Raw genomic sequence first — 71,722 nt, forward strand, 5'->3', positions numbered from 1 at the left:
AATCTTTCTTTCTTTGCGACAACTCATGAGAATTTCAAAGCTGTTCTTTAACACTCCGACACTGGTCTCTCAATCTCCTGTTGGAGAACCGCGAGCTTCCCGATGATGGTATCAAACTTGCTGGTGTTTTCATTCTTTTGCCCAAACAGCCGATTCTGAGAACTCACAACTGCAGTGAGCCGTTCCGCGATGCAATCCAACTTTCGCCCAAGGGTGTTATTTTGAGCAGGCCTCTCCTTGATGTATCCCAATATATGTTCAGAGGTGTTATTCTGAGTATTTACGGCAGCTGTAAGCGTCTCCAAGGTCTTAACCATTCTGCTTTCCAGCCCGTTCTGAGAAGTCGCGCCTCGTCCCATCGTTTCAATTCCAGCGGGCAGCCTTGGGGGGGGGGGGGGTTTGAACAGCCGGTTCTGCTGTCTTAATTCTTTGATAAGTCAGGGCCAAGCCAGCTCCGATCAGCAAAAACCCTGTTATCATGGTTCCAAATAGGTAGATATCTTCAGCGTCCTCGATTGACAGTCCCGCCAGGCACACGACCCTCCATTTCTGCCACCCGTCCATCGTGTATCCGGCAGGGAAAGTCCCTCCAGGGCACTCGGGCTCTCCCGAGCCCAGACTTCTTGTTGAGAAAAGGGTATCAATAGCATTCAGAGACCAGTTGATCAAATCCATAATTCTCTTTAGGTTTTAGAAACAGAATGTGAGAGTGTGTTCCAGGGAAAAGTAATACAAGGACATAAGCAGGGAAGATAAGGGAGAGGAGAAAAAGTGCGTCCACCTCCTCCGAGAGCCAAAGAAGAGAGGCTTTCAGATTATTATTTTTGAAGATGCATTTTATCTAAATTGCCTTTTTCCAACACTGCATGCAATACAATCGTAATCTGAGCCGCTGTTTTATTAAACGGAGGACCCAAATGAAGGAAACAGGAGGCTGGAACACTGAATGCTTTAATGCTGAGCTGATGAAACTCGTGAATCCAGGGAAAACACGAAAAACTCAAAGGTAAAGGTGGGAGGGAGACACAATAACAAACGAGCAAGGAATAAACAGAGCTATAAAACACAGATAGTGTTGTCAAAACATAAAAATAAGAACCAATACTGTGAAAAACAAAAGCCATGACAGTTTTTCTTGCCTTTTTCCAAAAATGAAAACAAGAACACCCAGAGAGTGCTATCCTAAAGCTTTGATGTTTTGTGCTGATTTTAGCACTGGTAATATGGAAATGTAGTATTATATTCATCTTTTTGTGTCATTATAAAGTTGTATTGAAAACATAATGTTTTAAAGAGCTCAAACACAGAAAGTGCTCATTTTCTCTTAATGACTAATATATTATTTTAAAGTTTGGAGATGATAGACTGGAAACTAAAGCTTTTACCTAACTCCTGTGACTGTGATCGGTGATCTATGATCATGAAGCATTACATACTAAATTTGTGTATTTTATTATCTTTACCCATATGACTGGAGAAGAATTAGTTGAAATCTTTGTCTTCTATAAGCTGTAAAAAGTTGAGATTTTAAGATACATTCATGCAGCGTTTTAATTTTAAAAACTTTATGGTGTCAATGTGACATCAGTGAGACATACTGAGACATAAAGTGTTGCACAGCTCTCTGCATGCCCTTTCATATGATATCTTGCATGATTTTTCAAGGTTAACTTTGACCATGGATGCTAACAATGAAAGTCAATGTCAAACGCTTAGCCAAACTAGTAGGTACCCATGTCCCTCAAGTGAAAATGGTCCAAATTTTTACTGATCCTCACATTTGGCTTAGCCTTGACCTGATTTTCACCTAAATTCACCTCAGTTCATACCGTTATTGATATCTACCATCACTCAAATGTGTAAAAAGGAGATCTTGAAAACTGACAGACAGACGAACAAATGGAAACGATTACACAGAACCTCCCTTCCGGGATAGAAAAAAATCAATCTGAATCTTCAGTGTCAAGTTTAATTGTGCGTGTTTAATATACAGTATTTTATGTCATGGAGGCCACACTTTTACAGAGGACAGCCAAATAAACAGCAAATCCATGCCCCACATTCCTGTAACATTCGGACAAAATAACAAAACAGTATTAATACAGACAGAATACAGTGGCTTGCAAAAGTATTCGGGCCCCTTGAACTTTCCCACATTTTGTCACATTACAGCCACAAACATGAATCAATTTTATTGGAATTCCACGTGAAAGACCAATACAAAGTGGTGTACACGTGAGAAGTGGAACAAAACTCATTCCAAACATTTTGTACAAATAAATAACTGCAAAGTGGGGTGTGCGTAATTATTCAGCCCCCTTTGGTCTGAGTGCAGTCAGTTGCCCATACACATTGCCTGATGAGTGCTAATGACTAAATAGAGTGCACCTGTGTGTAATCTAATGTCAGTACAAATACAGCTGCTCTGTGACGGCCTCAGAGGTTGTCTAAGAGAATATTGGGAGCAACAACACCATAAAGATCAAAGAACACACCAGACAGGTCAGGGATAAAGTTATTAAGAAATTTAAAGCAGGCTTAGGCTACAAAAAGATTTCCCAAGCCTTGAACATCCCACGGAGCACTGTTCAAGCGATCATTCAGAAATGGAAGGAGTATGGCACAACTGTAAACCTACCACGACAAGGCCGTCCACCTAAACTCACAGGCCGAACAAGGAGAGCGCTGATCAGAAATGCAGCCAAGAGGCCCATGGTGACTCTGGACGAGCTGCAGAGATCTACAGCTCAGGTGGGGGAATCTGTCCATAGGACAGCGATTAGTCGTGCGCTGCACAAAGTTGGCCTTTATGGAAGAGTGGCAAGAAGAAAGTCATTGTTAACAGAAAACCATAAGAATTCCCGTTTGCAGTTTGCCACAAGCCATGTGGGGGACACAGCAAACGTGTGGAAGAAGGTGCTCTGGTCAGATGAGACCAAAATGGAACTTTTTGGCCAAAATGCAAAACGCTATGTGTGGCAGAAAACTAACACTGCACATCACTCTGAACACACCATCCCCACTGTCAAATATGGTGGTGGCAGCATCATGCTCTGGGGGTGCTTCTCTTCAGCAGGGACAGGGAAGCTGGTCAGAGTTGATGGGACGGTGGATGGAGCCAAATACAGGGCAACCTTGGAAGAAAACCTCTTGGAGTCTGCAAAAGACTTGAGACTGGGGCGGAGGTTCACCTTCCAGCAGGACAACGACCCTAAACATAAAGCCAGGGCAACAATGGAATGGTTTAAAACAAAACATGTCCATGTGTTAGAATGGCCCAGTCAAAGTCCAGATCTAAATCCAATCGAGAATCTGTGGCAAGATCTGAAAACTGCTGTTCGCAAACGCTGTCCATCTAATCTGACTGAGCTGGAGCTGTTTTGCAAAGAAGAATGGGCAAGAATTTCAGTCTGTAGATGTGCAAAGCTGGTAGAGACATACCCTAAAAGACTGGCAGCTGTAATTGCAGCAAAAGTTGTTTCTACAAAGTATTGACTCAGGGGGCTGAATAATTACACACACCCCACTTTGCAGTTATTTGTAAAAAAAAATGTTTGGAATCATGTATGATTTTCGTTCCACTTCTCACGTGTACACCACTTTGTATTGGTCTTTCATGTGGAATTCCAATAAAACTGATTCATGTTTGTGGCTGTAATGTGACAAAATGTGGAAAAGTTCAAGGGGGCCGAATACTTTTGCAAGCCACTGTACATTTCTGCCCGCGAGGCAGCAAACAAACCACAACAAAGCTCATTCGAATCAAGCAACAGGCCGCCGTTTTTCTTTTGCATACAATAACACCCATCATGCAACTGTGCACACGTTACTATTTTCACCTACTGGAACATTAAAAAAACGAGGGAGCACGATATTTATGTTAACGCTGAACACAGAGGTTTTGCGGCCGCCTGTGCTGACGCCGAAATGTCACATCAGACAGAGTCTCAGAGTTCCCGAGAGTAACACTGAAGTCTCCTAAACCGTTTCACTCAGCAACGCTGGTGCACAATGTTATACCATTCAAAGCTGAAAGCATGACACATATAATCTCCCTCAAAATACTTGGTTTCACCTGTGATCGCCATGACAACATAGCACAAAATGTCTATGCAACGTTGTGGTGCTGCAATAACATGCTCTCAGCGTGCGTGTAGATGATGGAGATTATGTTTAATAGGAGACGATGAATCTAAATACAAAGCTGAACAGCTGGTGAGGATGCGTGACCACCACATATTATAATTTATGTACACAGTTTGCCTCCTTTCATTGCCAGAGTAACGCTAATACCTACCAAAGGTGCAGACGTGAATTATGGCTTTGAATGCATCAGAAAGTAAGTATATGGGGTTTTTTTTTTAAGTTCAATACAACATTGAGAATATTCAAGGTCGATGTGAGTTTTTCAGATTGTATGACTGTCTTTGAATGTACATCACTGAGATTATTGGTGTCTTTTAACCTAGTCTCCATACTTTCTACCTGTCTACCTGAGATTAGCAAGTGATTTCTTTCTCTTTTTTCACAATTTCAGTGCATATGTTGACTTAAACATGTAAGCAATACAAAATGAAGGAGATTTCTTGTATAGACAAAAGTGGGTATAAATATTGGCAGGGAAAATGGCGAGCTTTAAAGAAGACAGCTGACACAAAAACACATCAAGATAAAATCAAGTTAAAAATAAATCCAAAACACAACCAAAGGAGGAAAAACTAAAGGGAACAGAAAAAAAACAGGTAAGAATCACAGGAGAGAAATGAAGTCAGGGACCACAGAAAAGAACGAGGGAGAGGCTGTGGTTGCATTTGAATGGTCACTTTTGCTTCCTGAGTGTAGTGGCCCAAAAACATCTAAATGCCATCTATAAAAAGAGCTGATCCAATTCTCTAAATACTAACCAAAGGCTGTCCAGTGCTTTTTTGTTAGCTATTTTAGCATACGATCCACTGGACCTACTTTTGTTTACATGACTCATGTAAACAAATGATCAGTGTGACCAATTAGGAATGCCCATTATCATGTAAACTGGCTGTGTGTTTTCCATCTTGTGCCAAAACTTGCTGATATGCTGATACAGTTATCTGTGTGTTCACAGGACTCTATGCAGTGCTGTGAAAAATTAAGTACAGCCTCACTGCTTCAATAGGAATTAGAAGGGTAAGAGCAGCCAGGCATCGCTAGCAAGTGTGATCATCTTTATTAAAGCAGCAGTTTTGGCAATTTGTTTTTCTTGAGGATTCAGGTGAGGTCAGACAGTGCAATGCTTAAGGAAAAAACAAAAACAAGAGCTACATCTCACGTTGGTAGTGCAATCAGAAAAAGACTTTTAAAGAAAAACCCTCTTCTCTCTAAAATGAACATGACAGCACAGCTTAGGTTTACAAAGTTGCATCTGAACAAACCATAAAACCCGTGGAACAATGTCTTTGGATAGATGAGACCAACGTGGAGATGTTTGACTATGATGTGCAGCACCATGTTTGGAGAAAGCCAAACACAGCATAACAACTAGAAGAGTAACGTTTTAGGCTTCTTCTGCAACCACAGGACCTGGGAGCATTGCAGTCACTGAGATAAACCATGGAGCAAAGTAAAGCTAACTTGATAATATATTTATTATAACGTGTAAATGAGCAAAGAAAATGTCTGAAATTGTTACCATTTGTTCCAGGAGAGCGTTTCGTACACACAAATGATTTGTTTGTGTTCCAGACCTCGACCTGATTGAAACGCTTATATATGAGGTATTGGAACCGAGGAACAACAAAGGTGAGGAAAAGACAAAGTAAAAGCAACGGGAAAGAACCCATTAACAAAAAGACGGGAGATTGAATAAACCAAGAGAAAGAGAAGCAAAGACAGACAGATAAGAACACACACATGTAAGAAAACACAGATGAACCCTAAGTAGCATTAACAAAATCCTGCAAAGTGTTTTGCTTGTGCTGTTCACAACTGTCACCCTATTGCACAACATTTTTTATACGAAAAGCATGAAAAATGCCAACAAAAAGTGATGCCACAATGTCCATGTTTGCGCCCCCCCTGCTTTCTGTCCAAATAGACAGTTGGTGTCTAGTGGACAGATAACCCTCGCGTGCATGCATCCCTTCTCATCAGTCTGTGGCATCCTTCAGTTTCTACAAGGCTTTGTCAGCATTAACTGTTACAGTTGTTTCCCAGCCATCGCTTCAATTCGCCCATGGTCTCTGGTCACCGCGCCGCTGCCAATTTCATCATTATTTGTCCCCACCCCACCCCGACCCCCCACCTACATTGAATACACCTCCTGCTGCATGAGATGGATTTAATCATGGTCATCATCAGCCTCACACTGTGCGGTGTCTACTGGAGCATTGCAGTGAATATGAAAGAAAAAAAATATGGGATGAGAAGTCTTCTAGTTTGAAAATACAAGAAATCAATCAAAAGGTTATTAATGATAGTTTTTTTCATTTCCTGTTTTGACCTGTGTATGCATGAGACAAACATAACATCAATTTCTCGTCATGTCACAGTGCTATTTAGATCTTTGATAGTTTGTTTTTAATGTTTTCACCTCTCACAACCCAAAATCACTTTTGGATTAATTCAATTTTGGGTGTAAGAAAGATAGAAATTGTTTCTTTTTTCCCCCTCTGTGCATATTCTACAAATCCTCTGGCTAGATGACAGCAAATCAAAGGAAAACCAAGGAAAAATACTGCAGCAGGATGGATTTCAGGTGGTCTGCGGATAAATATGACGATATTTTCACGCTAAGGTGGGTTCAGTTTCCCTCTGAGAATCCATCCTTGTGTCCTGAATGGTAAACCAAGGTTGTTAAGACATATCTTACAGCAACTGATCCTGTTAAACTTGAACATTGGATTTTTTTTTTTCACAGAGACTGAACTTCATTGCTACCCTGCCAGCCAGTCTGTGAAGGTTTTCTTGTTTTTTTCCATCACAATACAATATAAAAAGATGTTTAAGTAACATGATGAATGCTTTATCCATTTGTCAAGGCTCGGGGACATTGTTTTTAACAAACATCAGGAAGGGAAATCAAATAAAAAACTGGCGTGAAAAGAGAAAAAGCATGTGTGAACGTGGAGCGGTTGCTTTATAAGCTTCAGGGGAGAAAAAGTCACATCTTTCAGCAATTCACAGTCACCACAAAAGCCACTCCACACCCTGCTGCTTTTGAAATTACTGGCCCAGACTTACAGATCTGAGATTACCAAATGTTCTGCCCTATTTGATGAAGCCCTAGAAGAGATTTAACCTCAAAAGGCAGGACATCAGTTAAGCTTGGGGCTTAAGAGGTTAAACAACTCAGTTCAGTCCAGGATTGTCTCCAGTCAGCTCACAGCCACAATGGGCTCCACTGAGAGGATGTCGGTCCTCCCTGTGAGCGCCTGCCGGGCAGTGAAAAGCACATGTGCATCTTTCAGGTTGTGGGACTGACTTGAAGAAGGGTGACTCTGCTGTGAGGAAGCTTGGACCGGGTGTGACCAAACGTTCCTTGGCCTCGAGGAGTCCTGGTTGTCGGGCCAGGCAGTTCTGTGACATGGAGCGTGAGGTACTGCAGGGCGAAGCTCCGGATCCAAGCCGACCACTGCCCGTCGTCTCTTCCTGCACCTGTCAACGAGGAGCTGGAGCTCCTGACGGAAAGTGGGGTTCAGACAGCAGTAGATGAAAGGGTTGTAGCAGGTGGAGCTCATAGCTAGCCAGTGAAAGCAGAAGTAAAGGGCATTAGAAGAATGGATGGCCTGGCTGGACAGCAGCACCACATAGCAGTTGAGGGGAAACCAGCAAACGGCAAACACTCCGACCACCAGAAGCAGCATCGCCAGTGTTCTCCGGCGCTTCCTTCTCTGCGTGGCATGCTGAGCTGTTGTGGTGTCACCGATGGCATTGTGGCGCCACAGTCTACGGGCCACTATGGTGTAGGAGGCAGTGATGATGAGGAGGGGCAGCAAGTAAAGCAATATGAAGGTCAACAGGTCAATGTACTGCCAATAGACATCTGACGGCTCTGGGAAGTCTGGGACACACAGGCTTCGCTCTTTCTCCTTACTGTCAGGAGAAAGACAGAAGACAGAAAATACTACAGTACTGTGCAGAAATCTTTATATTTTGTCAGGAAAAATGGGAAATAAGTACAATGATTTATCAACATGTGCAAACATAAATGGAAATACAGATTATATATGGCAAAACAAAAACCTTGAAGCTGTAATATTCTAACCAGCTTCTAAGTCAATGATTGACTGTACGACCACCTTTCATTAACCCAGCCTGAACTCTCTGGGCAAGGTTTTTCTCATTTAAATAAGTAGTCTTCAGGAATAGTTCTCCGGGCTTCTTGAAGGACATTCAAAACACCTCTTTGGATGTTGGCTGTTCTGTCACCATGATCCCAGCCTGCTTCAATAATGTGGATGCCTGGGCTCTGGAGAGGCCAATCCATGACTTACAGTGTTTTTCTATAAGTCATCAATTCGAACCCAAAATTTCTGATTGGATTTCTTGATTTTCAGTGCAGGTCTGGTGTAATGTGACATGCCAAATCACCCTTATCCTTTCAGCAAGAATGGCTTCTTGACAGCCACCCTTCCATTTTCTTATGAGGTTTCAATGAACTTCAGTGAAACTGAAAGGGACACATGCATCTCTCAGGTCATGAACAGTAAAGCAGCAGGTCTTTGTTAGAGATTTTCCTATTTTTAAGGACTTGACACTCATCTGCTGTAGATGGTTTTTTTTTAGGCCTGCCACTTTTTTTTTAAACTCTCATCCAGTTTCCACATCTTTTTAAGGACACACCATGAATCACATTACTAGTTCAAAAATAGTAGTTTATGTCTATCAAATATTATTATTTTTGCCATTTTTAACAAATTCAATTAAAGAAAATAAAACACATGATGCACTTTTGTGACAGGGTGCTGGTTAAAATAAAATAAAGTTCCTAAAATTACAATTGAAAATTGGTTCTTTGTTCTTAATGTCTCTCATGTATAGATACACTTCTGGGTCATCTGTTGAGTAAGGTTCCTTTATATGTTTGAATGATACATAGTACCGTGTTAAGTAACAAGTACAAACATTCCTCTGAAAATGGTCAGGTACAAGGACTGGACTGAAAATGAGTGAAAAATCAGCCGGAGTCAGAACCAGACACGGAGAAGCTGCATTCAGCTTTTATGCTCCATATATCTGGAACAAACTCCCAGAAAGCCTCAGATCAGCTGAAACACTCAGCTTATTTAAATCCAGGTTGAAGACTCACCTGTTCTCAGTTGCATTTGAATAAAAATAATAATAATAATAATATTTTTTTTATTTGTTTTTGTTATTTAATGTCTCTGTAAAGCACTTTGAATCACCTTGCTGTTGAATTGTGCTATATAAATAAACTTGCCTTGCCAATATCCAAATAAAAACTCTGACGGACCTTCAGAAAGCCTGGAGAGTTAAACCACTTTAAATTTACAAGAAAGTCTGACTGGTGGTGCAGCTCGAGCCTTTACCCAGTACTGTATATTAATAATCATTGGCTATTGTTATTTCATAGAGAAGTATGAATTAAAAAACAACAACATTTGTCTCTGATCCACTGAGTTTATTAGTTCATAGTTATTTTAAAGTTATTCTAGCTCTTCACTTTTCATTGTTACCTGATGTTTTTTTAAACCAAAGAGTTATTCATCATATTGTGTATGACTTTTTAATTTTATACTAAAATTATGGATAAACATTTATCAGAGCAGGAAATATAGGATACAAGTGCATATATTAGTAATACTTAAGCCACTTCCTCCCCTTTAATCAGACATGAGTGCATGGGGAAGGGACCTCTGACAAATATCTGCAAACATTTCTTTGGTTTTATCCACATTAATTTGGAGGAAAAACTGGTCACACCAGTTAATGAATTCATTAAGAACTCAGCCGTGATCTTGCTTCACACCCCACAGAAGGCTCACAACCACAAAGTCTTTGGTGTATTTAAGGGCAAATCTTCATCTGTGTTTGCTCTGATTCTCACTAGTATGTAACTCAAAGCCCAGTGGAATTTGATGCTTTTTGTTAAAAGCAACCACACTGTGTGTAAAATGCATATAAAAATTTGATAAGAGCCTAAAACTGGGTGAAAAGGGAAAGTGCACAGATGAATACATTTTCACAGAGTAAAATACTAAGAGATAAAAAAGAAATTCTTTGTATACGATTAATTTCTGCTTGCACAGAAATTTGAATTCTGAACTCTGGGAACGTGTGACTTGTTCTCAATTAGCTAATCAGTCTCCTTTGTAGATATAACTCCTGTGTAGCTCTTCCAATTTGCCAGACTGCTTTTGTGCTACCAAGTTGAGCATTCCAGTTTTCATTTTGCTTCTTTGACTTTGTTGTGTCGACTTTTGGCCACTGTTTTCGCCTACTTTCTGTAACTCTTGTGACTAAGTTCGTTCTTTTTAAATCAGGCCAATATTTCTTTTTCGGATTTTTTTCCCTTTAAATCTGACACAGAGCAAACCTGTTCCACATCCATCAGTACATAAAGTAGAGAACCTCCATCTCCATAGCTAACCTCACTGAATTGTGCCTCTACATAATGACTGTGAATCATTTTACCTGTATGTAAAGGTCAGGAGTTTTTGGTAGATTGCATGTGGGAGGGAGAAGCAGCTGGCCATTATCCAGATGACGGCGACCCAAACACCACCTTGTGTAGGAGACATGCGAGGCCTCAAAGGATGCAAAATCACCTGAGAATCACCACACACAGATCAAAGTCAGTGCAAATGCATACACTTCAGATCAATATCAATCACCAGTCTGTGCCCAGGGAAGTAGAAAGAAAGATTAGAGTATGTTTTTTTTACAAGCGTGGCTCCAACTAGTCGAAAACAGCGTAGTATTGCAGTATAGCCAACTGCTGTTTCTCAGCCTCTGGCTGTTTTTGTTTGTGCCACAAGCCAACTACAGTGTGGAACGTAAGATAATAAAATGTCACAAGAGGAAGGTCTCGGTGTGTATTTAGCGATGAGCAGATGTGTGAGTGAGGAGGCAAAATGTCCCTGATACACAGATTAGTCAGGAGAGCAAGTGAAAAGGGAAGGAAACAAAAGCTTTTTGTTCACTTCAGTTCAATAAGATTAAAAATACTGGCCAGATACTGTGCCTTCTCCACAACAAAAAGCATGACATAACTGTTGAAATACACTTTTTTTTTCCTCCTTGAATTAAAGTTTTATTTTGGTCAAGTTAGGCAGTCACGCTGCCTCTTGGTCAAAAAGTCCTTGCAAAGTGTACAGAGATGGTTTGGCTCATTAAGCTGCTGCAAACACAAATACAATCCCACTCAAAATAAGGATCTCATCCTTCTTGCTTTATCTTGGGACCCATATTATGGAGATTCAATGTGTTTCATAAAGACATGCCAGCTGGGAGCAAATCTCTAATTTTGGCTCATCAAACTAAAGTTGTTCGTGTTTCTCGGACCGAGCAGTTATAATTGTCCTGTTCTCCCCCGGTGCTGGTTTCTGTGCAGCAATTCAACAATGAAGGCCTGATTTGTACAATCGCCTCTGAACACCATACGTTTGGATGTGCCTGCTAATTAAACTCTGGGAAGTATTTATGTGCGCTCTACTCTGTGGTGATTGGCAATTTCTGAGCCTGGTAGCTCTGATGAAGTCATTCTCTGCAGCAGAGGTAATTGTTGGTATTCGTATCTCTAATATGACTCCCTTCTATTTGATGTTTTTCCGGACCACACCCAAAGAAACTTTCATAACTGACTTTTTCCACACTTGCTGACTGTTACGTCTTAAAATACCAATCAACTGTCTTTTGTCTTTGCATATTTTAAAGGCTCTTTTTAACTACTGTGGTTAAGCAGAGCTTAAATGTGCTGTATACCCAGGAGTTATGGCATAACTAATGGATCCTCTGCACCACTTACTGGACATACAACTGAACACTTTCTCTAATATAGGCTTCAGCTCCACTGCCACTAGGATACATAGAGAAAATCTTTACCATCTCACACAATAATGCCTGTATACATTTTAGACCCAAGCTCTTCATTTTGTCATATTTAAATTTCGGTTTGTTTAATCGCTTTTTCAAAAAATGATCTTTTACCCAATTACACCATCCTTCCCCTTATCCAATTCAGTTGAAGCCTTTCCCCGCTGTCATAGGGCGAGATGAGAGGTACACCAATCTGCCAGGGCTAACACAGAGACATGCAACCATTCACACTCACATTCACGCCTACGGCCAATTTAGAATTGCTAATTAAGCTAAACCCCACTCTCCAGTTTCTCCAGCTCCAACTGTGTAAGCAGCAAGTGCACAGTACCATGCAAACTGGATTTGAACCTAAGACCTTGCTGTGAGGCAAAAAGGTCTTCTTACTCCCAAACTACATCTTCAGTGTAATTTGTTTACCTTTCTTAGCTTTTTTTACTCTGCGATGCATTAATATTGTTTTTTTGCCACAGTAACTTTCTAGATTTTTGGATAAATAAGCCATTTTAGTATCATTAATGTGGACTGAGACCTTCTGAAATAGTGTTCAAACACCTTCAGTTTTTGACTAATAAAATCTTACAGGCAGTTTAATACAATAAAATATGCCATCAGTCAGTTCACTTTTCATCTACTGCTGCCTGCTAGTCCTTCCGGAGGATTTATCAGTGAAAGTAAAGTCATCCCATGGTGCCACTTGCAGACTCTGCAAGCATCCTTATTTTCTTGTCATCACTCTCGTGCATACAGATGTCAATAAAGTTGCAGTATTTGTACTTCCCCTAATTTCCTTCGGGATTAATAAAGTATTCTGATTCTGATTCTTCAGCATTTAGCGAGTACCACTGAAGGGGTGTGAGTAAAGACTTATGGAACGAATTCAAACGTGCGTGGGACAGTAAGTACAGGTCTTACTGGCTATTGTGCAGCATTGTGGTAACAATGACACAGACAGACTGTGGTTATTTAAAGATGAGGTCATGAATAGCAGTAGAGACATACGAGGTAAAAAAAAAGTTTAAAACTATATTTTGGGCAAAGTCTGCATTTAATATTATATTTTTTTAAATCAGGTTTTACTGGGTAGTCTGTACATGTGTTTCCATTTTCTTTTGACCACTGAAATTAAAGTTAATTTAGATAATGTCTCAAAATAGCTTCCTGAATAAGTGCCTATTTCATCATGGCTAATGAGTGCCAGGACAAATTCTACCTTTGCACTAATTTTATTAGTGCTTGAAAAGATGGCAACTTCTTAAGGTTCACCAAGGCATTTCACCTTTCATCCATGAGCCAGAGCGATAACTGTTGTGAGGATTATCCCCCCATCTTATTAATGCAGGGGACAGACTCAAAACACAGTCTTAACTCACAGTTTTAAAAGGTTTATTGGACAAATCACTAAGCTGTTCTGATTCTCTTAAGAATCTTTTGTCTTTAGAGTGAAGGTAAGATAAATAAGTTTTACTTCAGATTTTTGAGATGTGAATTGTGGATGGTCTGATGGAACAGCAAGCAGGCACCCAGAGAGGCAAGGCGAGCAGCATGGAGCATGGCTATGAGTGTGGCTGGGGTCTTGAGTGAAACTTGGAGGGGATGCAGGTAAGTAAGAAATCAGGTTCACGGAGTTAACTCCAAAAAGGCAGAGGGAGAAATGAAATTAATAAATGTAAATAACTCGGATGGAAAGCAAACATGGATAGCCTAATTACCACCATGGGAGGTGTAACGATCTGACGAAGATCTGCCATACTTCCAGCCATTAAATACTCTGGATGATGAGGAGACTCAGAACAAGGAATCAGAGAGAGGGCCACGCCTGATGACCCATGGAAGCATTTTCCCACCACTTCGCCTGTGTGGAGAAAGAAAACTAAAAAATCAAGTGAGAGGAAAAGGAAGACAAACATAAAAACCCCGAGTCTTCCCAGACAAGGACACTCTCTGGAGGTGGTCCATCACACGAGCCGAGGTTTTACTGTCACTAGGGCCAAAGTGTACAGCCTCATTAGGAAACTTGCCTCATTCGACAATCATTTCCGCTACCGAGGTCACCCGAGGTAGATGTGAGTAAGGGTTGAAATGCCTGGAAACAGATCTCAAAACTGCACTGTAGGTGTCAGAAGTCACCAACTCTGTTCAACTATGATCATTCACAGTGGTCATAGATTGCCACCTTGGTCCAAAATTTGAGCACTGACATCCTTGAAAGAGTATTCTTTCTCCTTTAAACTGAAGAAGCCTCCATGACAGTTTATGTAACATACAACGTGATGCAACTGACTAAACCCACAAAATGCAGTAAACCTTAGAACCAGTAGCAGCACAGGTCAATCAGTGGAAAACTAATTTACCAGAGTTCACAATATAAAAATATTATGTCACTTATTTCCAAGTGAGTCATTTCCCCCTCTCCACTGAAAAACCGGAACTTCACACACCTGCCACGTCTCACTGCTGGTTATATGCCACTGTATGCCAGCAGTACCACTGAACTCACTTGTTAACTGAAAGTAAATACAAGTCACAGTCTCATAAAACTGGTTGAGACATTGTCACATGGTGGCTATTTTAGGCAATCCAAAAACATTCTGCGTTGTTTAAAGAGAACCTGTTACATCGAACTCCATATGTTTATTCTCACGCTGTACTGCAGTAGCGCTGCATGATTCACAGGTCAAAATGATCTTTATGTCATACTGGGCCTTCATTCAGCTGCCCTCCATCTAAGTCAGCAATCTCCTGATTATCCGAATATCAGAAATAGAAACAGCATTTGAACAGCAGGCGTATAGGGCACATAGCTTTCAAGTCTTTAGTGCTGCTCTACCATGTGGGTACTAAATTAAAAAGTCTGAATAACCCTTGAACTAACAGGCATACCCAAACTTATGACTGCACAGCTCCTATCTTTCCACAGCTGGGAGCAAAGTTGAAATATTGCAATTAGAATGAGAAAACACTGTTGAGATGTAGAAATACTATTTAAATGCATTTAAAGCAAAAACAAGAACCACAAGAAGCTTGTGGCTTTGTTAATTAAGAATATTACAGAGGGTAATTTTTAGACTCCCTCAGCTTCATCAGTGAGATATATAGAGTCACGATTCAGAGAAAAAATATACTTACCAGCAGCATATGTCACTTTTTTTTTTATCAGAGCTGTTTTTAATAATGTGCCCTAAAGTTACTAAGATGCTGTTTATACTTTTCATGATGTAGAGCAGGGGTGTCAAACTCAAATACACAGTGGGCCAAAATTCAAAACTGGAACAACGTCGCGGGCTAACGTTAATATTTGTTGAAATATATTTATTCCTCCAGATATAAGAATGAATCTTTTCTTATGGACTCAAACACGTTTTGCTTAAAAACTGAATATGGAACAAGCAAAGCCTAATACTAGACAATATATATATTAGCTGTATAATACCAGTAGGCCAGCTCTGATAGTAATTTGGTATGGCGGGCCAGAGTTTGACACCTATGATGTAGAGGGTCAATATACATGTCCAGTGATTATTATGGAAGCTTAACGGGATTTCAGGTGGTAAAAGTCCACAAAGGAAATGTATATAAACAGATAACTCCAAGTTTCAGCACTGTGATGAGTCACTGCATCATAAGCAGGTCTGTTGGCCCTGTATACACACTTTTAGGGGTCCATTAGCGGAGCTGATCAGGTTTTCAGGTATGCAAGTGTGATCCTTGAATGACTCAGTGACCACAGATGTTAGAACTGTTGGTTTGAAGTCATTAATGCAGGGTCACATGTATGTTAATGGATTCTTTGAGGCAGTAAGCTGCAGAGCACAGAGATAGCGAGAAGCTGAATATGTTAAATAACTCATGAGCCAGTTCAGCAGCACAGTCTGATCTGCTGCTTTGTTTTTAGACAGTAGTCCAAAAGTGGCCCTTGCTGTCACCTTCCTGGGTCTGTTGACCCAGCGTTTTGAGTTTTAGTTTATTTGGATGATATGTTTGAGTTCTTTAGGGTAGCTAAGTTGTTTATTAGTTTCCCTTTGTGTCTTCTACCGCTGTATTTAAGTTTCCCTCTCCCTTTGCCCTTTGTGTTTCATGCTGCGTGTCTTATGTTGTCAAGTTTATATTGTCTTGTCTGCGTCACATGTTTCCTGTTATATTTTGAAAGTCTGTGTCCTATGTCAGTGTAGTCAGCTTTGCTTCCTTTGTCTCGTTATGTCAGACCAGTGCCAGCTCTTTCCCCATGTGTTTCCACTTCCCCCAATCACCCTTGTGTGTATATAGTCTGTGTTTCTGTTCATTCCTTGTCAGGTCGTCTGTTGTTCACTCCAAGGTTGCCATGTCATGTTTCCAAGTTTCATGTCTAGGTTTTTCCTTGTTGTTTATTTAATTTATTTAATTCTCCCAGTTTAGGTTGATGTTAGTTTACTTCAGTTTGCCTTGCCTTTTCTTTGTACCCTTTTACCAGCCTTGTTAAACGGCTCGCTTTTTGTTAATACTCAAGCTTTGGTCCAAGTTCCTTCGTGTCTGCATTTTGGGTCTACTCTTCACAATTAATACAGTCTGACACCGCCAGACTGTGACACCTTGCTGTCTCTTCATGCCTAAAAATAAGAGAGAGTGGAGACAGAGAGGCTAACACTGCTCTTAGACATACTCCAGTCACAGCCTTGTCCTTTGCAGGTTTTTTTTTTTAGTTGTCTTAGAATTGGCCCAAAGCGTAAGGAAAAACGCTTTAACCATTTAAGGCTATGACACTTCTACTGGCTGTAATTGACAGGTACACACACTTCTGTGATTTCACAGAATGCTTGATGTCTCTGCCATCAAATTCTAACAGGCTTCTATTATGATACCTACCAATAAATCACATGTTTCCCTGAAAAGAACAGGTAAAGTGGATAGTGTGTTTTCATCTCTCGCCTCTGCCAAGTCTTTCTTTATTCACATTCATGTGTTCCAAATGTACAGAAAGTGCATCTTGGAGTTAATCTTTCACATTACCAAAATCCGAATAAAGTGGAATATAAACTCAAATAATATAAACACCAACCAGCATTTAATTTGTTAATTTTTTTCCACATATGTTGACAGGATTACAGTAATGCTGATTTGCACTTTGATAAAAGCACATTTGTGTAGTGGGAAACCCTGCAGAAATATGGCAGAGATAGCAGAAATAAGATTACAGTGACTAACTTTAAATAATTATTGGAGACACCTGCAAAATAGTCTGTGAACTTGTCAACTTATTTATATGTACAGGATTGGTGCTGTACAAACAAAACTGCTATTGCCTACTAGCACTACTACTATTGACAAGTCAAGCATAGAGTGGGTCTGGCAGATGCTAAGGCAAAAACTAGATCCAGGTTCAGCAGGTTCAGACTTCCCTCTCACTGGCTACCTCCAAGGCATTTCCAAGCCAGCCGAGAGATGTACGCTCTTCAGCATATCCTGGGTGTGCCCCAGGGCTTCCTTGCAGCATAACATGATTAAAACAACTCAAATAGGAGGCACCTTGGAGGCGTCCTTGTCAGATGCCCAAACCACCTTAACTGACTCCTTTCAATGTGGAGGAATAGAGGCTCCACTCTGACTTATTCACAAATGCCAAGCTCCTCGGCCTATATTTTGCCATTTCAGTTTGTCAATCTTGTGCTCATCTCTCTCTTCACTCGTGAACAAAACCTCAAATGGTCCACCTGGGATACCATGACCTCAGAATTTGAGATGCTAACTCTCATCCCATTTGATTCACCTCCAGCTTGCAAACCTCCCGAGTGTGACCTGGAGTTTGCTGCTTAATGAAGCCAACAAAACCACACCCCCAACAGGATACCAAGAGTGACACGGTCAGATGCCTTCTCCTTGACGTGGCAGTGACGGGTGTGAAAAGTGACTCTACATTTACACTTGACTCAGTAAGTAGGATCACACCATTTTGAGACTGAACAACCTCATTGATAATATCTTATATCTCTAGCAAGTTTTTGCTGTACATGAAAGTGTGGATATGATCAAAGCACCCCTCAACATCTCCACCGATAAGCTGTGCAGTATTACTGACAGAAACCGGCACAATATTGGAAGGAATCTGGAAAAGCCTGTTAGATGACGGGGGAAGCGGACTCTTCCTCTTGCAGTCTGCCATGACAACAACTTCCTCGCTCCTTTGTAGCCGTTTACTTTCAAGTACATCTCGTCTTCTTTGTTTAGTCCCAGCTTGCTTCCCACAAACAGCTCATCTTCTCACGCTACATTGCACCACCAATTCTATCAGTCGCATGTCTTGTAGACTGTGGATTAGCTCATGACCAACAAGGAGAGCAGATCCTGGACAATAGGGGTGCAACGATACTCGTATCGATATTGAACCGTTCGATACAGTGCTTTCGGTTCGGTACGCATATGTATCGAACAATACAACATTTGTAATTTATTTTATCAACTTTCCTTCTGACGATGCTGTCTGTGTTGAGCGCTCAGTGAATCTGCGTTCGACTACTCCGCCTAGGCTGCACTGTTGAGCGCAGATCCACTGAGCGCTCAACACAGACAGCATTGTCAGAAGGAAGAGCGCAGGGCAAGCTAGCGAGACAGAAGTTAAGCTCTCCTTGCAACATGGCAAATTGAACCTCCCCCACCCTCATTCAGATCTGGCGTTTGGAACTATTTTGGTTTTCATGTGACGTATGACCCTGAAGGTAAGCGCGTCATGGACTAAAGTAAAGCAGTATGTTGGATGTGCCACGCAATGCTCAGTTACATGGGTGGGAGCTAGTGTGTTAGCGCAGTTAGCTCGTTAACGTGTTGGCCGTCCAGCCCCATGCACGGGGCGATCGGCGGTAGCTAGTTAACGGAGATTTGCCGTGTTGTGGCGTTAACGTCATTTCAACGAGATTAACCTGAAAACACTAGTGGGAACACAACAAATATGACTGCACATTTATGCCGACATCATCCTAGTGCAAAGACAAGTGAAAGCAGACAAAAACAACAAGCACACATGCTACAAACTTTACCCGAGTCATTTAGACAGCCGTTAGCACATGATTCTCCTTATGGGGACCTGATATGTTTAATATGCTGCTGAGAATATAGCCCAGAAGAAGCGTATAGTATAGCTTTTATTTTGGAAAGAGCCATTTCTCTGTAATAAACTCTTTTCCAAAGATGAGTGATTCCTCAATCAGATACAGGGCTCGCAATATCGCTAGCCCGACGTCCCGGGGCTAGCGATTTTTCCAGTCGGGCTACCAAAATCTATCTCTTCCCTGCCCGTCGGGCTATTGTAGGAAGGAAAAATATATGTCAATGCTTTTGCATTCTTTCGGAAATGTAGCTGGGTAATTATGTCATTGGCATCGGTGAGCCACTGTCAATATGTGACATATTGAAATCGCGTTTGAATTTGTGCTTGTTTTTTGCTTTCACTTTGCAATCGCGTGAACTGTGTATAGAGAGCGACAGCACTGATCTGTGAGTGATGATAATTTGTGCACCAATTCCTCTGACATCGTCTTATTAATCGTTAGCTTACTATGCAAACATGACAAGTGAAATCTCCGCAGCAAGCTTAAACATGTAAGAGGTTGATCGCGCAGAGAATCGCTGAGCTTATGTGAGTGCGTGTGTAAAAGCAGGAGGATATATATTTTAGTTCTGCTGAGCCAAATAAGACAGGTCAGGGTGAAGAAGTGACAGCCAAAGAAAAGCTTACCACAAAACGGAAAAGTTATGACAAATCAGACTATAAGGCAAAAAGAAAGTGCAGCTTTATGGACAAAATAATTTCTGTGGCTGCAATATGATGAGCTATATAACCAGGGGTGCACATAAGTGGTCCGCATGTGCGCATTCGCTGTCAAAATAGAAAACACGCACAAGGGTTAGGGTTAAATTTAAAAACTGTACTTTTGAGTTAAAATATATATTTATAATTTTAATAAATGACAAATTTAAAAAGGCATGAACATTTTTTTTTGTTCGAACCGTGACACCAAAGTATCGAACCGAACCGAACCGTGAATTTTGTGTATCGTTGCACCCCTACTGGACAAGTCCCCAAGAATCTGTACCAGGCCCCTAACGTAAGGTCTGCGAACAAGTTACATTTTTCCCCGAAAAGAACAAGTAAGGTATATAGTGTGCTTTCCTTTTTTGGCTTCTGCCAAAGTCTGAAGACAAAAGCTAGTACCACACTAAACTGTCGTACTCAGGAGGAGGTGGTGCCCCCTTGTGGTGTAACTTGGGATATCACTCCATGAAGGATCTGTGAGTACAAGAAAATAATTATTAGAATATAATGTGTTAAATTTGCTTAGATGAAAGGGTCCAGCAATAGATCAGAGGAATAGGGAAGGATTTGTTTGTGTGTTTTAGTCTGGTTTAGCTGTAGGCTTGAGAGTGTGTGTGTGTAATTGTGTACAGGGAAAGGAATTTATGGACACTGGGGGTCTGCCTGTCATAAAAGGAGACCGGAAGCTACAGTTGGGGATTGCTGATGCTTGTACCTTTAATAAAAACTCATAATTATTATAACGTAGAAGCAGGTTTGCAGGAGACTCTCCACATGCTTATCTGTAAATGTAAGACAATAAGAGGCCAATGGCCCAGTGGATGCAGAGTGGAGGTCTCAGTGTTTGTAATGTTAACTCTGTTTTGTATGTTGTCAAAAGGAATTTGGTGTAGCTTGGGTGAGGAGATTACTTTTATGACCATCATGAAGTCACGTACACAGAGACACACACACAAACACAGAGTGCTTTGACTGTTACACTCACACACCCACATGCACACACACGGGTACGCACACACACAGGCACTCATGTGCTCGTGCATACACACACAAACACAGAGTTTGCAGTACACCATGAGGGTTTTATGATGGGGTCGCTTCTATAAAGCTGACTGTAACAAACAAAGGAGTGGAAGATTTGCAGAGGGACACCGGCCTTGCACATCTCCCCTTCTAGAAGATGCATGCTTAACTGAAGATGAATAAAGGTTTTGTGAAAATGACTACTGAGTCCGGTGCCGTCTCTGGATGCCTCGAGGAATAAAAAAAAGAACCGGGGTGAAACTGATTTCGTAACAGATCTATCACTGAATCCAGGAGTTAGGACCCTTATTTAACAAAATTACAAATGAAAAACATTTAAAGCATAAAAAATAAGTAAAGCGCACAATGTTACTTGGAGTTCTAAAATTCACCAGCACTGACAGCACACTGAGAGACGCACACTGTAGCTGTGTCCCACCCCCATATTTAATATTCATTCTAATCAGGTTTTGAATGTTTGGTGTGTTCACCCTGGAAAATGAAAAAAATAAAAAACTTAAAATGTCCTTAGGGCATCACTGTGCGTGCATGCTAAGTACTCTTTTAGTTTAACTTTTTGAGATGGCTTTGATGGACACTAGACTCCCATAATGCACTAAATAAAGGAAATTAGATGTCTAATGTTTGAAAAGCTCCAGTAATAAACATTGCAGCCATTGCCCATTTTTACAGGGAGTGACATTTTAAATCCTATCTGACAGTGAAAGCAGACATTTTTATTTCGTTCTTCTTTTTAAAAAAACAAAACAAAACAATAAGAAACCTGTTGGTTGTGCCTCAGGACACACACTCAGCAAATTGTTTTTGTTTGCATTCATTTCGCATTCATGGAAACGAATTGTCACATTTTTTGGTGAGAGTGAGCACAAGTTTATAAGTAATGCATTTCCACAGGAAGCAGAAAAAGCAGGGGCCATCACCATGCCAACTAAGACAGCAGAGCTTTTTATTTTTAAAAAAAGCAACAACTGTTTTTTAATCCAAACCATGATCTTTTAACTAATAAGTTGTTTTTATTGCTTAACCCTTTAAAGCAGCGGTCCCCATAATTGTCAGAAAATTTTAATATTTTGAATCATCTGAGAAATTTCCATGAATGACTTTTCATTTGTATTGTATTTGCTACATCTGGATTTAAAAAAAAAAAAAAAAAAATGAAATCCTTTAAAAATGTATTACGCAATTATTTGGGTTTTTCAGGAGGGGGAAAAAAAAAAAATCACACTGATGATGAAGTCTCAAAAACTCACGAAAAAAAACTGTATGTATCAAATATGGTACACTAAGTGTTAAGGAGTTAAATCAAACAAGTCAACAAAAAGCAGTGTCTTTTGTTAATTTACTATTTAATAAAAATATAGGTAACATCTAATCATGAATCTTGAACTACTGACCTCAGATTTAATTAGATGGCTACTTATTAGTCTAGTCAGCATCATGGCTGAACTTCACTGTACTTCTTAAAGAAAGCAAATATGTAACCCCTGCAGCAGTTCTGTCAGGGCTCTGTGTGCAGGCAGCGTAGATGAGGACCCAAACGCAGGACTCAGAGACTGAATTGTAACTGAAAACTTCAGCTTTATTGCTGGCGAAGAAACAAAACATGAACTGAAACAATGAACCCGACGAACAGAAACACACAGGCACAATCTGAGGGTACGACACGACAGAGAGCAAAGGCAAACACAGGGCTTATATACACAGGGGAGTAATCAGGGAATGGAAAACAGGAGGGAGACACAGCTGGGAGAGATTAGGGCTAATGAGACAGGGTTGAGCGAACCTAGACACACTGACATAAGACATAATCCCTCTCTCGCGCTGCTGTGGAGAGAGTGAGCAGCTTCCGGTTCCTTGGCGTACACCTGGCTGAGGATCTTACGTGGTCAGTACACACAAACAAAACAGTGAAGAAATGGTAAATGGCCTGCATTTGTATAGCGCTTTTCTAGTCCATAGGACCCCAAAGCGCTTTACACTACATTCAGTCATTCACCCATTCACACACACATTCACACACTGGCGATAGCAAGCTACATTGTAGCCACAGCTGCCCTGGGGCACACTGACAGAGGCGCAGCAGCGCCTCTTCTTTCTCAGGAGACTGAAAAGATTCGGCATGAGCCCCCGCATCCTCAGGACCTTCTATCACTGTGCCATTGAGAGCATCCTCACTGGATGCATCACCACCTGGTATGGCAACAGCACCGCCTACAACTGCAAAGCTCTCCAGCGAGTAGTGCGGTGCTCTGAACGGATAATTGGAGGTGAGCTTCCCTCCCTCCAAGACATCTACAGGAAGCGGTGCCTGAGGAAAGCGGGGAGGATCATCAAGGACTCCAGTCACCCCAGCCATAAACTGTTCAGACTGCTTCCATCAGGAAGGAGGTTCTGCAGCATCCGGTCCCGAACCAGCAGACTGAGAGACAGCTTTTTCCATCAGGCCATCAGACTGCTGAACACTTCATAGACACCTCAGCTTCACTACTGGAACTTTAACATTATGCACTCCATACTGTACAGTAACACCACTGTTTTGCACGTGTCTCACTCTGTATATTTTATTTTATTTATTTTATATATTCTATTCATTGTTTACTCTATTTAATTTGTAAAATATGTGTACACACACACACACACACAGAAAAATATTTAGTATACACATCCAGAAATGCATATACTATTATATATTGTACATATATTTATTAGTTTCAGATGTAGCCATTCTTGTATTTTGCTTGTTTACATTATTGTATTTTGCACAACTCTGTTGCTTGTGAAGCTCGCACACAAGAATTTCACTCACATGTGCTGTACCAATGTACCTGCACATGTGATGTGACAATAAAAGTGATTTGATTTGATTTGAAAATAAAACAAGAAATAATTCACAAAGACGCCGACTAAGAAACACGGACTTTACACGGGCAGAGCTAAACCTAAACCCGAATAAGCTGGAACATACTAAATATCATCATCATCATCATCATTGCCTGACGATAGATCAAGAAAATAACCAAAAATCAAACCAAAACATGAGAACTCAAAATGCTGGATCAAAATGACCCAGAACTGTGATAAGTTCCTTGTCATTTGACCACTGGGCTTTTTAGGCTGGGGTTTGTCCAATATAGCTTGAAATGCATTTCCTGAAAGTGACTCGTGACAAGCCTTTGAATGCTGGGTCCTTATTCTTCTGTGTTTGTATGAATGAAGTCTTCAACAGGGTCTCTCTGATATTTCACTTTTGACAGCTTTCCTTTTGTTTCTAGAAACATTTGTTGTTGTTCTTGTTGTTGGTTTTGCCTTGGAGACCCCTAGGGGTTTTTTGTTATGCTTTTTCTTGTTTTGTTTTTTTTGCTTTCATATTTGTTCATGATCATTTTCTTACATGTTTTTGTTAATTGGCATTTTCTGAAATAAAACAATAACAGAGTTGGTGGTGAATTAGGATCTGTTATGTTAAGTCCTGCAACACACTGGAATCCAAGTTAAGGACTTAATAGTCTGCTATACGGTGTCCTGTATGGGCCAGCTTTGACCCATGAGCCACAGTTTAAATCAAATTTATTGATTTAAATTTGACTGAGCTGCGAGTAAATATTGTAGTAGGTAAGTTTGACTAATTGACTAATTGGTTGTTGTTTAAAATACCAGCATTTGCTGGAGAATTTTCAAGGTTCAGTCTGCGCTATAGAAACTAACAACGCTCTGTGCTTAAAATTCCCAGAAATTACAGTTCAGTTTGTTCATTTCGACCTTTTGCAGCTATTTTGAGTCAACTGTGTAAACATTTTTAGTTACAAATGTCAAATGCTTGAGCACTATCATTAGGGATGCAACGATACCAATTTCTTCAAACCGATACGATACCGATCCTTGGATGTGAGTACTTGCCGATACCGAGTACATAAAATGATACGTCTACCACACACACACAGAAAAATGCAATGAATTGGAAGACAGATTTTATTTTATTCTCTGTCAATAAAAAATAATAAAAATGACCACAGAAATTACATTTCAAGCGAAAAATAAACACTTCTCTTAAATTATCGCAGTGTCCACATTGTAAACAAACAAACAAAATAACTAAAGTGTTTTGCAGCCTCCATTTTTCAGAGGGACATAACATTAATGAACCTATTGCAGAGTATCCACATTTTAATTTAAAAAAATAAAATAACTGAACTCCTTGGGTCTCTTTCCCTCTTTCAGATTGAAAAATAAACACTTATGTTCAGAATAAAACAAATAAAACTTAGGTTTCAGAATAAAATAAACACTTTTGTTAAGTTATTGCACAATGCCCATATTATATCCAAACAAAATAACAGTGAACTATGTGGCACTGTCTACAGCTTTCAGATTCACATAACATTAATGAACCACCTATTGCAGAGTGTCCACATTTTCATCAAACAAAAAAAACTTCAGTCAGCAAGCAATGGTGTGACCTCCGAACTAAACTGTTTTTGGGAAAGTGAGAGGCAGGTTATTTTTGATGAAAATAATCATCTCTGCATGATCAGCTGTGAGCCTGTTTCTGCTTTCATTCACAATGTGTGACACTGAGCTGAACAGCCTTTCACTATCTACACTTGTGCATGGTGCTGAAAGGTATCTGCCCGCCACTTTAGCCAGGTTTGGTAACCGCACTTTATTAACCATCCAGTATTGTAGAGGTTTGTCTTCTCGTAAAATTGCGGCCTCTCCAAGATATGTCTCTAACTCTACAGTAGAACCTACCGCAGCTCTGCCCACCGATGCGAATGCCTGCTCATCTGCAATTTCATCAAACATGCTGTCCAGACTAGTTGTGGGCTGGTCACTGCGTGCTTTTCCTGAAGGTGGTTCATTCAGGTCATGATCCTCCTCTCCAGGCAACCTTAGCAGCTCAAGTTTTAGCATCTCCTTGGCATTTGCAGCAGTTGTGGTGCTGGAGAAAAAACGATTTTTATATCTAAAACAGAGAAAGAAAAAAGTTAGCTGACAATAGGTTTGCTCACCATTTTTTTTTGCAGTAACAGTTACATACACAGTCATATTCACATACAGTCAAACAGTTACACACACACACAGGCACAACACTCACCTGGGATCGAGTAGCGCGGCGATGCTATAGAGTGGGTCTTCCTCCACATCAGTGAACCGTGTCCTGACAGCTGCAGCCAAGGTTCCCTTCATTGCTTTGATCCCATGGTCCTCGCCAGTCTCCCTTGTTAGAAATCTGTGGAGCACAGTGACGGCTGGAATGACGTCTGCAGCCATGGCATCTGCAGAGCTGACTTTTCGAGTTAACTCCTCGAATGGACCCAGAACAGATATCACCTTCTCCAGCAGTGTCCACTGGTGAGCCGTGAGCATATCAGGGAGTCCATATTCAGACACAAATATTCCCAGAGCCCGTTTCTGCTCGATCAATGACTGTATCATATAAAAGGTGCTGTTCCAGCGGGTCTGCACGTCTTGCTGGAGCCGCTTCGCGGGCTGGTTGATCTGTAATTGAATGTCCTCCAGATGGGAGCTGGCCAGAGCAGAATGTTTAAAATGTCCAACTATTTTGCGGCCAACTGCCACCGCATCAGCAACACTCTGTGACAGAAGGCCCTTATGAACAACCAGCTGGAGAGTGTGAGCAGTACAAGGTAGGCTGGGCAGCTCAGCATAACTCATGGCCTTTATCATATTTCTTGCGTTGTCCCGGAGCACTATGTGGACGGACGTCTTTGGTATGTCCCAGGTTTAAAGCATACTATCGAAAGCAGTTGCGATGTTTTGGCTGGTGTGCGAGCCCCTGAACGACCTTGCATGTAGTGTTACTTGATGACGAACAAACTTCTCATCAATCCACTGCGCTGTTAAACTGAGGAGCGACATCGGGGACACACTGCTTGTCCAAATGTCGGTAGTGAAACTTAAGGCTGAAACCTCCTGCAAGAGGTTATGCACGTGTTTTTTTACCTCTTCAAAAAGTTTTGGCAGCATTACGTCCGTGTATTACGTCGAGTATGCTGAGAAGACGGCGAAATCCTACGTTTTCTGCGACCGACAGTGGCTGGTCATCCAGAGCGATAAAATGAGTCCGAGCCTCTGTTATTTTAACTGCTCGTGGATTTTCTCTTGACATTTTTCATCGCTTTTCCAAAACCCGAGTTGAAGTGGGCTGTTCTGGTCTTGCGTTAGCCTTAGCAAACTCGGTGTACTCCAGAGCATGATGTGTCCTCAGGTGTTTTATTAAATTGCTTTTATTGAACGATGTACTCTCCTTCCCTCCCCTGGACATCTTACTGGTACACAGTTTGCACTCGGCCTTGCTTCTGTCATCTTCACAAATTTTGAAGTAAGTCCACACTGCTGACATTTTGTTTAGCGTAGCTACAAGAGCCGCCAGTCTCACTCGCCTAACCCCCTGGCGACATGTCCCCCTAGCGGCCAATCTAAAAAATTACCACAGAAAGTACAGGCCACCCTCTGATTCATGAAGTAAGTTGGTATCGATTCATGGTATCAGTTAACTTTTGCGAGTATGAGTACACGCACATTTTATGGTATCGGCCCGATACCATATAATGTGCATCGGTATCGCTGCATCCCTAACTATCATACATTTTCTTATGAAACAGCAAAGAGGTAGACTTAAAAATCTAAGAACTATTCCTCCAACGCTGGAAAATACTCAAAATAGAGAAGGGAGGCAGAAAACACAGTTATGAATCAGAGAGCCCAGATCAACGGGGCCAGATCAAATTGTTACCTGCGCATAGTTAGCTTTCCTGAGTCAGCACTGGAGCAGACACAGTGAGAAGAAGCTCTCAAGTATCTACCACAATGAAGCTAAAAAGGTCACTAATTATTTAAACCAACATGGATGAGAAGTTATTTAAGTACAACACAAGGCTCACAGCCTCTAATTTTGAGGCAAGCGTGAATTTTCCTTTGAAACTTAAAACATGTGTTACTAGAATAAAAAAAACCTCCCATGGTACATCAGTAAGCTTAAGGTACAAGGTACTAAATCATGATTATCCAACACTAAAGCTGCAATATGTAAAATAACGATTGGTTTGTTTGTTTTTTTGTTCTGGGAGCTGTTCAAGGTGTGTACTTTTTCTTGTTTTGAGTCGTGCAAGGTAATGTCAAGAAAGTTTGAAGCAATTCCAGACACATCTGTAAAGATTACAGTATAGAAGCTGCAAGGTTGTTGGATATATCAACTTCTTCATAGAAGTGTGTGGCAGTGTGTGGTTGGTGGCCCGGCTGCATGGGAGGAGTGGAGTAGCAGGTTCAGGGCGTGGTGTCAGGTGAGGCTGATCTTCACAGCCACCTGCACGACCCCACAGCCAGGTAACTACAGCCTGGCCCCACGCTGGGGGAGACTCGGCTGCTCAACACAGTGGTCCTTGAACAGTTTGTTGAGTGACTCCCGGTCAGGACAGTGGAATGGTTCCGTTGTCACAAGCTGGCAAGCCTCAAAGTTGTGTTGACACTGGCAGATGACCACCTGGTGGAGTGGCCACCAGCGGGCTACCGATTAGTCCTGGTTCCAGGACCAGAGCACTTGTGCTGAAAATGCCTGTAAATGGAGCTGGGAAAGGTGTTCCAAGTCACTAGACCTCCGAAACCCTTGCAAAGTCCAGGACACGCATTATGCATACCGGTAAGGTGCCAAGGGGGTGCACGTCAAGCTATGGTGGATTCAAGCTGTATGCAAACCCTGGTCCACCAAACCCTGCTTCATCCAGGGGCATTGCTGTAGGCAGAGTAGGTAGAGGTTTGATGCATGCATGGGGACATCCACAAATATCTCTTGGTTCCACTGGAAATTAGGTGCATAGAGTGAAGGCTCTGGTTAGTTTGCGCCTGATACACTTCTTAATTTTGGGAACAGAATGGCCCAGGTACAGTAGGTTAATGGGACAGTGTGTCAGGGTGTGTTTACAGTGGGCAGGGACATGCAGGGTTGCTTTGTGTTATTTCTGGTGGATTATGCAACATGATATCCTGAAGAGGTGCCGCTGCACACCAGTTCTGGAAAGAGTGTGGCGCAGACACTGTTTCAGGCCATCTCCTGAGTCGGCATCCCGAAAGAGATACTGACTTACCAGGGCACACCGTTCATGTCTCACACAGTAAAAGAAATCAACATGTAGCCAAGTACAGGACAGGGTAGGGGAAGTTAAAGTAAGATGGAGAGAATGGGCCAATAGCTAGATTCGGATAAAGTGAGTTGCGTGGAGAAGAATGACTGGAGCCACAGGTAAAGTTGCTATGAATTGTATTAAACTATTTAGCAACAATTTAACAGCATTTCATAAACAGGAATGAAAACATAAAATAAAATACAGTGACAGCAATAATAATAACAATCAGAATCCTATCTGAGCTCAGATATGTCAGTCTTGCCGGAGTTAATAGTCAGTGTTCAGTCAAGTCAAATCCAATAGGTCAAAAGTCTGTGATTGGTGCAATTTCGTCCTACCGCACTGTTGCAATTGTTTGTGAGAGAAGAGCAACCTGCCCTTCTGGGCCAACTCGGAATGGCTGCGGTTCGGTTCAAAGGGAAAGGCTCGCCATCTTCCTCGTCAGGAAGAAATCCAGGTCTCACGATCCCATAAAAGACCTAGCCAGCACACTTCTAATGTTCAACTCTCAGAGAGGATCTTGTCCACTTCATCCGCTCCCGTGCAGATCTCGATGGTTTCAAAGTCCAAAATGTTCACAACAAATCAGGTCCGTTTCTTCAAGGTCCATGCAGATCTCCGGTATGGATATTTGCTCAATTTATCAAGTTAATAGTTATTTTCCAGCAACAAGCTTGGCGTTGAAAATCAGCGATGGTCTCGTGCACCTCCGTCTCTCTCTGTGTCTGAGCACATGTGACGGTACAGAGCAGGGGAAGGCGGGGCTTGTTCCTTCCTAACCAGTAGGGGTGTTAAATATACTCTTTGGGGTTTTATTCTTATATTTATATTATTTATCTTTTACTATTGATTTACTTTAGCTCAACTCACTGATTAACAGAGTAATGATAAATCCCAATTAACAATAACATGTTGTAGTGCATTACTGACTCGTGTAAACTCACTGGGTTACAAACAGTTGCTGGGAATTAAATCTATTTGGACTACCCTGAGACTGACAGGCTGGTGGAGCGGCTGAATAAGACGTTAAAATCCATGATTCGTAAGTTCAAGAAAGAGATTCAATATAAGTCCTGGACCTGAGAGCAAAGCTGCACACGTTGGGAAGGTTATCACAAGAAAATATTTGTTCCAGGCCCAGGAATGTCAGCAGCACCTGTACAATAGAGGGGCTAAACTCACAAATTTCACCGGGAGAAAAAGTGCTTGTATTACTCCCTCCTTCTAGCTCAAAGTTGCTCGCCAAGTGGCAAGGACCCTTCGTGGTCACACAGCTAGTGGGGGACGTTGACTGTGAAGTCGTACGGTGAGATAGGGAGGAGTCACACAAATATATATCACCTCAACCTCCTTAAAGTATGTAGTGAGCCTGAAACTACTTCTTCAGTGAGCCTGGTTAAGGACGGTATGCTCACGGCCCAACAGGTTAAGCAGGTTCTCTAGAGAAGCAGTTTCAGGCTTTCTCTATGTTTTAAGGAGGTTGAGGTGATATATCTGTGTGATTTGGGGCCGAAGGTGCCAAATTCCACCATTCCTGCCTCCCTCCATTGTGATGATCATTTCGTACAGGCCCAGAGAGTGGATGTTTCTGCATTACAACAGCGGTTTGCAAATGTGTTCTCCCCCTTGCCTTCTCTGTACAAATCACATAGAGCACCATTTTTAAAAGCAAACCCTGGTGTGACGGTGCGTTCACGGCACAACAGGTTACCTGAGCACAAAAGACAAATTGTGCAAAAGGAATTGGCTGAAATGCTAAAGCTAGGAGTAATAGAAGAGACACACAGTGTTTGGTGTAGCCCCATAGTTCTTGTGGTGAAGAAAGATGGGCCTATATGGTTCTGTGTTGACACTGCAAGGTGAACGAAGTGTCACAGTTTGATGCTTATCCCATGCCCCGGGTCAACGAGCTCCTGGACCGGTTAGGCACTGCTCGTTTTTTCACAACGCTGGATTTAACCAAGGCAGATTCTCTTATCTAACGGTCCAAGGAAAAAACGACCTTCTCCACTCTGTATGGTTTGTACCAGTTCGACACACTTCCGTTTGCCTTGCTCAGAGGTCCTGCCACCTTCCAGCGCCTCATGGACAGGGTGCTGTGTCCACAGGCTACATATGCTGCTGCCTACCTGGATGACGTTATCATCCACAGTGACACCTGGGTGGAGCATATGAAGCGGTGGCTGCCGTCTTGGAGTTCCTGAGGCAGGCGGGGCTCACGGCCAAACCAAACAAGTGTGCAGTGGGACGGAGGGAGGTACAGTATCTGGGGTACCACTTGGGGAGCGAGCAGGTGCGTCCGTCATTATTCTACGGTGCTGGCCTTCCAGCTCTGTTTGGATCACTCCCCACTGCAATGGCTCCATTACATAAAGGATGCTAATGCCTGGATCACACAGTGGCATCTGGCTCACCAGCCTTTTAAGTTCAAAGTGGTCCATAGGCCAGGGGCAGAGGTGGTCATTTCCGCTCTCGCTGGAGGGGGAGAATAGGCTAGGCCGGATCGGTCCGCAGCCTAAGTCAGGAAGTGGGGGTGTGGTTGGTGGCTCGGCTGCAGGGGAGGAGTGGAGCAGTGGGTTCAGGGTATGGTGTCTGTCCAGGACCTTTTTTTCCACAAGAAGCTCATAGTTTCTTTGAGTATTTCATAACAGTGAAAGGAGTAGTGGAGGGACATCGCAAGTGATTAAGCTAAGAAAACCTTTTTACTTCAGTCTCTCAGCAGACACCAACTTTCTGTTCATATCTGCATGCTCACAGAGTTTTTCTAAGTTTTACTTTGCTTCTAAGTTATAATTAATATTTTCATATTTTGTAAGATGAAAAAATATTACATTTTTAAATCAAATGTATGCTACTAATGAAACCGCACCACAAAAAATAACTGGGCAGTAAAATCTCTGGTGAGCCTCAGGCTAAAATCCTGGCATGAGAACTGCAGACTATTTTGTTGGATGAGGTTGATGTTCTGTCCTCTGTTCAGATATGGGTTTGAAAAGACGAGGGAGAAAAGCTGTAATAATAAGCAAACCAAATTCGATTGTATCCTGTACGGACTCTTGGTTCCTCTGGCACAAAGCACTTGGATTTAGTCTTTTTTTTCTGCAGTTTTCACTTAATAAGCTTTGCCTGGGGTGCTACATACTTCTTTTTTTCCTGTTTGTATTTGCACCGCCAATAGGAGTGATAGCTAAATGCGACAGAGGAGGACATGGCAGGAACTGTGTGTTTGCTGTGTGTCATGGGTTTGCGTTTCTGACAGAAAAATTCGAAAAGTTAAGCCCAGTTGTTTCCTGCTGTCACAAGCCTGACATATGTAAAATTATGGTTATTGCACTAACTTTGAGGCACTGACAGAGCAGTGGAGCTGATAATACACAAAATCAGTGTGATATGACCATATTTAGTCTATTCCAGTAGTCATTGGGCAAGAGACATGTACATACTGGACGAGTCACCAATCTTTTGCAGGAAAGACAGACAGCCATTCACACCTATAGTCAGCCAAACCCATGTGTGTCTCTGAACTGTGGCAGGAAGCTAAAGTACCAACCCACAGTGTAAACTCCACACTGAAAGGTTTCAGACTGGATTTAAACCAAGGAGCTTCTTGCTGTGCTAACCGCTCCACAACAACTAGTCACTTTGTGAATATTCTTCTCTCCTAGATATTCCACAATAACAATGTTTGTTTCCACAAACAAAAAGTGCGGTTATCAGCGTTTAGGAACCACAGAACATCAGGTGTGAATATCAGTAGATTTTTTTTCTTTAGGACACACAAATAATAAACAGCTTTCTCTAATATTTGGCATGTGCAGTTATTTATGAATCCATAATAAAATGATATGACGGTGCAGTTTAAAAATAATCTAGTTGTAATGCCACAACAAGTTGTGAATGGCTTATTCGCGCTCCGCCCTCTAGGATCAGCTGGTTGTTGGTTCCAAACACCTGTTGCCAACAGGTTGCAGAGTGCTCTCTGCTGGACAAACTATGCAACCTTAACACTCATGAGATGGTTAAAAGGTGTTTCTTTCCCGTCTTTACTTTTTTCAGTTTTTATTTGCGTCTGTTATAAATTCAGATACCTACTGAGCAGCTCCTGTAGGTGTAATGTGTAGGTGGCTAAGAACAATGGTAGTTTCTACAATTACAGATAAAAGAACTATAAAAAAGGCCTTGCTTGTTCTGTCTTCTGTATGATAGTTCTTATTGCTTATAAGCAACCCCGATGCTATATTTGTTTAATTTTAAAGACTTCGCACTCATCATCCCTTTTCCTCCTCTTCTCCCACTGATGGCTCCGAATGTTGCAGCAGATCGTTTTTGGTCAATTTTAATCCTAATAAAACCTGCATTAAGAAAAACGTATTTCTGTCCTCGTGCTGCTGGTGAGAAAGCCACATTTAATTTTAACTTTCAACAGTCCATGTCACTGTTGAATAATCACACCATGTAAAGCAGTTTATCTAATGCAGGTCAGATGACGTCATTTATTTGACTGATTTCCCAGGTAAGCACCAAGAGGTGGCCAAAGCAACTGGACCTTTGAGAAACTGCATTATTGAAAATTGTGAGTCTTCAGAAGAAAAGATATGAACTCCCCTGCAGCCTGACATTTTCAAAAAGCTCCTCTCTGCATGTCTACTGCGTTACTGTGTTATTTATGACTAATCCAACAGTCTACAAGCGGGGCAGATGTATATAGGTGCCACCTGAGCAAAATTGACCAGGCAATTTAGATGTTTTGTCTTCATTGAGACATTCCTCTAAAACAAGAGGCATGTTTTGCTTTCTTTAAATAAATTGACTAAATTCGCTGCCTTATTGAAATTCAAACAAAACAAACCCCCTCTTAACACCAATGCAGCTATCAACAATGTATGCTCTTCCACAGCAACACCTCACTTTTCTTTCATTTTACTTCTGAAATACATTCTTTTAAATATGTTCTGAATATCAGAGATTTAACAACCTGCATCAAACTAAATAAAATATTGATTTTTCTGCTCATGGCATCTCCACTCCACTCCCCCTTGCCTTTCTACCACAGTCAGTTGCTGAGGAGCTGAGATTCTCATTAATGCTGCTGCACTGCCTGAGTATATGTCATTTTGCCGTGGATGTTTTACTTTATTTATGCCTTGGAATGCATAGTAGCATTTGGGATATTAAAAGTTTGGATAAAATCTTGTGTTGGGTCAAATACCAACCCAATCAAAAACTTGTGACTTGGAACAACAAAGAAAATAATGTGCATATCTGTAATTCAAATCAACTCTGAATTGCATGATCACACCGACAACACAACATGTAACAATGCTGCGAGCCTTCCCAGACCATAGAAAGTTGAAAAACTTCAAGTCACAAAGGGCAAAGGAACTACTAGTGACACAATGTGGGCAGGGCACAAGATAAACTTTTCCATCTTCCAGGCAAGTGATTGAAACATCCACCAATGAGAGCACAGAATGCTGTTGAAATTTGACCTGGTAGTAAACACATTTGACTCACCTGGGCATTGTAAAGCCTTTGGATCACATCTGTCCATTTGGTTGTCCCATTGAGTGGAGGTCAATGGGAAATTAAAATTAAAATATAAATAAATATACACTTAAGAGTCTTTGATAAACTTCCCATCCGAGAATTACTATTTTTGCAATTTTTGTGGGAAATCATCAAACAGTTTATGTACATGCATGCAAATTAATTCAGCCTCACTATAAATGTGTTGGAACTGACATTTATGAGAGATGTGAGTTTGCTGGTCCTGAAAGATTTCAGCTCAGATTTAAAAAATAAATATAGAGTTTTTAACAAGATATGGATTGTAATATACAGTGGGGCAAAAAAGTATTTAGTCAGCCACCGATTGTGCAAGTTCCCCCACCTAAAATGATGACAGAGGTCAGTAATTTGCACCAGAGGTACACTTCAACTGTGAGAGACAGAATGTGAAAAAAAAATCCATGAATCCACATGGTAGGATTTGTAAAGAATTTATTCGTAAATCAGGGTGGAAAATAAGTATTTGGTCAATAACAAAATACAACTCAATACTTTGTAACATAACCTTTGTTGGCAATAACAGAGGTCAAACGTTTACTATAGGTCTTTACCAGGTTTGCACACACAGTAGCTGGTATTTTGGCCCATTCCTCCATGCAGATCTTCTCGAGAGCAGTGATGCACAATTCTGTTGCTTGTGAAGCTCGCACACAAGAATTTCACTCACATGTGCTGTACCAATGTACCTGCACATGTGATGTGACAATAAAAGTGATTTGATTTGATTTGATGTTTTGGGGCTGTTGCCGAGCAACACGGACTTTCAACTCCCGCCACAGATTTTCTATGGGGTTGAGGTCTGGAGACTGGCTAGGCCACTCCAGGACTTTCAAATGCTTCTTACGGAGCCACTCCTTTGTTGCCCGGGCGGTGTGTTTTGGATCATTGTCATGTTGGAAGACCCAGCCTCGTTTCATCTTCAAAGTTCTCACTGATGGAAGGAGGTTTTGGCTCAAAATCTCACGATACATGGCCCCATTCATTCTGTCCTTAACACGGATCAGTCGTCCTGTCCCCTTGGCAGAAAAACAGCCCCATAGCATGATGTTTCCACCCCCATGCTTCACAGTAGGTATGGTGTTCTTGGGATGCAACTCAGTATTCGTCTTCCTCCAAACACGACGAGTTGAGTTTATACCAAAAAGTTCTACTTTGGTTTCATCTGACCACATGACATTCTCCCAATCCTCTGCTGTATCATCCATGTGCTCTCTGGCAAACTTCAGACGGGCCTGGACATGCACTGGCTTCAGCAGCGGAACACGTCTGGCACTGCGGGATTTGATTCCCTGCCGTTGTAGTGTGTTACTGATGGTGACCTTTGTTACTTTGGTCCCAGCTCTCTGCAGGTCATTCACCAGGTCCCCCCGTGTGGTTCTGGGATCTTTGCTCACCGTTCTCATGATCATTTTGACCCCACGGGATGAGATCTTGCGTGGAGCCCCAGATCGAGGGAGATTATCAGTGGTCTTGTATGTCTTCCATTTTCTGATGATTGCTCCCACAGTTGATTTTTTCACACCAAGCTGCTTGCCTATTGTAGATTCACTCTTCCCAGTCTGGTGCAGGTCTACAATACTTTTCCTGGTGTCCTTCGAAAGCTCTTTGGTCTTGGCCATGGCGGAGTTTGGCGTCTGACTGTTTGAGGCTGTGGACAGGTGTCTTTTATACAGATGATGAGTTCAAACAGGTGCCATTCATACAGGTAACGAGTGGGGGACAGAAAAGCTTCTTACAGAAGACGTTACAGGTCTGTGAGAGCCAGAGATTTTCCTTGTTTGAGGTGACCAAATACTTATTTTCCACCCAAATTTACGAATAAATTCTTTACAAATCCTACCATGTGAATTCATGGATTTTTTTTTTCACATTCTGTCTCTCACAGTTGAAGTGTACCTCTGGTGCAAATTACTGACTTCTGTCATCATTTTAAGTGGGGGAACTTGCACAATCGGTGGCTGACTAAATACTTTTTTGCCCCACTGTATTTAACCACTTAAGTCAGGAAGAGTGAGTGCCTACTTTGTAAAGAGTAGAGTGCTGTGTTTAAGCATTACAGTTTGAATTTGACTGATGCAGAGCGAAAACGCACATCTGACCATTTGCTAGCAATGCTGCAAGTGCAGCAAGGACTTTTCACCAAGCTTTACAAATCCAGGAATGGAGGAGTGGAGACCAGCTTTGTGATTTCCCACAAACCCACCGTAAGCCACAGTGAGACAAAAGAAGCATTTGATAATGTGCCCCTCTCCAGGTGAACCGTAACAAGTTTGATTGAGGATTTTATGGGAAATGTGGAGTGAAAAATAACACTTTTTACTCTTTTTATCCTGGGCTGTGACACAGTCCAGTTACTCGTCTTTGCACTTGGGATAACAGAGTTTGGGATTATGGAAGAGCTGGCAGCAATGCATGGAATGAAAGGCACTAAAATCTGACAGGAAAAATAGCAGTAGCACTTTGTATCACAATAGCCCTGCCAAGTATATAAAATTTGATACATTTCTTTTTGTGAGCTTTCAAGACCTCTATATCGTCAGTGTGATTTTTTTCCCCAGAAAAACCTCAATAAATTGCACCAAAATTCCAAACATAGCAAGGACAATACAAAATAAAAATCATACATGTAAAATTACTTTTTTTATTTAGAAAGTTCAATAAACATTACAGTTTGAAAAAATAGAAATACCACACACACACACACACACACACACACACACACACACACACACACACACACACACACACACACACACACACACTAATTGCCCTTCATAGATAAACTTTATTGTCTGCTTCTTTGATTTATTATAGCAAGTAAAATAAATATAAAAATAAAGACTGAGACACAAACTGAGCCTCATGGGGTCACAAACTAGTGTACTCTTAATGTTGATTCCAGAAAAAATTGAAGGTTTTGTGAAGGACATTCAGCAGGAAGTCTGTTCCAAATCAAATATGCGAATCCATCGACTGTGGTTACCACTTGGGGAATAGGGAGCACCCGAAAGTACTAGTGATAATAAAAGTGGAGTAATTGTCTCATGTGCTCACAATATGAAAATGGTGACTTCCCAGCATATAATTTTCTGTCTTTACTATGCTTTATACTCAAATACTTTTCACCAACTGTTGCTGTTTTACCATTGCTTTTGTGCATCATAGAACTCACAGAGACTCTCTGAAGCTCCTAAGTATCCTTAAAATTTGAAAAATTGCACAGATTCATCCCCCCAACTCCCTTATAGACAAACCTGTCGTCGGTCCAGCGCGATGGCGGTGAGCGTGAGGGTGGAGACGTGCAGTGAGCAGTACTGTACAAAGCGACTGATGTGGCACATAGTTCTTCCAAACACCCAGGTGCTGTTCACAAAGCGGACCTAAAGGAGTGCACACACACAGGGCAGGCCAAAATGAGAAATGTCAACGGTCTCATCAGGTAGACACACTGGGAGGAACGTCAACTTTTAAAACTGCAAAAATGAGAAGTACTCTAAGAGCAGCCTAACATGGCTGCTCTTAGAGTACTTCTCTAGAGTACTTCTCATTATGATTATAATGATTAGCAGCAGAGGTGTGGACTCGAGTCACATGACTTGGACTCGAGTCAGACTCGAGTCATTAATTTTATGACTTTAGACTTGACTTGAAAAAATGTTCTAAGACTTGTGACTTGACTTGGACTTTTACACCAATGACTTGGGACTTGAATTGGACTTGAACCGGTTTACTTGAAAAGACTTGATATTTTACCCCAAATATAAAATTTAACATGCATATTATATAGAGATTGAAAATGTGACGTCATTCAGGGGTAGAACCGCAAAGGATTCTGGGAACTCGTGGCAAGCGGTACTAGCGCACGCAGGCTTTCAATTAAAATCAGTTATACAGCGATAAAAAGAAACACAAAAATGTCAAGAAGCCGTTGTATTATTAACTGCAATAGCCGGTCGCATGACAGCCACGGGAAGCCGACGGGTAAAGAGATCGGTTGTTATCGGATTACGTCGTTGAAGAGAAATTGTTCAAGCCATGTTTCCGAAGTAACAAAGATGCGACGGGTGGCCTGGATTGCAGCCATTCAAAGATCAAATATAACGTCCCAGAACACTCCAGCTCACAGGTTAGTCTGCTCCAAGCATTTACACGAAGGTCAGTGTTTTTTAGTAGTTAATACGTCATTTTCATAACATAATTGGTGATATAGGTTACAAGCAAGTCTGGCGCTGAACAGAAATTGTCGCGCTATGCTCCTTTATTTATTGTGCATAAATAGTGAATTGTCCTGACACAATATTGCGTTTCGCTTCTGTTATTATGGTACATTGACAAAAACATATGCTTTTATTCACAGGATAAAACAGGTTTTTTGTATCACTAATTGCCCAGTACGATTACAGCATACAGTATTATTGTCACTGCTACATTTCTGTGATGCTACCAGAAATTATTTCCACTACTAATTAATTACCGTTGAGCTCAAAGGTTATATTAATAAACGGTTAAGGAATGTGTATTTATGACGACGATTTGTGAGACTGGTAAACTTATGATACGTACGATGGTCTTTACTTTCTACACGGTGCATTTCAAGGTCCTGTACCCATCCGTCGGTAAACTGTACCTGGGCTTGTTGCAGTGACCTGAAGTTACTAAACTTCATGAGTGTGTGCACTCACTCCAAGAACCGTATGATTATAAATATGCATATAAATATGCTAAGATGAGATAGCTGACTTCATCTAACTAGCAAATGTTGTCCAGGCTACGTTGGTGATACAGTTTTTTTTTTAATGTGTATGATATTTTTGTCATGCGATTTTAAAGCCAGTCCTACAACCGCATCCAAGAATAACATGCAGCTTATCTCAGAACTGTCGGTGAAAATTATTCTTGGAGCTAGGTTTAATTGAGCTGCATTTTAAAGAGGTGCAATTTCACAATTTGTGTATATTTTCTAAGTTCACTATTTTGTCATGTGTTGAGAAAAACACAGATTTTAAAATTACATGGTCTAATATTTACATTTAGCATAACTGCAACATTATTTTTTCGTTTTTTGTTTTTTTTAAAGACTCGAAAGGACTTGAAATTCAAAGTTTCAGACTTGTGACTTGACTCGGACTTTTACACCAGTGACTTGAGACTCGACTTTGACTTGCCTGACATTACTTGAGACTTGACTTGAGACTTGAGGATAAAGACTTGAGACTTACTTGAGACTTGCAAAACAATGACTTGGTCCCACCTCTGATTAGCAGCCACTAAACAGACATGCGCTAACTATGTCCATACTCCAGTTCCCACAGCAACAATAAGCCTTAACTCTAAGTAACAGCTCTGGAATACTAGTGCACCAATGAGACAAATCAGAATTATTAGTAATTTTCTTGCAGTTCAGTGTAGACCCCTAAAAATAGTGTATGCCATGTGGGGAACATTTTGCTTTGTTATAGATTTTTTTCCATTGGAGGCTTTCATAGCATAGCAACCTTTTACACTGCTCTGATTCAGGTGAGGAAATGTCAGCAAAGATGGGAGCAATTTTAGACGCACCTGTAACACAAGATTACAGTTTATAGCCTGCACTGTCAGACATCCCCACTTGAGGTATGCTCCTGCTTCTTCTAGTGTTTATAATCACAGTTACAGTGACACATGCTGTACAGGTCATGCAGGATACAGCCATCGTGTTAGATTTTTCGGCACATATGATCAAATGTTCTAAATAGCCTAAGTGCACTATTTCAAAAAGTGCTGAAAGAAAATCTGTCGGAAAGAGAGAGAGAGAAGGTGGGGTGAGGGTGTGTGAGGCAGGAGTTGTTTAGTGATCCTTGGGGTAGGTAAGAATGGAGAGTAATATTGAGTTGCCTGGCATGCCACAGAGGGCTCATTCAAGGTGAAGCTTTTTTCTTTTTCTTTTTTATCTCCGTAATAACACATGCCAGTCCTCAAACTGGAGCTGCTGCTCCAGCCCCACTAATACACAAACACCAAGCTTTCTCTTTCTCTGTCATTTGCAGCTACAGTGCCTTGAAAGATTATTTGTCCCATTCGTGATCTCTTTGATAATCTGATCTCAGATTATCAAGTAAATTTTAACATTAGAAAAAGATAATCCGAGTAAATACAAAACACCATTATTAAACAGTGATTTCATTTATTAAGGAAAAGGGGTTTTCCAAACCTGACCAGCCCTGTGTGAAAAAGTCATTGATATCTATCAGTCTGAAATGGGTTACAAATCCATTTCTAGGGGTTTGTCACTTCAGAGAACCATTATCCACAAATGGAGAAAACCTGGAACAGTGCTGAGGTGGCCGATGCACCAAAATGACTCCAGGAACACATCAAAGACTCATCCAGGAGGTCACAAAAGAACCCAGAAAAACATCTAAAGAACTGCCAGCCTCACCTGTCTCAGTTTAGGTGAGAGGTCATCCATGGGAGAGTTCCAAAGAAAAAAAAACACTGTTGACCAAAACTAACATAAAGGCTCAAAAATCCTGAAGGAGAATGTCCAGCTATCAGTTTGTGCCCTGAAGCTTAAGTGCACTTGAGTAATGCAGCAAGACAATGATTCAAAACACTCTGGCACACACTTGGAGTGGGCTGGTCAAAATCTGGAGTTACATCCAATTGAGATACTTTGGTATGACCTTTAACAGGCTGTTCATGCTTGAAAATCCTCCAGTGTGACTGAATTAAAACAATTCTGCAAAGAAGAGTGGGCCAAAATTCCTCCACAGCGATGAGTGAAAGTCTCATTGCCAGTTTTTGCAGATGCTTGACTAAAGTTCTTGCAGCCAAGAGCGGCACAACCAGTTATTAGGTTTAGGGGGCAATTACTTTTCACACATTTTGTGTTTACTCTGGTTATCTGTATATAATATTAATATTATTGTTTGATTATCTGAATTTTTAAGTGTGACAAATATGCGTGACACTTTACTGCTGAACAATATAAGGAGTGGGAAGGGAAAAATACTCCATGTAGTCGGGGTTTCACTATACAAATGTCAAAAACACAAGTCCAAACTGAAAAAAAATGCTAAGTAAGGTTGTTAGAAAAAAAAATCCTTTGCATGGAGAGACTCAATTAGCATATATTCAGAAACGCACTCTGTTTCGTGGACTCCAACATGAGGTCGGAGGCTGGAGGTGGTGGGCTGCCCACGTCTGATTAAAGCAGCATTTTTAATAAATACATTTCATGCATTCAGAGTAAGTCCCAAACTCAATGTCAGCTGTGAGTTTGCAGGCTCCAGGATGATTCAAAGCAGGAGTGACACATTTTCAACCTATTAAATGCTCATTTTTCTAAACAGTTTTCTACCTCACGGGACGGTTTAGCTCCCAGCTAAAAACACTTTCAACTATGAAGCGGTTTTTTAATATTAAGTTGGTAATGGAAACAGGGTGTGATATTTTTTGCTTTAAAGTAACTACCCCACTCACACGAGATATATAATACAACACAGCCAGCCAAAGAGAGGTATCACAATGACACCACTAGCGCCATCTTTTGGTAGCAGTTTAATACAGAACTTGGAGCAGTGCTCGGAGTGTTGAGCAGGTTCCCCTAATTTGACTTAGTTTAATTATTGCAGGACATTATGGGGCGCCGTTTGTAAACTGAAACATGCCGAAATTAACAGCAACATTTTTCCACATTTAGCTCTAAATCTTACAAAAACATGTTTTTTCGAGTCATTTTTTTACAACATTTAGTAAAATATTTGTAACTTTTCATATTTAAAACAGGATTTTAAATGTTAAATCTAAATGTTAAATGTTAAATCTAAATGCTAAATGTTAAATGTAAATATTATATTTAAATGTTAAATGTAAATGTTATATATAAATCTAAATGTTAAATGTTAAATCTAAATGTTATATATAAATCTAAATGTTAAATGTTAAATCTAAATGTTATATATAAATCTAAATGTTAAATGTAAATATTATAGTTAAATGTTAAATGTAAATGTTATATATAAATCTAAATGTTAAATGTTAAATGTAAATGTTATATATAAATCTAAATGTTAAATGTTAAATCTAAATATTATATATAAATCTAAATGTTAAATGTTAAATCTAAATGTTATATATAAATCTAAATGTTAAATGTTAAATCTAAATGTTATATATAAATCTAAATGTTAAATGTTAAATCTAAATGTTATATATAAATCTAAATGTTAAATGTTAAATGTAAATATTATATTTAAATGTTAAATGTAAATGTTATATATAAATCTAAATGTTAAATGTTAAATCTAAATGTTATATATAAATCTAAATGTTAAATGTTAAATCTAAATATTATATATAAATCTAAATGTTAAATCTAAATGTTATATATAAATCTAAATGTTAAATGTTAAATCTAAATGTTACGGGAAACTAAATATTTAGCTAATATGCAAATTTATTGTACGGGTCAACGGAAATACCAAAATAAAAGCTTCAAGAAAACCTCCCGCGCTAAAGTGTGCCGGTCGCGGTCAGGTTCTGTGTTTGCGCTCCTCTTACGGTCACTTTTGACTGCCATGAGCTGCTTCGACTATTCCCTACCAGCATGTCCAGCGATTTAGCTGAAAACATTGGAAGAGCCGTTTTGTCGGCCATCCAACGATTCAGCGGTAATGCACCCTCGACCTCACAAACGCACCTGGACCAAGTAGACCTGCCGTCTCCACTGGGATACCATACTGCTCGGTAGGCCTTCTTACACATATCATTTAATTCATTTATCATGAAATTTCCCCTTGTGGGACTAATAAAGGTATGTTATCTTATCTTAGCTGACTGGTTTTGATATACAGTCAGGTTCATAAGTAGTTGGATACAGACACATTTTCTAATGTTGCTTCTGTACATTACCAGAATGAATTAAAAATGAAACTACTCCAATGCAGTTGAAGTGCAGACTTTAAGTTTTAATTCAGTGGGTTGGACTAAATGAATGCATAAAAATGTGAGGGGGAAAAATTAATTTGTAAACACAATCCTATCATTTCAGAGGCTCTAAAGTAATTAGACAAATTAAATAACTGAAAATAAAATGATAATTTCTATTACTTTATTCAAAACCCTTTGTTGGCAATGACAGCCTTAAGTCTTGAAGTCATGGACACCACCAGATGCTGGCATTCCTCCTTACTAAGGCTCTGCCAGGCCTTTACTGCATTGGCTTTCAGTTGCTGTTTGTTTGTGGGCCTTTCTGTCCTAAATTTAGTCTTCAACAACTGAAATGTATGCTCAATTGGGTTAAAATCCAGTGACTGACTTGGCCATTCAAGAATATTCTATTTCTTTACTTTATTAAAGTCATGGGGTGCTTGGACTGTATGTTTTGGGTCATCTTCCATCTTTATTATTAAATGCTGCCCAATCAATGTGACTACTTTTAGCTGGACTTAAGCAGACAAGTATGTCTCTGAACACATTCAGCTGCTTCAGTCCTGTGTCACATATTCAGTAAACACTACCAGTGCCACTGGCAGCCATGCACGCCCAAACCATCACACTGCCTCTGCCATGTTTTACAGATGATGTGGTATGCTTTGGATCATGAGTCGTTCCACCCTTCTCCATACTTTTTTCTTGCCATCATTCTGGTAGAGGTTGATCTTGGTTTTATCTGTCCAAAGAATGTTTTTCCAAAATTTAGCTGGCTTTTACTAGATGTTTTTTTTTTTTTTTTTTGTTAAGTCCATTCTAGCCTTTCTATTCTTGAGGCTTATGAGTGGCTTGCACCTTGCAGTGAACCCTCTGTATTAGGGCTGTTCGATATGACAATATGAAAACATCTATCATTTCATATTATACGCTATCATTTGTTCTGTGGTGTCGCAAAATAAATTTTACGTCAATATTTTTCATCGTTTTGATGGTCACTGTAGTGGCTGTATTAATTTCTTAATTTTCTTTTTTCTGTTATGTTCTCTTTGACCGCATGTTGTCTGTTCACAGTAAAATTTTCAAAATGCAAACACTACGTCTCAAATCAATTCCAGGCCTTTTATCTGCTTAATTGGTAATGACATCATCATTTTAATATGGATACCCTAAATTAAAGCTGAGTCTGCACATCATGTCCATGATATAATTTTGATTGGAATATGTTTCAGTAAACGGGCAACAAAATAAAACTTGTTAGGGTCCAAATACACACTGACCTAATTGCAGGCCTTTGCTACTCTAATTGAGTGCTCAAAGCACTTTTATACAACAGATCTCATTTACCCATTCACAGGCACAGATTAATACAAGCACTTTTTCTGTCCAACATTCGCACACAGTCATAGTCGGATAAACTCATTGGGAGCTCTAGATTAGAGCACCTGGGAACTGAATCACCAACTTGACCAACAATCATCAAATGCTAATCTACAAGATACAAAAGGTTCAGTTTTCTGTGTAATGGGTAGACAATAGTAAGATGGTCTGAGTCTACAGTTTGTTTGTTTGTTTTAATGAACAGATAACAGAAACCTTACGGATGTATTGTAATGCATAGGTGTCTATCTGTGTTTGAATTCATTTCAGGTTCCTCTTCCATCAGTTCCTCAAGCTCATGCTACGCGCTCACATTTTGTGAGGAAAAAACAAGACCTGCAAACACTATACAAAAGATGTTGTGTGCTTGCCCTTGTCTTCAGCATCAACGTTTCTCATACCGAGAGGAGATTCACGAGCAAAACTAGCACAAGATGGCCTTATTGGGAAGATCTCCTTTACATCTGACTGGTCTGAAGCACAACTTAGAGAAGAAATAGCAGCAATCTTCAGAAGAACATTTGCACTGTCAACTGGCCAGACATTCCCTTTTGAGTATTTGAGTACAATTAGAGGATGTAAACGACTAATGAAACCAAATGTTTCTAGCAGTTTTCTTTGGGGTGGCCAAGAAGTTGGCTCGATTTGTTCCACCACCTGCCTCTATATAATGGCAGGGATACAAAAACCTGCACAGGTAAACATTTTATATTGCAGTGCAGAAATATTTGTCTAAAAAGTGAGTCTGTTCCCTTAACATAATTTTATTAATTGTATTAATTAATATTGCAGTTTCAGCAGGTGTAAACAGTTTTTAGTGCAGCCATGTGCCTCTGTGTTACCAGTGATTTGGTGCAACTGTATTTGATTTTATGTAGAACATGCTTTCTTTTCCCTCAGGAGGAACCAGAAGAGCTGTCTGACAGTGACTTTGAAAGTCCAGTCTGCCGGAGAAGACGAGGTATGTGATGTGAATGAAAACCTAGTGAGGTTCTAAGCTCGATGACCAGTTAGATTTTGTTACTGCAGTGCGTAATAATTCCTGGGGGGTTTGTTTGATGAGAGCATCGTTAATTTGTCCGATTGGGGCGATCGTGGCTCAAGAGTTGGGAGTTTGCCTTGTAATCGGAAGGTTGCCGGTTCGAGCCCCGGCTTGGACAGTCTCGGTCGTTGTGTCCTTGGGCAAGACACTTCACCTACCACCTACTGGTGTTGGCCAGAAGGGCCGATGGCGCGATATGGCAGCCTCACTTCTGTCAGTCTGCCCCAGGGCAGCTGTGGCTACAACTGTAGCCTCCACGTGTGTGTGAATGGGTGGATGACTGGGTGTGTAAAGCGCTTTGGGGTCCTTAGGGGGGACTAGTAAAAGCGCTATACAAATACAGGCCATTTACCATTTTAATGTTTACGAATTATCACAGGTGATTACAGCCAAGGAGGAATATGTGCCCAACTTTCACTTAAACTAATATAAGGATATATAAAGGCTGTTAACATTATGAAGCAAGTCATGCTGACCTTCTTTCCTTTGTTCAGTGCATCATGCGTTGTCTACAACACCAGGTGAAAGTGAGGCCAAGCATCAGGAAACAGAGAGCTGCATTCAAGAGAGTGAAAATGAGGGACAGGCAGAGGGACAGCAGATGTTTCCATATAATGTGGCAGAATTTGTGTAAGCTGTTGTCTAGGGGTTAAAGAAATCCTTCATTTTAGATGTTGTTTAGGATATTGTTTTGATGCAAGTTTCCAATTTGCATGTTTGGGGTTTTTTTGCTGAATGACTGCAACTTTAGGATTTACATTTAATTTTTTTTTTTTTTTTAATGATGTAGTGTGAGAAATTCTTCAAGGCTGACATGTTTTATGATTTCTAATATCTCTTATCTACTTAGCCCTATTTTTCTGGAGGAAGATGAAGCTCTTGAAGAGGCAATTCAGCGTAGCCTCCTAGAAGAGTCTGATAGACAGAGTGAAGTTCATATTTCAAGGTAAGATTTGAAAGTAACCTTTGATAATTGAATATTTTATTTGCATCTTTACTTGCATCATTTTTTTGCAGTTACACAATTACAAAGGTAATTGCTCATTTCTGACTAATTTAATATGGACTATCACAACATAATTATATGTTGTAACTCTGTGCACTTGAGTCAAATGTACAGCAAATTTCCATTTTTCCCCAAGATCTGTTTGTCATTGTCCCTTTTTTATATAGGTCTTTTAAGAAGCTCAGCAAAGAAGAAATTGAAGGTCTTCTTAGAGCTCATAGTGAGAAAGTCATTACACCAGGAACAAGACAACTCCATATCAGTCGAGCCAATGTGTGGTCGACTGCTTTGCGTCAGTTCAAGAGACCCAAGTTTGCAGAAAGCTGTGAGATGCTTTATGTCACATTTGCAAGCGATGAACATGATACAGAGGAAGATGCTGCTGACCTTGGGGGGCCAAGGCGGGAGTTTTTCCGTTTACTGGTGAAGGCCATCTTTCAGGACAGTGGTGCTTTTGAAGGTAATAGGATTTCACAGTCAAACTAACTAACTTACTTACTTACTCAAGGCCTAAAGGCTTGTTGACGACACTCGTTTTTATAATGTTACAAACGCAACAACCACCTGATCTGAACATTGTTTGACAGAACATTAACAAGTTAATAAATGACTACAGATAATAAATCTGTTATGTTCTGTGTGTCTGAAACAGTAAAAAAAAAAAAAAAGTAATACATTTTTGTCTGTCAATCTCAAGATATCAGTTTGGGGTCTGTACAGAATATACTTTTTTGTGTGTTATTTTTCAGCTACACCAAATGGATGCACACTGAAATTTAACATCCTACACTTGCAAAATGGAGTATATCGAACCATTGGCAGGATGTTGTCCACGATAATAGTGCAAGGTGGAGAAGCACCTGCCTTTCTCTCTCCACATGTAGTAGACTACATTGTGTCAGGAGACATTCTTCAAGTACACCTAACACCGGATGATATAGGTGACCCTGAGTTAAGAGAGAATCTGAAAAAGGTGAATTGCAATATTATAACAAGAATATTGTAATATTTCCTATATTCACAAGTCTTCTGGTCTTCTTTTATAATATATAATAAATACACTTTTGGTTATTAGAGGCAATTCCATGTATTATATTTTCAATTTGTTTCCTTTTTGTTAAAAAAAAATATTGGTGAAATACAGCCAAATAAACCAAAACAAAAACGTTTCGAGTCCAATTAAAATGAACCATCTGCAGTATTTGTGTACACTGGTAAAAAACAAACATTTAAAGTGTTTTTCTTAAATATTTAGGTTGTAAATGCAACAACTCAACATGACTTGGAGGAAGCAGTCAGCTGCTGCGACTCATGGCGATATCAAGTTGAAGGTCTTCCACTCACAGTCACCATGGCCAATAAAGATCTGTTTGTGAAAAATGCAGCTCTATACCTTGCAGTTCTGCAACGGCAAAGCTGTTTCGATCAACTAACTGATGGCTTGTCCTACTATGGAGTGAGAGTTATATTTTTTCTGTATCAATTGGTCATTATTTTATAATCATTTAGAGTGAGCTACTTTTTATATTTAAAACTGGAATTTAACCATTATTTAAACTTTTCTGTCTAGATTTTATCACTCCTGAGAGAGAACCCCAGTTTGCGTGTTCTGCTTGACCTATCGGGGGGAGGACAAAGATCTGACAGCCAGTTTAATTGCTGGGGTTCTCAGGCCAAGCTATTCTGTCCTTGGGAGCAACAGAAGAGTTAGAGAGGAGCTGATGGTGGTCAAATTTCGGGAATTTCTCCAGTGTGTCGAAAGTAAGCAGAAATTCACATAATGTAGTCTGGCCATGAAACAATTCAGGACACTAAAGTAAAACTTTGTCTTTTTATGTCACATGCGCGCACACAAAACAGGAATAAAGATGTATGATAGCTTACAACTGACAAGCAAGGCAAAGACAGAACCTCTGTATTTTTTATAAAAACATTAGCCATCATTTAGTTGTTAGCTCAAGCTTTAACTATTTTAATGTCCCCAGGTTAACGGTGGTTTTTCTTTGTTTTTAGATGAAGAGCTGAGAGACTCACTTGGAGAAAGGACTCTTACCAAGGATGAAGAGGCATTTGTGAAGGCTTTGAGGCCTGGTCACATCTTGGCTTTTGCCACCGGGAGCAGCAAGGTTCCAGCCATAGGTTTTCAACCAGCTCCTAAAATAACATTCATTCACGATGAAAGCAAACATCTCCCGATTGCACACACATGTGCAAATGAGCTTCAGCTTTTTGTGAATGAAACAACAATGGCTGATGATGATGCTTTTCATTACTGCTTCTTAGTAGCACTCATGAATGGAGCTTTATTCAGCACCATCTAAACATGTTCCAAAAAAAGTGAAATTAAAATGGTGGGTTTGTTAACTCTAATCCTGTTCATTAATTGTAGTTTCAAGTAACTTTGCTTCATACAAGATAGTTGAAATAAATTCTGACTGCATTTAATGTTGAAATGTAATAATTTTCAAAGCTTCAATAGATTTATAAAAATGCTAACTCTGTATTTTCAACGACAAATCAATAAAGTCACTGGTGTAATACAATTTTATTAAGCTTTTCTTTTTTAAACAAGGACACTTCAAAACAGTTTATGCACAGAGTATACTAAACATGCTTTGTAGAACAAGCCAGGATTACTTAGACATCTAACAGCAACATTTATTAAGACTATTGCAACTTTACAATGATTAAAACAATACTGTAGATAATCTTGTGAATTGATTTAAAGACTGACTGTTCCGTGTTGATAATTTTCACTGTTATACTGTATTACAGTGTGAATTTGATCTTTACTTCAATCTGAATAACTGGTTTTACCCATAAACTAAAAGTGGTTGTAGCCTTCTGAATAGCCTATGAGTCACTGTCAGTCATTAACTCTGAGTCCTTATGTGGCAGGAGGCATCACTGCTAGAGGGGAGGGGCTTCTGCAGTAGTACAAAAACTGCATTTGCTGTACAGCATTTAAGAATATTAAGTGTCATCACTCTTTAGAACATCGCTGGTATCCTGTGGTTGAGGTCACACATTTACAAGTTTGTTAAAAATATACTGCTGTGTTCGTTGAAACAATGTTTTACCATTATTGTTGTCTTCTTCAAAAGGGTGAATGCTTGTATATAGCTCTTGTAAATCGCTGTCATTTAATGGGACAAACCTACTTTCAGAGTTTGACAAGGAGGGTATGGAGACCTCTGCTGTAGAAAGTTCTGGGTTGTGACGATGAGACACATGAGTTCCGCAGGCAAAAAGCTGGATGGGAGTTCTATTACCTTCAGTGGAAACAGAGTGATTGTTATATCCAGCTTTGAATTCATTCAAAGTGCGGTTGATTCGTGGTAGAAACACATAATGAAGGCAAAATAGGTCTGTTGCATTTTCTAAGTCTAGGATACCAAGTGATTCCAATTCATAAAATATAGGTGCATAAATGCGGCTACAGTTGTTGTTTAAGTCTCGGTTGAAACGCTCAATCCTCTGGTTGTGCACAGAACTTCCCATTAAGACAGAGCTTTCACCCCTGCTTGCTCGCATGTCCTCCCAAACCTGAGCATTCTCTCCTCCGTGATCAGTCCTGATATGCAGGGGTCTGCCAAATTGTCCAACAGCTGCAGTAAAGAGGGCTTTCACAGTCTCAGCTCGATTATTGCTGGAGCACTGAAGAAACATCAACATCCTGCTGTATCCATCTATTGCACCATGAACAACAAACTTCCAACGAATCAGTTTGTGATTTCCATCTATGTGCCATATGAAATTTGGATGAGGCACAGAATATACTCGCCGAGCAACTGCAGTTCTTCTCCTGGATAGAACACCAGCCGAGTCCACCCTCCGCAGTGACTTTCTTACGCGCCATCTTTGAACCACTATGTTTTTGGAACGCAGATGACCCATCAGCATCACTTCTCCAACATTTGGATGTTCAGTTTTTATTTGGGACACTATCTGATCTAACTCATGGTCACTGATTACATTGAATTTTGACTCTGAGATATTATAGTCTTGCAGTAACTTATACAGAGTGGGCCTGGAGATGGAAAGGATAGATGCAGCTTCAGTAAAAGATGTTTTCAGGGAAAGAACATTTTCCAATTCCTCTTTGGAAATCTGAAGCCTTCCTTGGTAACCATCCTAGAACACGGCACAGAAAATCTCAATGAGCACAATTCTATAACAAAAGATGGGTAATTTGAGGCAATTGTACTGTGACAGATTAGCTAGAGTAATATTTTATCAATAGTTTTAAAATATGAAAGTGAGCAATCAAAAGACACTTCACAGCAAAAACAGTAATAAAATATGACGTAAAACTTGTGAATGTTGTTGGTCACTGCTAGTGATGGACCCCTAAGAAGATGAAATGTATGTAGAATCAGAATCATTACTTTGACAGGATTTAATTTAAGGTGACATATTACACCAAAGAAAAAACAAAAATTAGTCAGCTAAATGATATGTGTAAGAAGGCCTACCGAGCAGTATGGTATCCCAGTGGAGACGGCAGGTCTACTTGGTCCAGGTGCATTGCTGGATTCCTAAGGAAACATTTACATCAAGAACGACTGTTACCTACCTACCAAATAAATAAATAGAGTTGTATGATGTTCGATCTCTGTCTGCTGCCTACCAAATGAAATAATTGAGGACTAGCTAAGTAATTTAGCTTTGCTAGTTTTGCTAACACTGCTATCAACCCGTCCAAAATGCTATACAATAAACTTACCAAGTGCTGCGGCGTTTGTGAGGTCGAGGGTGCATTACCGCTGAATCGTTGGATGGCCGACAAAACAGCTCTTCCAATGTTTTCAGCTAAATCGCTGGACATGCTGGTAGGGAATAGTCGAAGCAGCTCATGGCAGTCAAAAGTGACCGTAAGAGGAGCGCAAACACAGAACCTGACCGCGACCGGCACACTTTAGCGCGGGAGGTTTTCTTGAAGCTTTTATTTTGGTATTTCCGTTGACCCGTACAATAAATTTGCATATTAGCTAAATATTTAGTTTCACGTAACATTTAGATTTAACATTTAACATTTAGATTTATATATAACATTTAGATTTAACATTTAACATTTAGATTTATATATAACATTTAGATTTAACATTTAACATTTAGATTTATATATAACATTTAGATTTAACATTTAACATTTAGATTTATATATAACATTTAGATTTAACATTTAACATTTAGATTTATATATAACATTTAGATTTAACATTTAACATTTAGATTTATATATAACATTTAGATTTAACATTTAACATTTAGATTTATATATAATATTTACATTTAACATTTAACATTTACATTTAAATATAATATTTACATTTAACATTTAGCATTTAGATTTAACATTTAAAATCCTGTTTTAAATATGAAAAGTTACAAATATTATACTAAATGTTGTAAAAAATGACTCGAAAAAACATGTTTTTGTAAGATTTAGAGCTAAATGTGGAAAAATGTTGCTGTTAATTTCGGCATGTTTCAGTTTACAAACGGCGCCCCATAGAGCAGGTTCCCCTAATTTGACTTAGTTTAATTATTGCAGGACATTACAAATGTTGTTATTAAAAAAACATTTATGTGTGAAGATAAGAGCTGCCATACCCATCACACACACATGCACACCTACACACGCGCGCGCGCGCACACACAGTGGTCTTACCAGAGTAAAGGGTGTATTGAGGACTGTGATGAAGATATCAGCCACCGCCAGGTTTAGGATAAATAAACTGGTGGCGGACAAGGTGCGCTTTTTTTTGACCACCACGTGACACACCAGGGTGTTCCCGAACAGGGAGATCACGATTATGAGGGAATAGGCTGCCACAAGCAGCGCCTTGATGCCCCTGTCCTGAGACTCTCCGCCGCTGCTGGCCAGAGAGCGCCAGCCCTCCAGCAGACCCTCATCAAAGTCCAGGAGAAACAATCCGGAACTCGCGTTCCCTCTCTGTCCCGAAACGTTCATGAAACGCTCCGCGAAAGAAAGTATCTCCTCTCCCGAAAGTGAAGAGTCGTTAGTTCTGTGTCCCGCTGCTGCCCGGCTCATCCAGAGGACCACGGAGAGCCAAACACATACTGCTGTCATTTTTATTATTATTATTATTATTATTATTAACAGTGTAATTATCGCATCCCCCTGCCTGTAGTTTTAATGAGAGAATGAGAGGTTTGCAGCTGCTTCTCTGTCATTCGTGTCACTGGAGTAAAGGAGAGAGGCTGAAGCGTGGGCAACAAGTTGTGTGAAGCGACTCAGCAGCAGGAGAGGCTGCTGTTTATAAAGCTTCAGACTGTCGCGTGTGTGTCTGTGTGTAGCAGAGAGAGAGGGAGGGAGAGAGACTCCTTCCTTCTGTGCTTTTATTGATTCGTTCTTAGTGAGATGTTTACCTGCAGGGTGATGCAGGGTGAAGCTGGCTGATTTGCAAGTCCAAGGCTGCTTCGGGTCTCCATGCGTGCCAAATTAAACCGCCTGGTGGTTTATAATTGAATTGTTTTGGCAACAGACATTTAAGCTGATGGCCTGTAAACGTATCGACCATTTAGAGCATTCTGTTAAATACTTGGAAATTCGTAATTTAAACCCCAGTGTGTTCTTAGATGATATTAAAGGACTTTGCTTTTTTTACTTGTATAAGCTTTTTTCGAAGATTTTTCAGGTATATGTTGCCAGTCAAGGTCAGTGAAGTCACCAAATATGGTTCCTTGTTCATTTAGGGCAGGGGTGTCCAAACTCCGGCTCGCGGGCAGTCCATTTTTAATTGGCCCGCAAGTAATTTTATAAATAGAATAGACTATAGCCCGCACTTCAACTTTTGCTTGAGTGTATTGCACTTCTCAGTTTTAACACCAGGGGGAGCTGTTGTTAATCAAGGCAGTTGCTCCACCAAAAAGGTCAATCACAGAAGAAATTTACCCCCAAGTTACTAAACATGGCAGAACCAAAGAAGCGAAAGGTAGAAAGTGAGTGCAGAAAATTTCAGACACGGTGGGAGAGTGAATATTTCGTCAAAGAATTCAAGGGGAAGTGTGTCTGTTTGATCTGCACTGAAACTATGGCAATTATCAAAGAGTATAATGTACGACGTCATATGAAACCAAACAAGAGGCCTATGCATCCTACACTGCACTCAGAAAAATTATGGTTCTTAAATGGTTCTTCAGATGTCTTCATGGTTCTTTGGTTTGGTTCGACCTTTAAAGGTGCCCCAACCATTTCTTGATGGTTCTTTGGGGCACCTTTAAAGGTTCTTCGATGAACCACGGAAAGAAATGGTTCTTCAAAGAACCATTGTTTGAAAGGTTCTTTCTGGCACCAAAAAAGGTTCCTCTATGGCATCAGTCTAAAGAACCACTTTTGGTTCCAGTTGGCACTTTTATTTTTCTGAGTGTGGCGCTGAGCGAGAGCAGAAATTAAAGCAAAGGGTAGCTCTCCTGCATGGTCAGCAACAGTATTTTTTTCGTGCTCAAATTGTCCAGGAAAAGGCTCCAATAGCATGAGGTCTCCCAACTCATCGCAAGACATAGCAAGCCTTTTTCAGATGGAGACCTCATAAAACACGGCCTCGTTAAAGTCACCAAAATAATGTGCCCGGAAAAAGTGCAGGACGCACTGCATGAAGACTCGTCAGCCAACATTAAACTGCAACTGTCTGATAAAGCTGTGCTTTTGATTTTTACTCCATCGCATGAGATGAGAGCAACGATGCCACAGACACCGCACAGCTGCTAATTTTTTGCGGGGAGTGGACGAGAGCACGAGCGCTTTAGGTGAGTAAAAAATATATTCCACAGTACCCGTGGGTTAATAAGCATGCATGTGCAGGTACACATGCTTCAAATATCTATAATGCGCATCAATTCTGTCACTACCCTGCTTTTGCGCACCACTTTCTTATAAGCGTTTTTCTTGTTAACACCGCTGTGCACAGCGCACGCAGTCAGCTGATCTCATCTGATGAAGATCTGCTCCTTGATCAAGTGACATTTGTCCGGATTTTTAGCAGAGTGGCGTCGGATCAGCACCGCAGCTGGATGGCCCGATTTACATACCCAGCGCAGCTGATACTCACCAGAATAATTTACTAAAATTATATGGACTCCTGTTATTAAGTCCAGTTCAGTCTGTTAATGTTGATAATCGTTTCAAACGGACGTTAATAGATGTTTTGCTAAGCCTAATAACTTAAATAACAAACTTGAAATGTATCACTTTTAAGGGATTTTTCTAACTTTAATACAGTAAAGTTAAGGTTATACAGTGGGGCAAAAAAGTATTTAGTCAGCCACCGATTGTGCAAGTTCCCCCACTTAAAATGATGACAGAGGTCAGTAATTTGCACCAGAGGTACACTTCAACTGTGAGAGACAGAATGTGAAAAAAAAAAAAAATCCATGAATCCACATGGTAGGATTTGTAAAGAATTTATTCGTAAATCAGGGTGGAAAATAAGTATTTGGTCAATAACAAAAATACAACTCAATACTTTGTAACATAACCTTTGTTGGCAATAACAGAGGTCAAACGTTTACTATAGGTCTTTACCAGGTTTGCACACACAGTAGCTGGTATTTTGGCCCATTCCTCCATGCAGATCTTCTCGAGAGCAGTGATGTTTTGGGGCTGTCGCCGAGCAACACGGACTTTCAACTCCCGCCACAGATTTTCTATGGGGTTGAGGTCTGGAGACTGGCTAGGCCACTCCAGGACTTTCAAATGCTTTTTACGGAGCCACTCCTTTGTTGCCCGGGCGGTATGTTTTGGATCATTGTCATGTTGGAAGACCCAGCCTCGTTTCATCTTCAAAGTTCTCACTGATGGAAGGAGGTTCTGGCTCAAAATCTCACGATACATGGCCCCATTCATTCTGTCCTTAACACGGATCAGTCGTCCTGTCCCCTTGGCAGAAAAACAGCCCCATAGCATGATGTTTCCACCCCCATGCTTCACAGTAGGTATGGTGTTCTTGGGATGCAACTCAGTATTCTTCTTCCTCCAAACACGACGAGTTGAGTTTATACCAAAAAGTTCTACTTTGGTTTCATCTGACCACATGACATTCTCCCAATCCTCTGCTGTATCATCCATGTGCTCTCTGGCAAACTTCAGACGGGCCTGGACATGCACTGGCTTCAGCAGCGGAACACGTCTGGCACTGCGGGATTTGATTCCCTGCCGTTGTAGTGTGTTACTGATGGTGAGCTTTGTTACTTTGGTCCCAGCTCTCTGCAGGTCATTCACCAGGTCTCCCCATGTGGTTCTGGGATCTTTGCTCACCGTTCTCATGATCATTTTGACCCCACGGGATGAGATCTTGCGTGGAGCCCCAGATCGAGGGAGATTATCAGTGGTCTTGTATGTCTTCCATTTTCTGATGATTGCTCCCACAGTTGATTTTTTCACACCAAGCTGCTTGCCTATTGTAGATTCACTCTTCCCAGTCTGGTGCAGGTCTACAATACTTTTCCTGGTGTCCTTCGAAAGCTCTTTGGTCTTGGCCATGGCGGAGTTTGGAGTCTGACTGTTTGAGGCTGTGGACAGGTGTCTTTTATACAGATGATGAGTTCAAACAGGTGCCATTCATACAGGTAACGAGTGGGGGACAGAAAAGCTTCTTACAGAAGACGTTACAGGTCTGTGAGAGCCAGAGATTTTCCTTGTTTGAGGTGACCAAATACTTATTTTCCACCCTAATTTACGAATAAATTCTTTACAAATCCTACCATGTGAATTCATGGATTTTTTTTCCACATTCTGTCTCTCACAGTTGAAGTGTACCTCTGGTGCAAATTACTGACCTCTGTCATCATTTTAAGTGGGGGTACTTGCACAATTGGTGGCTGACTAAATACTTTTTTGCCCCACTGTATACCTAAGTGGCCCAGCCCCTCCTATATTTCTATGTATGTGGCCCTCAGTGAAAAAAGTTTGGACACCCCTGATTTAGGGTAAACGTCTTTCTAAAAAATGAATAAATAAATTACGAGAGGGAAAAGTACGGAATAAAATTATTATATTATTAAATTTGTTTCTGACATCTTACAGTTACTTTTGCTAAGGTATTCATGAAGATTATTATTATTTTTGCTTGTTGCTCATTTTTGTTGCCGGTTCCTACCCCTGTGTGGATTTGGTGTGTGTGCTACTAACTACAGTTCCACTGATTGGGCTGCTGTCTGTCTTGGCCAGGACACTCTTGTGAAAAAGATTTTGACCCGCTCTCTTGGAGCCGCTGGTCCGGGGTGGCTTGAACCTCTTCCTTGTCGGGGGAGCTCCCTCTGGTGCCGGGTGGTTCGTGGGTGTCTGGGGCCATGGTGGCCGGCCTCTGGCGGGGTCGGCAGCTTCAGATTCACTGGGACTCTCCCCCTTTTGCTGTGGGCACCCCATCTGGGCCCTTCGTCCTTGTCCTGATGGGATGGACGCTTAGATGTCGCCCAGATGTGTGGCCTCAGGTCTGCGGGCTGCTGACGGCACTTTTCTCCTGGATACATCTCTGTCTGCCTCTGGCTAAATTGTAGATGTATAACTCAAAGCATTAAAAAGCTTTACAATTATTTATGATACCACTTTTTTCTTATAAATCAGTAAAAACTAAAATCAGAAATATTGAATTACTAAACCAATTATAGTTCTAATAAGACCCACAGTAAAAACAAACACTGACATCTGCAATTTAAGTATATTAAAAACTGCTATAAGGCCATAAAACTGAGTGAAACAGTCACGCACACGTTTCATTATTTACAGGACGAAAACGTCTATAAATGGGTTAATTTCTCACTGGGTTACTTTATAATGATACACAAACCTGTCACAATATCCTATGGACCACTGAGTACTACTCTCCTAAGTCATAATGTGTGATTTCTTAATAAAAAATAAAGAATCCTAAAGTCTGGCTTACTTGTTTGAAATGCTCAGGCCATCTGCTGATTGGTCAGATGCGGTTATGTCACTGTCTGTCACATAACCTGGGCTTTGCTGATTGAATGGGAGACAGCTGTGTGGTCCCTACACAATCGCAGAGAGAGAAGGGGAAAACAATAAAGTCACCAAATATGGTTCATCGCTCGATAAAGGCTTAAGAACAGCCCTAAAAAACCTCACTGTCTTGCACCACCTCTGCCTATAATGCAGTATTGAGATCCCTTCCTAGGTGAGTCAACCCCACGTTTTCCCTGGATTTCTACAGCAACATAATTGAGAGGTTAATGATTTCTAAAAATAGATAAATACATGTCTGAAATGTTCTGAATGTGCAGATAGTTTTGAGCATAATCAGAAATTTAGAGAAGTGTATCCCACCTCTCGCCCTATAATAACTGGGATAGGCTCCAGTTTTACTATAGTTTTATGCATTTATCACATTGAACTACTGAGACATGCTCTTCAACTTGCACATCTTTATCTTTCCTTAAGACAGAGATTAAATGTGTAGTTAAACAAACTGTCAATTGGACTGAGATCTGGGCTTGGACTTGGCCCCATCTGAACCATTTCTGTGTGGCGTTTCCTGTCTGCTTGGGTTCGTTGCCTTGCTGGAAAATAAATCTTTTCCTGATAATTTTCTTAGTTCATTATCCCCTCTACGTTTACAAGCCTTCAAAGGCCTGTTCCTCTGATGCAAGGCCAGAGGATGCTGCCACCGTCATGCTTTACAGTAGAGATGGTGTGTTTGTGGTGATATGTGGAAATTGTCTCATCAGACCAAATAACCATCTTCTAGTTGACCTTGGAGTCACCCACATGGCTTTGGGTGAGTTCCAAGTGAGATTTCATGGCAGCTTTTTTCAGCAGTGGCTTCTTCTTTGCTACTCACCCATACAGTTTTCACTGATGAAAGAACCCAGGCAACAGTAGTTGTATGTACAGTCTCTTCTATCTATGCCCCTGAAGCTTTTAAATCCTTCAGAGTGGACACCTGGTGGCCTCCATCACTGGTGTTTTTCTTCCCCAGTCACTCTGTTTGCGAGGATGACCAGCTCTAGGCAAATTTAGACAACTGCCATACTTCTTCCATTTCTTAATTATGGACTTACCTGAACTCTGTGGTATATCCAGTGAGTTGGAAATTGTTTTGTAGCCAACTCCCAACTTTCAAGGACAGAGTTTTCTGAGTTCCTTTATGTTTTCTTTTTGCAGCAGCTGATGAACCAGAGTCTGAACCTTACAGATACAGGTGCCTTTATACAATCGCTTCATACATGGTAGATGCACAGGTGATCTCCATTTCCCCAACTGCTGGAATCAGCTGGACCTCTGATAAATTAGGTTGTCACTTTAAAGATCAAATGTTTATTTTACTATATATACTTTTAATTAACTGGCATTATTTTATCAACATGAAAGAAGCTTGACCATTGTTTTGACCAGGGGCGGAGCGGGGGGGTGGCTTACGGGGCTTAAGCCCGGGTTGTTTTGTCAGAAGCCCGGGGTATTTTGGAGTGTAATTTTTTCATAGTTAGATGCCTGGCTGACAACTGTATAAAACAAAAAGTACACACAATATTCGAAGCACATAGTGCACACTGTGGGAATTTACGACTGTGCGTGAATCCCCCCCCTGATATTGGTATGATCCAAGCTCAGGCACTAAGCGACTGAGCGAGGGGGCGGGGCAGCTGCTGCCCGTGAGTGCGCTGTTGGAGAGACGGAGCCAGCCATACTAAGGAGAGCTTAAGTTTGACCAGGTACCAAAGCAAATCATTCGTACCGTACAAATAATGTAAATATGACGGTGCATCACGAAAGATTGATATCAAACTGATCACTTGACCAATATTACGTTACTTGCTCTTCAAGTGAATCAACAAATGGCGAAATGAAAAGCCGAACAAATGCTATTTTTTTTTTAGAGTCTTAGCTTACGTGTGTTTATTTCATATTTTCAGTTCTTACCCTCCCCGACTAAATCGGTTTCAGTTATGTACTGAAACATAAGAATGGACATTCGAGGGTTCTTTCAAAGAAAAAACTCAGGTAAATGTTATTTTATATATTATACTTTGTATGTTGTTCAGTATATTTCTATGCAAAACAAGAGGGATTTCAGTACACAGCAGGATATTCACATTTGTAACCAGATATTTACATACACTTTAGGGAGAAAACATAAAACATTTTTACTGTACAACATCAATTTAGAGTAAATTTTTGTTTTAGATAAATATTGAAATATATTTTGAATTAGTTAAATTTCAGAATAAAGAGAGACAGAGCTATTTTTATCACTTTCATCAAATTTAGGAGTACATGTACACTAAATTTATTGTTAATTAATAAGAAAACTCCAGACGATTCCATTCTGAGCTGAAGAAGCTTCTGATAGGTTAGTAGAGTCCATGTGAGTAAATTGGTGGCACACCTGTGGATGCATATAAGGCAAAACACAGAGCCTGTTTCTTTGACATGGGAAAATCAAGAGATATCAACCAAAACACCAGGAAAAGAACTGTGGAGCTCCATAAATGTGGCTCAAGTTTGAATACAATTTGGTGCCATTTGCAATTAAGAAATACAGATAGTTTCTCTCTTTACTCTTAAAGTTAACAAATATGTTTTTATATTTATCTAAAAAAATAAACATTTAGTCTGATTTGATGTTACAATTAAAAAAGTGTTTTTATCTGAAGAGTAAATATCTGGTTTCAACTGTATATTTGATGATTGTCAGCACAAAGAGGGAGAGAGAGGAGAACGAGGACAGAACAGATGAACAAGAGCAGGTGAGACACACATGTTAGTCAAATGGTTGTTTACCAAAAGTATCACCGTATCATAGGTCCTCATGTATCTCGTACCTAGTGTTTCTTTTTAGGTTTGTTATTTTTCAAATTCTGTATTTATTAAGTTCTGCAGGCTTGTTTGCACAACAAGGCTAAATAATTATATAAACTTTTCTCAATCTAAATAGTGGACTTTGGTAGAATTAAAAAATAAGTGTAGTGCAGGTCTATGATGATTTTTAGTGCTATCATCTAGTTCTGATTCTGGTTCTGTCTTGGTTAAGTCCTCAGTAGTCCTGATTTTGAACTGTTGTAGTCCTGTTTTAATTCTGGATCAGTTCTGGGTCTGGTTGAATTGGGGTTTAGTCCTCGTGTCTTGATACAGCCCTGACCTTGTTCTGCCTTGCTGCTTAATTAAAAAACTAGTTTAAGGTGTCCTGCACATGTGATATATATTTTTCCCTATATGAAGTCATTCTTTTTTGAACAGAGCCTATTAATCTTTCAGTCATTTCTACACCCCCCCCCCCCCCCAAAAAAAAAAAAAAAAAAAAATCCCACATGCATACTACTCTTTGGGCTAAGCCCCGGGTGTTTCAAATGTCTGGCTCCGCCTCTGGTTTTGACCATGATCTTATGTATTAAAGCATTGAAGGGGTGAATACCTTTTATAAGCATTGTATATGCAGTCAAATATACCTGGCTCATAAAGTAGTATCAGTCTCAGATTAGCAAATAACACAGTCCCCTGCTGAGAGCGATAATAGCAGTGAAATCAGCCATGAAGAGGCTTGGACTGCTGGGAGGAGAAATAGGATACCAGCATAAATTATATATGTAAATTAAGGAAAAGACAAACACGTGTAACACAGGTGATAAATAGATTCCAGTGCTCACAAGACTCAGATTTTTACACTATAGATGCAAACAGTTTTGTTTTATTTGTACCGGTTAAGCTCAGTGTGCTGCAAAAACTCTCAGAAAAATAGATTAAAATTAAAGTATCAAATAAATAAACTGTTAATGTTATTCAATCAATAGCTGCTCTGACAGTCTGCTTCCATGCAATTACAGTGTCTGCTGCAGTGTTTTTAAATGCCACTCAGTCCAGATGAGTCAGAGGCTGAAAGGATGGGAAAAGTGACAGAAACACTGGCGAGAGCAGTAAGAAAAGCCACAAACAGATGTCAGAGACGAAAGGATAAGACACGCGTTAATGATCAAAAATACAGGAGAGTAAGAGCTGAACTGTTGCTTCACTTATCTAAATTCCTCTAGCATGAAAAGAAGTTGGCTTGTCTTGAGCAGAGGATACCAAGGCATTAAATTGGCTTCACTCTGAGCCTGTATGTGGTAGATGGATTGCAAAACGCGGGAGCCTCAAGTTCAGCATGTGCCCCTGGTAATTAGCACTGCACTTAAATAAAAGTAATGGACGGATAGTTTTAAAAATTGGATTTAAATCGATGCGGCAGAACCAGAGATAGCTAATCTCGTTCAGTGTCTGGGGTCCTGCAGCATTCATTTCTGCCCCGTGGCCCCAGAGGCTTGAACCAGCCCTTGTAGAAAGCAGATGGGCTGCAGAATGTTTTGGAAAGCAATTGCAAAATCCTGATTAACTGTCTCCATCTCGCAACTCCTCACTATTAGGCCAAATTTAATGATCACAGAATCAGACTGTAAAAAGCTAAAAAGCTGTTTTAACACTCCTCAACATAAACCTTTGGGAAACCAGTTTGCACTGCATATGGAACGTTTTGGTGTTTGGAGGTTTTGCTGTGCGGTGTGATGAAAAGTCCCTCCTTGACAGGATAAATATGAGCCAGCAGGCTGGTGGGTCTCTTGTAGAAAAAAAACGTAGAAAATTATAGAGCTCGTTGAAATACTTCTAATATTATAATACTAAATGAACCATGAAAGGATTTTTCTTGATTTTCTACTGACAGTGTGAATGGCACAAGGAAATGTTATTCAAACCAAGTTTCAAAGAAGGTCATTATAAATATATATCGAATGAATACAATCACAACCCACACTCAGCAAACTGAGCTCCACTCTTCCAGTCCACACAGCGTCTGCCTGCAGGTATTTTGATCATCAAGCAGAAGCGATCATCTAGTTCAAAGGTTTGCCTGATCGTTAAATGCTGCAAAATATTAGTTCTGCAAAGCTGCTATGCTGTAATCTGGTATGATTGTCTCAGATATGAACATGATGTGGATAATAAAATTCATTGCAGGGTTTAGGCTTACTTAGGAGTCACAGACTCGTCATTCATTTGCATTATGAGCCACCATTTGAGTCATATTTCAAGTGAACAAGTAATAATTTGTGTGAAAAAAAAAATCATACAAAAGCAGTGGTGGCGTGAGATTCATTCACACGTCCATTCATTCCCACAAATATCTGTTATCTTAATGTGGATGTGATGAATGATGATAAAAGGAAGCGTTGAAAATGGGAGGACATGGGGCAGGATGTTCACTATTAATTCAATCATTCATTTTCTTTTATTTATGCAAAACATTTGCATGTTCTTTTTCACTATCCACTTAGATTGAACATTATGCTCTTAGCATTTTTATTCAATCAACATTCAATCAAAGATGATGGTCAAAGAGAGCCTGCAAATGGCTTGCATGTGTAATATTTTAAGAGTGGTAAAAGCGTGGTAGTGTGGAAGTGAGAGCTGTCGCCTCGCAGTAGGAAGATCCTGAGTTTGAATGCACCTGCTAGCATCTTTGCATTTCAGAGTACTCAGGCTTCCTCCCACAGTCCAGAGACATGTGTGTTAGGTTAACTCCATCCAGCCATTTTCTACAGCTTATACAGAGTCAGACTTCCCTCTCCCTGCCTACCTCCAAGCCAGCCAAGACATGTATCCTCTCCAGCATATCCTGGGCCTGCCGCCGGGCTTCCTCACAGCATAACATACCTAAAACACTTCAACTGGCTCCTTTTGATGTGGAAGAGTACTGGCTCTACTGATCAACATAACGCTCAGCTCTCTCTTCAGCACAACAGATCAGTACAGTACTTCATCCACATCACTGTAGATGCTGCATCAATCTGCCTGTCAATCTCCTGGTACTTAAGGTACTTAAATTAAACTTAAAGTTGGGGCCATCGCCTTTTTCTGGTAGAAAATAATGGCTTCACAGCTGCATGTGTCAGTTGTCGTATCTGATTCAGATCCATGAGGCCACAACCTGATTAAACCAAAAGACCCACATCATCCACCGTCCCAGCGAAAATAAAGAGTTTGATTCCCTAATTCTGGAGCACATCTTCCAGGAAGGAAGTCAAGGTGAATCTCATCCAATCCAGTGAATGAGGTTAATTGATGACTGCAAATGGGTATTAATGCATGTGTAATTGGTTGTCTGTCTCTGTGTGTCAACTATGCAACACACTGGCATCCTATGCAGGGTGTAGCCTGCTTCTCACCCAGCAGGAATAGGCTCCTTTGCCTGCTCCCAGCCACCCTGAAAGGATCAGCAGAAATGGGTGGATGAATGGATGGTAAGAGTAAGACTGTGCACCACAGTGACTGACTAGAGGCAATGAAAACTATTACATGAGCTCCACCACAGTGAGTACCTCTCAAGGATGCTCACTCTTTATCAAACGCTTTAGTGAACCAGACCGAGGTGAGCATTAATAAGACTTTACTGATTACTTTAAAGGTTCTTTGCAACATCACATCTTGATCTATATATGAAGAGCCTTAATAGTAAAGGACCAAAGGGACTCACTTAGTGGCTTTTTTCTTATTGGAATTTTGCTGATAGCCATTTTAATATCTGTCATTGTTTTTGTAAAATAACAGTTCAAACGTGTTGGTAAATGTATGCATTTTCTGGCAAAGAGAAGAGAGAAGAAGGCTACCACTCCTGCTTTCTCATTTGTACTGTTAGGATGCCTGGGTCGTTGACCCAGGCTTTTGAGTTTATTATATTAATATCATTTCTAGTCTTCGGTTTCTTTGTTAGAGTTCTGTCTTATGGTTTATGTCTCTGTGTTCTCTAGTTGCTCTGTCTCCCCTGTCAGCTGTATCCCCTTGTCAAGTTCGCGTCTCTGTGTTATGTTTCCTGTTTTACTTTGAAAGTCCGTGTCTCATGTAAATGCGTCTGGTTTTGCTTCCTTTGTCTCGTTAGGCCTGATTTGCCTCAGCTGTGTTTCCCTCCTGTTACCCATTCCCTGATTGCTCCCTCTGTGTATTTAAGCCTTGTGTTTCTCTGTGTCCCTGTTGTAATCTACTGTTATCTACCCTCACTCATGCTGTGTGTTTTGGGGCTTCCTGCCTGCGTTAATGTTTGTATTTTGGAAGTTTGTTACTTTGAGTTCAGCATTAAAGCTGTTTTTTGAGTTCATATCTGTCTCTGGAGTCTGCACTTTGGGTCCTTTTCCTGCCTGCACACAGCTGTTCCATAACATGTACACTGAATATAAAGTGGCAACAACCGTCTGTTATCTTACTTCAAACACGGGGAAAGACTAACCTGGCTCTACACGAAGCCAACTAAATCTGCCGAGCAACATCTTTAAGGGGCTTCTTCCTCTTGTGGCATGAAAAAAAGCAAGATGACAGTGCCAAACTGAATTTTTAAAATCCTCTTTGGGGACATCCCACCCAAAAATAAATTATGCATGTTTTTTCTCTATCCATCTGTTTTTGGTTAGAACTGGTGAGTTTTGGCAAGAATGGACTGTTTATCTCCCTGGCCAACTAATTGCACTGTCCTTGTGGTTCTCTCAGCAAAAATGCTAAAAAATGTGATGCTCACATTCTCAAATGCAACTTGCTCAATGGAAAAGGAAGGCCATTATTGTATATATGCTGTATTTGGGATTAGGGGAATGTGAGATTTCTCTCTTTATAAATATAATATAGGATGCAAACATGTGTACACCTGACATGTTACCCAGTAACAGCTTTAAAACTGTAAGGCCAAAATCAGTGGCCTTGGGTTCCTTGAATAAGAGACAGGTTTTAGAATATTTTCTCTTCCTTATCATAAATCCAGAGTAAAACATATAAACTCTGCCTCTGCCTGAAAACCAGAAAAAAAAACTGAGAATAAATAACAACCAGTGAGTCACTAACAGCTATTGTACCTATTCTAAAAGATTCTCAAGTGTAGCTTGACCAAATTTTATCTAACAGAAATGCAACGCAACAGTTTACAACCTTCTGAAGTGAATCTGCCATGTTTGATACCCTTTGAAAAACATGGCTTATTTCCTCTTTATACCAGACCTGGTAGAGGGACCAGTGAGAGGGAAGGATCAAGAGTTGAATTTCTTTTTATTTTGCCCAATTAATGGCATTTTAACTTTTAAAGTTCTCATTTTCAACTAGAGTCACAAGAGAAGGGATACAGACTCACCTGTGTTTACAGGGACCTCTCAGCAAACTGAAGGATGGTGGGTAACGTCAGTAAACATCTCATTTCTGAAGTGCTGCACAGAGGGCACATTGTCATCATATAATGCATACAGTAGCGTCTGGGTTTTTGCTCTGGCTCTGCTTTGAGCAGAGGCAAGCAGTAACATACTGCTTTAACAAGGGATCAGCAGCATCATTACAGCTGCACAAAGACATCTCCTCTACTGCTGCGGCGCTTTGTGGAAGTTTCCCAGCCGAAGCACAAGCAAACACCAGATCACCAATAACGCAGGTTGCCAAAGTGTGTGTGTGTATATATATATGTATATGTGTGTGTGCAAAAACATATTTGTCAGCACAGTTGCCCACACACACTTTTTTGCATGATTAGATCAAAACTATGCAAAAAGTATGAAAAACACATGCAGTATTTTGCATGTGGATGTACTTACCAATACCTGCAGTGTTGCAAACCACATATTTTGTACCTGTCACTCTGAGGTTTCTTGTTTGTTTGATTTTCATGTCTAAAAAAATTCCAGGGTGATGCCATCCTGAGTGTTGCTAATGCACTCACTCTGTTGACTAGTTAGAGCCCAGGCCTATTTCTATTATCTTGCTGATGAGCCATCTGATTGATTCACGACTCTCGGTGCAAATGCCCTCAGAAAAATTTTAACAGGGTGGAAAAGAAGTCTTTTATATTTTAGCTTTCCAGCTGTGTTGACATGTGTCAAAAAATGAGAATAAATTCTTGTGACATTGCTTTGATTGGCTTAATTTCGTTACATTTCAAATGAGCTCCAAAAGATGTGTTGTTTTTTGCAGAATGGCTGGATGAACAACCTTTGCCTCGGAGAGAGTGTTGTGGAGATAACAAGGCAGCTGCTGAACATTAATCCTTGGCTGAGGTTTAAATACTATAAAGGCTCCAGGCGAGATCTCGCAAAAGTCCGTCTTAATTTTTTTTCTCCCATGTCCCCTGCGGGGCTCCGTAATTTATAGCTGTTCGAAATTAAAGTTATTCCAGCAGGTATTATGAAAAGCAGGAGTACACTGTGTTTCAGGGATAACAGCGACCTCTGTGGCCACAAGTGGAAATTACATCATTTTGGCACAGCTTATCATGTGCCCGCGAACCCAAAACAAAATCTCATCTCATTACAAAACAGCAATTTTACAGTTCACAGTCATTTAATTTAATTTAACTTAACGCGAGCTCAGTGTAAAATGTGGTGGATAAAACATGCCAGCTTATGCAATGTTAGTTTATTTTGTATCTTTCACCCTCCTAATGTGAAATTTTTGAATCATGACTACAAGCAGCAATTATGAAATAATAACGTGATTCCAGCATTAAAATTATACCATCACAGCTGATATCTGCACATTCACATTTGGTTCTGTTTTAAAAGAAAAAAAAATGTTTATTGGTTTGAAAGGCATGCCTCAAAAGCTACAGTATGTTAGGGGTCAGGGTGAGATGGTGCTAGATGATCCCTACAGGGAGCAGCTGAAAGAAGAAGAGACATGAAAAAGAATAACAAAGTGCTGAAAACTTTGATGGTTTGGCCTACAGCAAATTGCCAGACATTCATTGTGATAGTTTCAGCCTGGCCATTTTACCGCTGCCAGTCTTCAGGAATAGTGTCCAGGCTCATTGAAGCACATTCAGAGCTCTTCAACGCTTCACTAAAACCGAGGTCGGAGCTCTGGAGAGGCCAACCCGTGACAGACAGTTTGTTATTGTGTGTTTTTCTATTCATGTATGTTTTTATTGCATACCTGGATAGAAATGTTTTTATTGATTTTTTATTATTATTATTATTACATTGGCAGTGTGTTTGGGGTCACTGTGAAAAATTAAGCTGCTGTTAATCAGATGCTTTCCAGATGGTATTACATGGTGGATCAATATCTAACAGTACTTTTCTGTGTTCATAATTCCATCATTTTGATGAGAGCTCCAATAATACTGCCTGAAATGCAGCCAATGGACAACTTAGTTTTGAGTTGTGGGAAAAAACCATGACAGAGCCTCTACTGTTGCTCTTCTGTGTTGGCTGTAGACTCTCACTTTTGTACCTCTCCTCACCCTCTCCTTACATACTCACTCAAAAGACTTAAAACAAATGTTTCAAATTTAGATTCATCACTCCATCAGACCTGTTGCTAGTGATTTTTAGTTTGGTTCTTGTATAATTTAACACAGTGGCCCCCAACCTTTTTTGCGCCCTGTCGCGACCTTTAAGGTGTCACGGATAAATACGTTAAAATAAAACCAGTGCTGGTAACAAAAAAAAGATTTATTCATAACACATGGGAAAAGACCCAGAGAAAAAGAGTTAATGATAAATGTGATTTTTTTTAAAATAACTCTAAAAATCAATAAAAACCCTGAAAACCATAAATTTCACGCCAAACCTCAACTCTCACGGCCCGGTACCAAACAACTCACGGACCGGTACCGGGCCATGGCCCGGGGGTTGGGGACCACTGATTTAAGAAACCTTAGCCTTTTCTTTCTTTTTCCTTTCATTACGAATGGCTTCTTGACAGCCACCACCTTGATACCACGTCCACTGAGACCATTTCTGATGATTAGACTGATTAGCTGAAGGGCCAGATGCATCTCTCAGGGTCTGTGTCAGATTTTTTTCTGAATTTTTTACTCATTGTGAAAGACATGACTTTCAGATACTGTTCATCTGGTGTAGATACTTTGTTAGACCTGCCACTTTTTCTTTTGTCCTCCACTTTGTCCAATTTCCTCAACTTTTTTTAGGACACCTTGCACATGATATGTCAAGTTTTCAGTTAACAGGTCTTGGGAATCACCTTGTTGGTGCAAAAATAAAATTTCATGCCTGTCAAATTATGTTTACTTTGACATTTCTCATGGATCCAACCAAAGAAACTAGAACAAATGATTATTTTTTTCCCAGAACTTAAAACTAAGTTGTCCGTTTTATACAGACACAACCAGTGACGGTCCTAGCCTGTTTGGCGCCCTGGGCGAAAACTCCCTCCCTTATTTCTGGGATTTCGCACAACCTAGGATCCAAATCATGAATACATAATGGGCTTGGATTTACAAGATTATGAATGAAATGTGCTCTATTTGGAAGCAGCCGGCCCCCTCCCCTTTCGATTGTTTGTGTGTGAGACTTTAAATCATCAAACTGTAAATTATAAATTTTGAATTGTTATTGATCCCTTTACCCCTGGTCCTAAAGTGTATATTTATTTTCTTACTCTTCTTATATTTATTGTTTGTTTACTTGCACTGCTGTAACTGGAGCCTCGTCGCCTCGTTTATGCTGGACTGTATGTAGCGGAGATGACTTTGACTTCGGCAGCGAGCAGGCGCACTGAGGGCTCTCGCGCTCACTTTTCGCGTATAGAATTTCGAAAAAACATCGGTGCAAATTATAAGTCTGTATCATAATATCTGGTGTTTTCGTGTTTGTTGGTTTGTTTTTATTTTGTTTTATTTTGCGAGTTGGTTATTAGATGCCACTCCAGCCAGCCAGAGAATCCCCCGCTGCCCCGACCTCTCCTCCCTGTGCCGCAAGCAGCAGGCGCACCTCGCAAACGGAGGGCACCCTTACTCCCAGCAAATAGGCGATAGAAAACCAATTGGTGCCTATACCATTCCCAATATGCGCTGGCATGACGTTGGGGCAGCATGAGTAGGCTACGAGCATTCTTTTTTTTTTAAAAAATTTTGCCGATGCCCGTGATGCCGCCCCCCACAAGGTAACCGTATCAAACCGTATCAAAAACCGCTACTGGACACAACACCAGTTGACCCCTTTAATCAGGTGCATTTTTATGTTTGAATGGTTCACAGGTCCGTGTTAAAACACTCCTATGAAAAAGTTCACGTAAAAGGACTGGACTGAAAATGAGTGGAAAAAGCAGCCAGTGTCCAAAGAAAAACTTCCAAAAGCCTTCAGAAAGCCTGGAGAACTATTGTTCAAGATCACTTTAAAAGATTACCAGAAAGTCTCACTCCTTTTAAAGAAACACAAAGATGTCAGGCGGCTCAATCCGATCACTCTACACTATAGATACAAATGCTGGTATTGATCAGTGCCAGCACAACTGGATCAATACTGTAACGTTCACAAGAACCAGACGGTTGGGGTCTCAGTTTGTCCGTTTATTCGGCACATAAGCCAGCGGGTTGTTAACTCAGGGGGGAAGCGCTCTCGAACTACACCTCTCTTCAGCCTGGCACACACACAGAACAACCAGGTCCCCCCACCCCTTCCTGTACACCACCCTCACTACTTCCTGCAGCCCAACCAAACATGAATCTTAAAGGAACAACAACAGTGTGCAGAGAAAACCAACATGTCACTGTCCAGTAACACTTAACCATCGTTACACTGCCCCCCCAGCAATAAGTTCCTCGTCCCCGAGGGAACGACACAGTCTCTGAGGCGGGGCGGTAGCCTACGTTCCCTCCTTGACCTCCTGAGCCCCTGAGGAGGACGCGGAGCTTCGGGGCTTTGGGGTGAAGAGTCCGAGGGGGGGGAACGCAGCCCCGGTCGGGGGCCCCTCTGAGCAGGGTCATGGACGCTCTGTACACGTCCCTCTGGAAAGGAGGGGAGGGACTGTCCTCTGTAGGGGGCCATCCGGTCTCTGTGCAGCGCTACTATCCTCCCCCTAGGAGGCAACTGCACCCTGTAAACAACCTCCCCCACTCGCTCTAGGACGCTGCAAGGCCCCACCCAGCTGCTATCCAGTTTAGGACACCGTCCCTTCTTCCTCTTTGGGCTGTAGACCCACACCAGCTCCCCAGCATGGAAGTGCCTCCCTTTAGTGGTGATGTCGTAATTCCTCTTTTGGCGCAGGCCTGCCTTCGCCAGCTGCTCTCGGGCGTAGGAATGTGCAGAATCCAGCCGGTCCTGCAGCTTCCTTGCGTAGTCCCGGCCCGGTGGTGCCTCTGGCGCGTCCGGGGGTTTCCCAAAAGCCAACTCTGCAGGAGTTCTCAGCTCTCTCCCTAACATGAGCAGGGCAGGCGTACATTGGGTGGAGTCCTGCACTGCCGACCTGTAGGCCATGAGGGTAAGGGGAAGATGGTAATCCCAGTCCCGTTGGTGTTCTGAGGTAAGGATGGCTAGCTGCTGGGCCAGCGTCCTGTTAAACCTTTCCACCAGCCCATCGCTTTGGGGGTGAAGTGGGGTGGTGCGGGTTTTCTTAGTCCCAAGGCGTTCACACATGGCAGCAAATACCTTGGACTCAAAGTTACGCCCCTGGTCACTGTGGAGGGTCTCTGCTGTTCCAAAGCGGCTGAACATCCCCTCCACTAATACATCAGCGACCGTCTCAGCCTCCTGATCTGGGATGGCGTATGCTTCCGGCCACTTGGTAAAATAGTCCATGGCCACAAGAACATAGCGGTTTCCTCTGTCTGTGCGAGGAAATGGGCCCATGACGTCCACAGCTACTCGCTCCATTGGGGCTCCTGCTGGTTGCTGCTGAAGCTGAGCCCGGGACTGGTCTTGTGGCCCTTTGTGTGAGGAACATGCATCACAGCTGCGGCAAAAGTCCTCCACATCCCTCCGCTGTTGACCCCAGTAATAGCCCTGGCGGAGGCGGCAAAGAGTCTTGGAGACCCCAAAGTGGCCAGAGCCAGTGCTCCCATGGCAGGCTCCCAGCACAGCTGACCTCAGCGACCTTG

General features: G+C 40.8%; 4 protein-coding genes across 4 annotated transcripts; 1 reads left to right on the forward strand and 3 right to left on the reverse strand.

Annotated features, from left to right (window-relative positions):
* Positions 1-7,349: 7,349 nt before the first annotated feature.
* Positions 7,350-53,007, reverse strand: gpr83 (G protein-coupled receptor 83). The gene is made up of 4 exons (XM_085408588.1): positions 52,585-53,007; positions 37,827-37,952; positions 10,630-10,763; positions 7,350-8,067 (listed from the first exon to the last, which is right to left on the reverse strand). The coding sequence occupies exons 1-4, from the start codon at positions 53,005-53,007 to the stop codon at positions 7,350-7,352; spliced, it is 1,401 nt and encodes a 466-aa protein (XP_085264714.1).
* LOC146668076 (zinc finger BED domain-containing protein 4-like) lies at positions 24,877-27,270 on the reverse strand. Its single transcript, XM_085408587.1, has 2 exons — positions 25,956-27,270; positions 24,877-25,823 (listed from the first exon to the last, which is right to left on the reverse strand). Exons 1-2 carry the CDS (start codon positions 26,546-26,548, stop codon positions 25,325-25,327), a joined length of 1,092 nt encoding a protein of 363 aa, XP_085264713.1. The 5' UTR covers positions 26,549-27,270; the 3' UTR covers positions 24,877-25,324.
* Positions 45,072-49,733, forward strand: LOC146668077 (uncharacterized). Its single transcript, XM_085408340.1, has 8 exons — positions 45,072-45,559; positions 45,763-45,823; positions 46,399-46,534; positions 46,755-46,850; positions 47,078-47,370; positions 47,660-47,851; positions 48,924-49,036; positions 49,686-49,733. The coding sequence occupies exons 1-8, from the start codon at positions 45,452-45,454 to the stop codon at positions 49,731-49,733; spliced, it is 1,047 nt and encodes a 348-aa protein (XP_085264466.1). The 5' UTR covers positions 45,072-45,451.
* Positions 49,441-51,867, reverse strand: LOC146668078 (uncharacterized). The gene is made up of 3 exons (XM_085409869.1): positions 51,637-51,867; positions 51,386-51,448; positions 49,441-51,044 (listed from the first exon to the last, which is right to left on the reverse strand). The coding sequence occupies exons 1-3, from the start codon at positions 51,736-51,738 to the stop codon at positions 49,932-49,934; spliced, it is 1,278 nt and encodes a 425-aa protein (XP_085265995.1). The 5' UTR covers positions 51,739-51,867; the 3' UTR covers positions 49,441-49,931.
* Positions 53,008-71,722: the final 18,715 nt, after the last annotated feature.

This window comes from Rhamphochromis longiceps, linkage group LG6 (genome assembly GCF_057381845.1).
Source record: "Rhamphochromis longiceps isolate RC_006_pf linkage group LG6, R_longiceps_female_GT1.1, whole genome shotgun sequence".
NCBI lineage: Eukaryota > Metazoa > Chordata > Actinopteri > Cichliformes > Cichlidae > Rhamphochromis > Rhamphochromis longiceps.

What these genes read in the sequence shown, in the direction of transcription:
- gpr83 (XM_085408588.1), bottom strand. Translation starts at nt 53,007, where the DNA reads ATGACAGCAGTATGTGTTTGGCTCTCCGTGGTCCTCTGGATGAGCCGG. An exon ending in TCGCGCTGGACCGACGACAG is followed by an intron (nt 10,764 to 37,826) that starts GTTTGTCTATAA and finishes GGTGATTCTCAG; the next exon opens with GTGATTTTGCATCCTTTGAG. An exon ending in CTCCTGACCTTTACATACAG is followed by an intron (nt 8,068 to 10,629) that starts GTAAAATGATTC and finishes TTCTCCTGACAG; the next exon opens with TAAGGAGAAAGAGCGAAGCC.
- LOC146668077 (XM_085408340.1), top strand. Translation starts at nt 45,452, where the DNA reads ATGAAACCAAATGTTTCTAGCAGTTTTCTTTGGGGTGGCCAAGAAGTT. An exon ending in GGATACAAAAACCTGCACAG is followed by an intron (nt 45,560 to 45,762) that starts GTAAACATTTTA and finishes CTTTTCCCTCAG; the next exon opens with GAGGAACCAGAAGAGCTGTC. An exon ending in TTGCCACCGGGAGCAGCAAG is followed by an intron (nt 49,037 to 49,685) that starts GTTCCAGCCATA and finishes ACTGTATTACAG; the next exon opens with TGTGAATTTGATCTTTACTT.
- LOC146668078 (XM_085409869.1), bottom strand. Translation starts at nt 51,738, where the DNA reads ATGTCCAGCGATTTAGCTGAAAACATTGGAAGAGCTGTTTTGTCGGCC. An exon ending in CACAAACGCCGCAGCACTTG is followed by an intron (nt 51,449 to 51,636) that starts GTAAGTTTATTG and finishes ATGTTTCCTTAG; the next exon opens with GAATCCAGCAATGCACCTGG. An exon ending in CTGGGATACCATACTGCTCG is followed by an intron (nt 51,045 to 51,385) that starts GTAGGCCTTCTT and finishes GCCGTGTTCTAG; the next exon opens with GATGGTTACCAAGGAAGGCT.
- LOC146668076 (XM_085408587.1), bottom strand. Translation starts at nt 26,548, where the DNA reads ATGATAAAGGCCATGAGTTATGCTGAGCTGCCCAGCCTACCTTGTACT. An exon ending in GCCGCGCTACTCGATCCCAG is followed by an intron (nt 25,824 to 25,955) that starts GTGAGTGTTGTG and finishes TCTCTGTTTTAG; the next exon opens with ATATAAAAATCGTTTTTTCT.